This window comes from Malus sylvestris, chromosome 14, assembly GCF_916048215.2.
Source record: "Malus sylvestris chromosome 14, drMalSylv7.2, whole genome shotgun sequence".
NCBI classification, from domain to species: domain Eukaryota; kingdom Viridiplantae; phylum Streptophyta; class Magnoliopsida; order Rosales; family Rosaceae; genus Malus; species Malus sylvestris.
In genome coordinates, this window is record NC_062273.1 from 3,543,889 (window position 1) to 3,614,782 (window position 70,894).

The 70,894-nt window shown below is 37.0% G+C and overlaps 5 protein-coding genes and 1 long non-coding RNA gene across 10 annotated transcripts; 2 read left to right on the forward strand and 4 right to left on the reverse strand.

Annotated features, from left to right (window-relative positions):
• Positions 1–1,100: 1,100 nt before the first annotated feature.
• LOC126598566 (uncharacterized) lies at positions 1,101–4,933 on the reverse strand. The gene is made up of 3 exons (XR_007614883.1): positions 4,722–4,933; positions 4,513–4,596; positions 1,101–1,865 (listed from the first exon to the last, which is right to left on the reverse strand). It is a non-coding gene; the product is annotated as an uncharacterized LOC126598566 (long non-coding RNA).
• A 2,285-nt stretch (positions 4,934–7,218) lies between these two features.
• LOC126600902 (exocyst complex component EXO70A1-like) lies at positions 7,219–13,576 on the reverse strand. Its single transcript, XM_050267604.1, has 11 exons — positions 13,257–13,576; positions 12,898–12,993; positions 12,583–12,788; positions 11,671–11,907; positions 10,745–10,883; positions 10,400–10,612; positions 9,394–9,599; positions 8,598–8,792; positions 8,410–8,509; positions 7,679–7,911; positions 7,219–7,586 (listed from the first exon to the last, which is right to left on the reverse strand). Exons 1-11 carry the CDS (start codon positions 13,413–13,415, stop codon positions 7,469–7,471), a joined length of 1,902 nt encoding a protein of 633 aa, XP_050123561.1. The 5' UTR covers positions 13,416–13,576; the 3' UTR covers positions 7,219–7,468.
• Positions 13,577–19,126: 5,550 nt separating this feature from the next.
• LOC126598655 (protein CHROMOSOME TRANSMISSION FIDELITY 7-like) lies at positions 19,127–22,294 on the reverse strand. Of its 3 annotated transcripts, none has more exons than XM_050265014.1 (6): positions 21,969–22,294; positions 21,464–21,728; positions 21,259–21,363; positions 20,910–20,978; positions 20,311–20,648; positions 19,127–19,399 (listed from the first exon to the last, which is right to left on the reverse strand). In XM_050265014.1, the coding sequence occupies exons 1-6, from the start codon at positions 22,148–22,150 to the stop codon at positions 19,255–19,257; spliced, it is 1,104 nt and encodes a 367-aa protein (XP_050120971.1). In that variant the 5' UTR covers positions 22,151–22,294; the 3' UTR covers positions 19,127–19,254. The 3 variants fall into 3 exon arrangements, with proteins under 3 accessions (XP_050120971.1, XP_050120972.1, XP_050120970.1); XM_050265015.1 differs by having other exon boundaries at positions 21,259–21,354; positions 21,464–21,731; XM_050265013.1 differs by having other exon boundaries at positions 21,464–21,731.
• Positions 22,295–23,331: 1,037 nt separating this feature from the next.
• On the forward strand, positions 23,332–33,433 carry LOC126598872 (uncharacterized protein C227.17c-like). Of its 3 annotated transcripts, XM_050265246.1 has the most exons (5): positions 23,332–23,466; positions 26,728–26,828; positions 26,958–27,119; positions 27,663–27,781; positions 33,173–33,433. In XM_050265246.1, the coding sequence occupies exons 3-5, from the start codon at positions 27,035–27,037 to the stop codon at positions 33,284–33,286; spliced, it is 318 nt and encodes a 105-aa protein (XP_050121203.1). In that variant the 5' UTR covers positions 23,332–23,466; positions 26,728–26,828; positions 26,958–27,034; the 3' UTR covers positions 33,287–33,433. The 3 variants fall into 3 exon arrangements, with proteins under 3 accessions (XP_050121203.1, XP_050121204.1, XP_050121205.1); XM_050265247.1 differs by lacking the exon at positions 26,728–26,828 and having other exon boundaries at positions 23,363–23,466; XM_050265248.1 differs by lacking the exons at positions 23,332–23,466; positions 26,728–26,828 and having other exon boundaries at positions 26,835–27,119; positions 33,173–33,305; positions 33,342–33,433.
• A 3,124-nt stretch (positions 33,434–36,557) lies between these two features.
• LOC126598871 (mediator of RNA polymerase II transcription subunit 27) lies at positions 36,558–40,546 on the forward strand. Its single transcript, XM_050265245.1, has 8 exons — positions 36,558–37,314; positions 37,414–37,579; positions 37,883–38,336; positions 39,047–39,106; positions 39,190–39,258; positions 39,361–39,404; positions 39,480–39,649; positions 40,342–40,546. The coding sequence occupies exons 1-7, from the start codon at positions 37,026–37,028 to the stop codon at positions 39,631–39,633; spliced, it is 1,236 nt and encodes a 411-aa protein (XP_050121202.1). The 5' UTR covers positions 36,558–37,025; the 3' UTR covers positions 39,634–39,649; positions 40,342–40,546.
• A 2,761-nt stretch (positions 40,547–43,307) lies between these two features.
• Positions 43,308–47,349, reverse strand: LOC126598870 (receptor protein kinase TMK1-like). Its single transcript, XM_050265244.1, has 2 exons — positions 44,490–47,349; positions 43,308–44,124 (listed from the first exon to the last, which is right to left on the reverse strand). The coding sequence occupies exons 1-2, from the start codon at positions 46,855–46,857 to the stop codon at positions 43,616–43,618; spliced, it is 2,877 nt and encodes a 958-aa protein (XP_050121201.1). The 5' UTR covers positions 46,858–47,349; the 3' UTR covers positions 43,308–43,615.
• Positions 47,350–70,894: the final 23,545 nt, after the last annotated feature.

Consider the following 70,894-nt stretch of genomic DNA (forward strand, 5'->3'; position numbering starts at 1 on the left):
GTGCTTATACCCTTACAAATATAATCACTATGGCCGAATCTGGCGTCAACGATTTGTGAACTTCGTAAAATTAGCAGCCTTGTCTTCAGGCTCTAGAACCCAAAGGTCGAGATGTGTTCCTTCCTCGGCCGCAGTCGCAAGATCGAGAAGTCAGCCGCGCACTCAACGCAACATCAACACATTTTACTCATCGGCCGAGCTCGACCGACGAGTTGGCACACCCCGCATCAACCGAAGGACGTAGTTAGCTCATTAGTTATTCGGGATACGCGCCACGTAGGCTTGGTAGTTTTTAGGGTCAATAGTCTGACATGGATCTACTCGATCGTTGAATTAAGATGGATCTGCAGCAGTCATGACCCAGTTCAGATCTTAGCATAAAAGGCAGCTTAGTCGTTGAACGGTCGAATAGCGCACAACCGCCATGAAAACCATATATAGAAAGCAGTTTCGACCCACCACAACCACAAAACCAACCCTAAACATCCGGATTTAATTGCAAATATGAGTGTAGAGATTCATTCAGGAATGAATTTTCATGAAAAGCGTGAAGGGTTGCTCACAAAATAGTGGGTAAAGGGATGAGAAAAGTGGCACGCAAAGCTTGAACAAAAAGGGGTAAAGAAGGAAGAAAAAATGTGGTCGCCGATCGTAAGCCACAACAAGGGGCTGACGATTGGAGTAGAAACAATTAGTTTATTAACAAGGGGAGGGAAGAGGTGAGTCGCAAGATGGCCTATTTATGACTTTCTCTAATAAAAGTTGGAATTATAATAGTTCGTGCTCACAGTCATACATTAAGATTCTCTTATAAAAATGGGATAATTAAGTGCAAATGTTTCGCGATAATGCCATATGACCGTGGAATCAAATTGAAGCCTAAATTTTGTTGTTTTTTATATGATTTTTTTTTTCTAGTAATCTGAATGTTTTAAGAAAAATGTTTGATTAGATAGGCATGTTTGAGTTCTGGTACCTAAAAGTTACCATGTCAATAGTTTCGTATATGGTATTTCCCACACTTCCACTACCATTTAAATAAGGAAACTTTAATAAAAAGGGTTTGAACTAAGTTTAGTTTAATAAAAAACCACCCTATATTATTATTTAACCAAAATGACTTCATATTTAATCATAAGAACAAAACTAATTTACATTAGATCCACAAACATTTAACACACATGGGCTGAACTAAAAGCCTAAAACGAAATGATTTTTTTTTACACCTTTGCCACTAACAGCAATGCTATTCAATCAACCAATTCTGTTAGAAGTAAACTTTCCCTTATTTACAAATATGCCATTTTGTCAGCCAGTTCTTTCTCTCCTTCTTTTTTCTTGTGGCCGTTCGTTCCCCCTTCAGGTTTTGGAATTTTTTTTTTCTTCTTGTCATCCGCCTTCCTCCTGAAAGGGAGGTAAAACTCATCGTGGCTAATGGAGAGTGGCCACCTCCTCAAACCATTTTGCACGTTTAAAGAAAATGGGAGCAATTGCTTCCCCAACTTTATTATTATATACATTTTAATATTATTTTATTAATTGATCACTTATTTGTGATTAGGTGGTTCAAATTCTTTTGTTGATCAATTCACCCTTAATTTTGCTTACCACTTAGAACCCACTTTCCTAGAATGCAGGAGCAACTTCTATTGGAAATTATCCCAGTTTCATTTTCAGTTTTTGAAACTTTGTAGATTTGCCAGTGGGGTCTCAACTCTTGACGGATAAAACAATGGTCTTGTAGATTTGCCCGTAAAGCTTTGGTATTTTCACCGCCTCGGGTGTTTTCAACACCACCACCTTCTCCTTATTATCTGCCTTTACAGGAAGTGTTGCTCGTGGCTTTGTTCTGTCCCAGCAACAACCTAAAAACAAATCAACAAAAAATGCATTGATATCGTACTAACAATTTGATACTTTACATCTTCAAGAAAGAAAAAAAAAGATCAAATAGCTACAATATTTCCCCAAGTAAACAAAATTATCAATTATAAACATTGAACACTAACTTTTTCTCGAATTGGATAGGGGTACCGTTACTATTTCTTAAATAGAACACTACTACTATTATTTCTTAAACTGAACAATGGCTCTATCACTATTTTTTAAACTAAACACTCACTATTTTTTAAACTGAACACTAGTACTATCACTATTCTTAAACTGAACATTAACTATTTCATAAACTGAGCACTGGTATTATCACTATTTCTTAAACTGAATACTCACTATTTTGTATACTGAACACGGGTATTATCATTATTTCTTAAACTTAATACTAATATTATTACTATTTGTTAAACTTAATACTGATTATTTTTTAAGCTAAACACTGACTATTTTTAGAATTAAACACATGTACTGTCACTATTTCTTAAACTAAACACTGATTATTTCTAGAACTGAAAAATGACTTTTTATTAAATTGAAAACTTGTTCTATCATTATTTTTTAAACTAAATACTAACCATTTTTTGAATTAAACAAGGGTACCATCACTATTTCTTAAATTGAGCATTGATGCTATCACTAATTTTTAAACTAAACACTATTTTTAGAATTGAACATGTGTATTATCACTATTTCTTAAACAGAACACTGCTATTATCACTATTTCTTAAACTTAACAATGACTATTTCTTAAACTGAAAATGAGTATTGTTGCTATTTCTGAAACTGAATACTAATACTATCATTATTTCTGAAACTGAATACTAGTACTATCCCTATTTTTTAAACTGAACACTGACTATTTCTAGAACTCAACACTGATACTTCACTATTTTTGTTGTAGTTTCATAAATAGTGTGAGTTATTTTGATTCAATTTAAAAAATAGTGTAGGTTATTTTGGTTAAATTTCTTAAATAATGCACAATTTTGTTGTAGTTCCAGAAATAGTGTGAATTATTTTGATTCAGTTTCATAAATAGTGTGAATTATTTTGGTTTAGTTTCAGATATAGTGTGAGTTATTTTGGTTCAATTTCAGAAATAGTTTGTAATTTTGCAGTAGTTCTAGAAATAGTGAGTTTTGGTTTAATTTCATAAATAGTGGGTTATTTTGTTGTAGTTCCAGAAATAGTGTTTATGTTGCTCACTTCCAAAAATAATGTGGGTAATTTTGCTATAATTCTAGAAATATTATGAGTTGGTTTAGTCTCAAGAATAATGTTCGTTAATTTACTATAGTTTTAGAAATAGTGTTCATTTTGTTCATTTTCATAAATAGTGCGAGTTTATTTCGTTCAATTTCCGAAATAATGTAGGTTATTTTGTTGTAGTTTAAAAATAATGTTTATTTTGTTTCCTTCCAGAAATAGTGTGTTATTTTGGTTTAGTTTTCAAAAATAGTATGTGTCATCTTGCTGTAATTTCAAAAATAGTGCAGGTTATTTCAGCTCAGTTTTAAAAATAATGTTTGTTATTTTGCTGAAGTTTCAAAAACATTATTTATTTTGTTCATTTTCAGGAATAATGTGGGTTATTTTGCTGTAGCTCTAGAAATAATATGAGTTATTTTGGAACTGTTTCATAAATAATGTGGGTTATTCATCCACAAGTAACCAGAAGATTAATAACTTTTCTAACTTATCACTGTGACCATAACGCAAATAGATTTGTGATCAAAATTCCTCCTGGTCCACGACCAAAGTCTGAAGGGGTTGAATGCTTTGAACTAATTTCGACAAAAAAAAATAAAAAATAAAGAATGCTTTGAACTGATAAGAATGAACATATTTGTTAAAGTAGGATAAGGATCAAACTTTTAAAATTGTCCATTATATCAACCATTCATCCACAAGCTTACCATTTGAACTCCAAAATAATTTCACTTATCATGTAAACAATTGGATATCAATTACCTTTTAAATGCTTAGACAAACACCATCCCCCAATCCAAACCACAACAAAAGGGAAAAAGAAAGGTCTTAGTTACACAGTTCAAACACGGAAAGCTTTGTATGTGAGGCAATGCGAGTCGCCCAGGAAAAGGCTGATGCAACCTGCTCAGCTAAGCAATTTGCCAACAATCTTAAAAATGTAAAAACATTTGACTATTTTGTTTGCTTGTTTGTTCAGAATCAAGATTAGAATTCATAAGAACAATGTAATGCCATTCCCAAATACAACTTCCTGTAATGAAATTTGAAAACCATTTACTCGTCCTCCGACTCAAGGATTGAAATTTGAAAACCATAAGCCCCAATCCACTCATTCCATCAAGAAAACATCAAATATAGTATTATAATTCAATCGAATTAAAACTCATTAGGGATAGATCAACATTCACAAAGATAGAATCCCACATCAACAAGGAAAAGAGGTCAAACCATATGGAAATTGGATGATTGTGATAAACTATTTAAGATGTATATGTACTAGAAAAAGTAATTAAAAGAACTTTTAAGAGATAATTAGATAATAAAAACTCATCCCTCATATTAAAAAGGAGGTGCCAAATGAAGCACCTAACAAATTGAAAAGCAAAAGCATGAAGAAATATCTCTGACCGTTTGTTCAAGCTCTTGACCTCCTCGTTTGTCATTTGCCCTCCAAGCCTAGCAGCTCCAGCTTCCGATTGCCGGAGTCTTCACCTTCATCATTAATTTGATTGGAGAAATTCAATAACAAAATAAAGAAACCGTGAATTGAAATCAGGAACGAAATCAGAAATATGCAAATCTTTCAAACAAGAAACCGAAACGAGAGGAAAGCATACCATTTGACAGGAGAAACTAAGCTCCAAAGGCTCAATACTGAGCCGCTTGCCCGTGCTTATCGAATTCGGTGATTCAATTGATTTGTGAACCGGTGGAATTCGAGTAGAAAATGAAAAAGAGATTGGGTAGAGAGAGAGAGAGAGAGAGAGAGATTGCAAAAATGAAGGAAGTGAAATTGAATTGAAAATAAAAGCAATAGCAGAGAAAAGATGGGGGATTGAAAATTTGAGATATTAAACGGGGAAGGGCATGCCGTAAGGGTAAAATTGAAAATTCATTGTTTGGACCATTTTGATTGAACTGATTTAATGTTGGGTTTTGTCTTAACCATTAAACAAAATTACTATATGGTTTTTAGTTAACATTTAAAGTTTTCAAATCTTTTTCATTAGTTTTCCTTTTAAATAAGGTCAAGTTTTAGCAATATTGTAGGTCGGGTCGACCCAATAAAGCCCAATTCAAAATTTTTTGACACAATGGAGCCCGGTAATAAGATAAGGAAGGAGCTTTTTTTTTTTTTTTGTTAAATAATATATATTGTTAGATTAACCACCGACAAATTTTGAACTCACGGTGTCATGCATGCAAGGAGCTTCTTGAGACAATGTTTAAGTGGAAAACAACTTGTCAATGGTTACACTCATTTTTACTAACACACTCTATATTAATATTTGTCTTTTGATATTCTTTAATTTAGATATGACGGTCACAAATTAAAAAGAATGTCTAAAAATCAAATGAAGTGTGTTGATATTATCACACTTTGTTAAATCAACATCGGTCAACGTCATACATGGATGTACACGTGTCCAAGAAACAAAAAATGTTATAAATACCATAATAAGTAACATATCTGACCTTAATGTACTTAGCTTTTGCATGGTTACTCATATATATCTCGTGACACAAACTTTTCTGCAAAGACTCTGCTAGATTTGGTCATTAGTAGTCTTCATATTGTATTCGGTTAGGTGAGTCTCCGTCTTAAATTGGATTTCGAAAAGTTGCGCTAACTCTAACTTAATGATATTAGGGCTCGTTTGTTTGGATTCACTAAATTTTATTGGACTAGATTGAACTAACTGTTAGTGTAGTCTAGCGTTTGTTAATATTAATGAGATTAGCTAGACTCGCCTAGACTAACGGCATCGTCGCTAGCAGTTCTTAGCGAGAGTCCTCGAAAACCACGAGACTAGCTAAGCCCTGCTTCATCCTACTCCCGTTGCTCTGCTGGCGTCCTCTCTGCAACCACAGCTTCATCTTCTCTGCGACCACAACTTCATCTTCTCTGAAACCATAGCCTCCTCTCTGTACACATCTGCACATCTATGCAAATCCACTCGAATCACAAAACCCAGATTCGCTGAGATTGCAAAACTCATATTCGAATTGCAAAACCTAGACACAATTTGCAAATCCTAGATTCGAATTGCAAACCTAGATTCGAATTGCAAAACCAAGTTCGTTCGAAACTCTGCAAAACCCAGGTTTGATAGGAAAATTTTGTGGCCTCAAATCCAAAAGGAAATAATCAAAACCAAGGGTGCTCTGCAAACCAAATTCCTTCTGCAACTTTCGAGAGAGAGATGGAGGTTAGGGAAATTTTGGGGCACGAATTTTTTTTTTTTTTTTTTTTGGATCCATTTGGTGCACAATTATTTATGTACAAAGTTCCTTTATTTTAGTTATTAGTTTGACACTGCACCAAACGTTATACCAAATTAGTCCAGCTTAGTCCCTGAAGTTAGTCCAGTCCGAGATAGTCCAGTGCAACAAACGCACCCTTAAATAATTGGACTTTCGAAAAGTTGTGTTAACTCTAGTCCCTAAATGATGACTGAGCTCTCAAAAAGTTGAGTTAGCTATAATGACGTGATTAGTTCTCAATTTGAAAATTGGTTTCCCTTGTGATCTTATGTAGGGCCACTCGTGAAGGTGCGTGTTGGAGAATAAAACCTCACATCGATCATATGACATATTGTATACAATTAATATATGGAAGTTTTCACTCCTAATATTTCTGAGGTCTTTTGTGATAAAATCTAACACCTTGTAATAAGTTATTAAATTAGGACAATATCAATGACATTGGGATGCACTATGCTGAGCATGAAAAAGTTTATCATGGTTAAGCATGCTTTAGCCCTTCGTGTTAGCAATCAAATTCAACAGTACAAATGTTCCCATAACTTAGTCCAATAAAGCGTATGAAGTCGTCCGATTATGCTCTAACTTGCCCGATTTCACTTTTAAAACTCTTAAGTCTTTAATCATTCAGTCTCTGAGTAGTCATGCCCTTCTCTTTCCATTTCTTTTGCTCTTTTACAAGTTTAGCATTTATTTCAGAACCAAGACTTGAATAAGTATTGTAGATAAAGTAAGGTCAAGTGTATTCGGTTTATAGTTATTATTTGGTATACACAAAGAAAATAATAAAGTCCTTAACAAGGCAGAAAAAATAATCAAGAATGAACCAGTATCCCATTCATGACACAATTTTCTCATTTTAAAAAGTGCAATATAACTATTTAGAAGTGCTAATAACAATTATCTCTCGTATATCTTTTAACATTTCACATATCTCTCATTTTGTAGCTGAACAACAAAAGGTAAAAAAACTTGAATGAATAATTGAAGGCTTTACATGGGGCATATAACATGGCTTATAAGTAAACCTCATCTTAATTGTACAAAGAATACCATTGGAAGCTAAGTCCCTAGATCTCAAAACAAGCATGTCAACTATCTATCGCTTCTGTTCTCCCCACGTCTTGCTCTCGAAAAATTCATTCAGCATCGACTCAATGGTCTCAGGGCGAAGCTTTATATACTTCCCCGGGTTTTTTCCGTTCTCGATCATAGGCCTGCAACACAATGCATGCTAATGGTGATGCCAGAAATGCAAAAAATATGAATCAATTTCAAGGGAAATGTTTGAAAATATGAGAAAACATACCCGAAACGTTTGATGAATGATCTGTAAGCAGGCAAGAGGACTTCAGCAACAGCTAGCCTTAAAGACTCTCGCAATTCGCTGTCAGGAACTGTCCACTGAGATTGCCTTTGATGAAGCTCCTCAAATTGCACGTTGAAAGTCTTGAATCGATCTTTCACCATTGCTCTTGAAAGTGAACTGCTATCACCACCTGATGGATTTCCGCTGCCCTGAACGGTAAGACACTGCAGAATCTGCACCACAAACATAAAATAAAAACACCGGAGCAGATGAGAATGATTTCAACTAATGTCCCCAGTAGAGGGAAGAATTCGCGCGTTATAATTTTAGATTTAAATTATTGAAAAATTGAGCCCATTTACTCCTGTTATAGATGATAAAGATGTTGCCATACTTCAACACCTTCTAATGATATATTCGAAACATATGAATACCATAATCATCTATAATGTATTAAGAATAGACAGATTAAAAAATAGTCGAGACCAGGAGGATGGGGGAGTGGATCAAGGCCACATGATCAAGTGTCCTGAGGAAAATATGAAATGGATATACTGAAATTTTGAAATAAAAGGGTAAATTAGGGCAATAGATAAAAGGAAAACATGACCAGCACAAACAAATCCCTAGCGGTCAATATCTAACAAGAATTCAGAACGAGGGAATAAGGCAGCACTAGAAGAAAACAGAAAGAATATGGTGGAGAAATAGTATGATCAAAGAATCAAAACCTTTGCCCAAGAAACCCTCTTATACTGATTTGCATGCTGCTGTACGATCCTTCGGTGTATCTGCACCCAGTCATCCCCCAACAAATCCTTTGCTTCTGACCTGTATATAATTTCTTATCAGCTAATACAGTATCAGCATGCAGATAGGATCAGTATCTTTTAAAGAGCAGGATTACTGTAAAACAAACCTCCGCACAGATCTCACTATATAGTGAATGTTGTTCATAAGAAATAATTGAGTGAGTGCAGGATCTTTATACTGCTTAGATTTTCCATCCAGGTTGTTCTGAAGAGCCTGCATAATCCTTGTAGTAACATTTGTTAACTGAGATTCCGGCTCACCATCAAACTCTTGAAAAAGTTGCTTCAGAGTGGATTGATAACTGTGAACATCAAAAACAGTCATATGGTGATGTTTGCACGGTTACTGTTAAAAAAGGCCCAGAAAAATAGAAAGAAAACCAAACTTGCAATTGGGGGAAAGGAAGAAATACAAAAAGGCAAATAACTTCGCTGATAGAGATCTTGATAAATTAAAGGCTTTCACATATAAGCCCTTGATAACATCACACTTTAGAGACACTTCAAACTCAAAACTTTAGAGAAAAAACCAACTTAGTTTGTAACATCAAAATGATTTCACAACTAAGAATCAATTAGCGCATGACAAGTGGATGGATGAAGCTCTTAAAGCCAGCTTAGTTTGTAACATCAAAATAGTTGTCCGGAAGTTTTTTCCGGTTTACTAATAAATAAATATTACCCTCATAACCAGCCAACATGGAAACAAACAATCCAAGTAACTAACAATTCAACAAAGCAGAGAATTTACCAAAAGCTATAGGGGCAAAAATATGATACAGTATATCGGATCGCCCCCAAAGACATCAGTAATCACGAATACTTCGAAGTTATTATATTTGCAATCACCTCAGATGGGGAACAAAATAGCAAGAAGCAGAAAGCACAGGAATAACTACTTACTCGAAGAGAAACTTTACATAGTTTATCACATAGCTTGTCAAAGGATGGACGGTTCCATCAAGAACAGCAGTTTTGGTGGCATCCTTTTCAACAGCTTCTTCAAAATCACCAAAAGTTTCCTGCGCTGTTTGAGCTAGACGCTTTGTCAAACTTAATGCAGATTCCCGCATTTCCATGCAAGCTTTACTTCCAAAAAGGAATTCAATCTGAAATTAAGATCTAAGAATTATATTTTAAACCATTTATCATCTTCTTAAAAGTATTAAACCAACATTTGAAGAACATATAAAGATAAAAACGATAACTAAACTAACATTTTGACCTTCAACGTTCTTCAAGAATTCTAGTTTCCTTGCAATGTAAATTTCTATGAAAACTCTGTTTGACATTATTACACTTACGCCCATGTTACTACTTTTCTACCTTATGGCCTTCAAATTACTCCAGTGATCATCTTATAGAATTAAACATACTTATAATGCTACTTATTGATGAGTTCTAAGGTGGTGTCAGGTCTCATTCAAACTTACACAGTTCTGCCGTGATTTAATAAACCAAAACTAAGGTCTTAGCAAGTATTTATATCAGCAACATAGCATCATTTGTCACCTTCATATCGAAGCCAGAACTACAGTATGCATTATGTGCTACAGAACACCGGAAATATTACCATGAATGGTGAAATACTGAATGTTTTGTCCAAAATTAGCAGCAACGGATGGACTTCAGAAACCTTTTATGCAAGTTGGTTTAAGTGCTTTAACCAAAACAATTTTGTGCATAAACTATTGACTGTGAGTGTGTGAGTATGTGTGTTATCCATTCAAAAAATTGATTGCCATATGTCCATATCGAACAGGATATAAATTTCTTCCATGAATCCCCATAAATTATCCCCCACAATATGCAGGAAGAAACTCTCAAAATGTTTAATTAAGTAAACAACAATTTCACAAATTTGTAATCATACATGGTCTATATTATGCAATAACTAAAATTTCAATACCTCTGACTGAAGTTCTCTCATTATCTCATACATATCTAAAAGAACAAATAACTTTTCAGGTGACCTCTTGCTTCTGGCAATAGCCTCCCCAAAACTGAGGAGCACAGCCACACTGTTTGCAGTAACTTCAGCAAAACATGGATCCTTAAGTGACTCAGCACCTTCAAATATTTGATCGCAGATTTTCTTTTCACCAGTAAACAGAAGTTTCACCTGTTTTAAACAGTATAGCACTTGGGAAATAAATAAATAAGATAATAATAATAAAACCGAAGATGAAAAAAGCAACAGCAACTAACAACAAGCCATTTACAATCAACTCAGCTAAAACTCACGAATCCTTACAGCTATCCGCATATAATGTATCCAATTCCCAATCTTAGCCTCTAAAACCTCCCACTGCATTTTCTGAACATCATCTTTAGTAAGTCTCTCCACGCCTAGTTTCCTCAAGCTCTGCTCCAAAACAGAACCACGAGTGTCCCTGATAGATAAGGACCATCTTTGTCAGTTTATGAAATAATATGTGAAACAAAGAAAGATTTGAATTCATGCACTTCCTCAACCAAGCCTTAAGTTCAAATAAGTGGGGTTGGCTACTGGAATCCTTTTTTTCCAGTTTTCCCTATCTATAGTCATATCCTTCATTACATCTTTGGTATCTTATGTAGCAAAGAAAAAGACCAAACAAATTTATTTTTCAAACCTATTTAGAGAATAAATGTAACAAGCGCAAATTCTCCTCCACCATTTTCTTCTTTTTGTAGTTTTCTGAGAGAAAAATGATTCAAATCATGTATCCTAAAACCAACAATCTGTGTGTTGCTAAGAAATACAATGGACTAGTTCCATCCCATCAAGGTCACAACATGACCAGGCAAAGAATTCATGGCTTAGATGCAATTTAGGCTGCATTGCATTGATTGGAAATGATTACGTATATCATTTCTTTACCTATTTATTATAAATCGAATAAAATAACTCAATCTCAATCAGGTGTTTGGTAAGAATCAAGCGGTCAGAAAACCAATTTACAGAAAGGCAAGTACTTTCTAACTCATTTAGGTGATCTAGATGACAAGGGAGAGAAGATGAGGGGAACTCTATGAAGAAAATTTTTCTAGTATATTCTTTTTTCCTAATGAATGACACCCTTTATTTAAAGATATACTTTAACTAATAAGTTAATAACACAAATTATCACATATGACTGACAATGTAAGCAATGGTGCAACATAAGGTTAAACCACAAAAAGAAATAAAGAATTCACCTGTAGGTCCTAAATAGCTGTTGTTGATGGCCAGCTAGAACCATTTGTTGGGCTAAATCATGCAGTAATGGCAGAACCCTTGGGGGAATAAGGGTTAGTGGTGTGTAAATGACAGGTTTTAAGCTTTTGTTTGGGTGGTCAGAACCCTTTCCACTAGCTTCATTTTTCTGTCCAGCTGGATCTGGCCGTAGAGAGTCGGGGAGACAATCAAATAGACGATCAGGCTCCACAGGCTTGCTGAAATACGAAAGAAAAAACATACTTGAGGGGCTATAATCTCAAAGTTCAATTATTATCAGACCTGATATTGTATCATAGGATTGGCATGGTACAATAGGAAATTGGCATCCTGAGAGAAACAGGAAATGAGGAACAAGAAGAAACATTGAGGTTTGTTATGAGGTGGAAGGCCATGACTAAAAGATTGAATTTTACCAACAAAAAAAAACCTCTGTAACGTTTGAATTCTACGATAAGTAAAACATCAATATTTATCAACAAAAATAGGGCACCAAGAATCTTACACAATCATGTTCTTATCAAGAATCTTACATAATCATTGTTCTTATCATGCCTTTTGGCTGACAAAGGTGAAGTAAACTTAAATTCTTAGTGAATTCAACTTCCTAACTACCGTTTTCATTGTTGTAATCACTTTTTTCATATATTTGAGACAATGTTTCTGTACAAAATTATACTTCCAGATCAAACATTACAGAGTATCTCCCTCAACCAAAACGGAAAAAGAATAACAAAAGAACAAAAATTTAATACGCTTAATTAGATACAATGGAAATAGTAAACAAAATTTCAATGCTTGCATGTCACATTTAACAGTTGACTGATAATAATTTGAAAGCAGGAAATGGTACTTGAAACTCGCAAAGATGTTTTCCCGTATTTAAAACGAACCTGTAATTTGTGAGCAGCTGTCTAAACTCATCTTCGAGCTTCGAGATGGCTTTCGAAAGCAAGTTATTGGCATGGTGAAGCACCCCATCACTGCTCTTAACATTTTTGTGGCTACTGAAGAAGTGAATGATGCTTCTCAGCTGATCAATTGCTTCCAAATAGCTTTCCAAATCCTCATGTGGCCCTCTCAGTATTTTAGCCTCTGCCTAAACCAACACCGCCACATTTTTCCAATCAAATTCTTCAAATGTATCAACAAACAAGGACAAATCACTAATTGCATTGCATTAACGAAGCGAAAAAAGGGTGATTAACCTTTCGTGTGAGGTCGAATTGCCCCAATATAACCTCTACAGCCTTCAATGTCTTATCAATGTTCTCATGCGCCCTCCGAATCGAATGTGTCCTAATCTATCATCCACAATTACCACCAATTCAAAAACAAACACAAATCAAAATCCTAAATTTATGTCAATTAAACCTAAAGATCTCATCAGCTCCATATATACATATTAAACCAAATCAAAGGCAAATTACACCGGTCGAAACGAAACGCGGCGTTTGGAAACTGGTACATTCTCCGAAACACGATGAAGAAGGTGACATTTTCCTCAGGTTTCTTGGGAAACAAACAGAGAGAGAGAGAGAGAGAGAGAGAGAGAGAGGTGATTGACCTGAGTGGGACGCATGGCGGTTTCGAGGGCGGAGAGGCGGTGGTCGAAGGAGCCGAGAATGGAGACCATGTTGTCGGTGATGGTCTGGCTCTTGTGCAGCGCGTCTCTGATAGACGAAGCTCTCGCTCCCAGGGCCTCCATTGCCTGCGAAACCCCCATCTTTCAAAACTTTCTCGCCGGATTTTCTCTGACTTTCTCAGTGACTGTTTGGCAAGCGAGAAAATGCGAGATTATATTTCCGAGCACGGGTTTTTGTGAGGGAGAAATCTGACGAGAGAGAGGTTGCGTAATAAGTCCTTCATGTTTTTTTTCTCGTCCGTCTTCCAAACGCGGAGGGAAGCCAACGAAAGTGGTTATATAGGACACAAAGAGGATCGTCGTGTCAGACTGTCAGTGAAGGGTTCTATTAAGTGGGTCCCAATATCGTTCCACCGTGGCTTTCCTAATAAATTTTGCGCTCCTTTGCGTTACACACACATTTACCTTCGTTTTTCTTTTTCTTTTTTCTTTTGTTTAAAGGGATTATTTGGTGGCTTTGACAACACAAACGACTTCTCGGAAATCGAGAAGATTTAGAGATATTTCGGTCTCTTTCAACCATTATCGTGTGATTCACAAACATTATGCTTTCTAATAACAAATCCTTTTTTTAATAGGGTGCTTTATTAATTAGTAGTATAAAAGTTACGTTAACAAACGTTTATCATCCAAACTGTTCATTCCCTTTATCATCATCCAAATGTCTTATACGCAAAATGATATTTAACTTGGAGGTTTTTCAATCATTCATATACATAAAACAAATAGACAGTTCATCACAAGAATGCTATTTGTTAAGGACAAGGATTGTCTACCCTTCACTTCCGGTGCCCTTCTCGTGCCCTCCTGTTTGTGTGGTCACGGTTAAACCACATCAACATTTTATATATTATTCATTTTTGTCTTATTATATCTATAAAAAAATAATATAAAATGTTGACGTGACTTAACCTTGACCACACAAAACAGGAAGGTACGGAAAGGGCACCGGAAGTGGAGGGCAGACAATCATTGTCCATTTGTTAAAAGAAAAGTAAGTCAAAGTAAGTCCCCTAGGGGGAGACACAAGCATTATTATTTTTATTTTGAAGTTCTAAATTTTAGAAGCTTCTTTTGAGTAGCGGTTTTTCTTGGGTGCCACACGGAACCAGCCAATAATCTATATTATTGAGGGAGAAGCCCTTATGATTAAACATTTATATAAACCCTATAAGGGCCTTTGTTTATAACTACTAGAAAAAAACAGAAAATACATATATAATAAGGACAATATCGTAAAAATGATATACAAAATTGAAAACCACTTGATAAAGAGATAAGCCTCAAAACGAAAAAATTTTGCAGGATGAGGATGAGAACCGCCAAAGTGGGATTAATACTTTAAAAAAAATAAAAACGAAATTTTTTTTATAACGCTGTAATATTCCCGAACATTAATGAAGCTTTACTTTCAACAAAAAGAAAAAAAAAACCTGCGAATTGATAATGACACAATAAATCTAAAATTACACGAATATAAGAGGTTTTAGCTGCTAATTCTATTTTCTCACTAAAAAAGATGTGGATTCATACAAAGCCATTCATATAAGGTAGTGTGGAGCCCCTCCTCGATGATATTAACAGTTCAAATTCTGATTGGACGGGAAAGTAATCCAATCCATGGATTACAAAAACCAAACCCAAATCCTCCTCCCAAACATCAAATAGGAAACATTGTCCCTCTCTAGACAGCTACATTACCCCCAAAATCTCACCTCCAATTTCCTAAAACGACATCGTCCTTCTAACACTTCCGCAGTCCATGCGACCATATACACAAAATATACACACTTTAAAATTATGTCATAGTCAGGTATACCTTCCTTATCTTATACCCAACCGCATACTATCAATCTCCCTATCACCAATCAAAAACCCAGAAGACCGGGACTTTTCTAGTCGGACCCTTTAACGGGTCGGGAAATCGGACCCGCCGGCGACCTGAACGCGAAAGTCACTGGGTCGTAAGCGCACCAGTGGAACCCGACTTCTCTCCCCATCTCGTTCGCCCTCGAACACCCCTCGCACGCCGTCGCTCCACTCCGGCGGCCCAGCCCAATCCCGAGCCCATCCGCCCGTCCCAGCCCCATGTCCGTCAAGTACCTCTCTTTCTCAGACTGCAGCTCCCTGGCCCCATTCTCGTACTCGGCCCGACCCGCAAAAGGCATGGTCAATCCGGCGGCGTTTCCGTTTTCGATCTCCATGCCGCGTTTTAAGAGCATAACATTCTCGCGATGGAGATTCTTGTTGATCGGATTTTGAGCTCCCAACGACGCCTTGTTGTGGTGCTCGTCTTCTTGGAAGTCTTGGTGGTGGTGGACCTGGTAATTGTGATTCTTCCGCCGCCTCGACCGCTTGAGCTCCACGAGGAAGCAGCAGTTCTTCTCTTGAGAAATCGCGCTGAAGTTGACCTTGCCGGTGATGGGGATTCGCTGGCGGGTCTCCGGCGAGGATAGGAAAACAGTGAACTGCCCCGGCAAGATTCCTATCTTGTGGCTCAGAACCGACAGGAACCGCGGGAAATCAAGCTTTGGGTAAACGACGAGGTCGCCGATATCGGTCTCGGTCTCGCCATCGGAGAAGACGACAGGGAACGAGACGCCTCCTTCGGCCTCCATCATCTCTACTCTCTCCCGTCTCCGGCGAGATGACATCAGATTTCCGGTGATTAAATTCGTCAGAGTTTTAAAAATCGAAACGTAAAATTTGGGGAATTTTGGTGGAGGTGGAGAAATGAGCAGGGGAAGGGGGTTATATGGAGCGGTGTCGGGGTTTTGGACCGAAGTGGTAAATAGGGTAAGGCAGTAGGGGTATTTAGGGAATTCTGTATTTGATGTTTTCGTAGGAAGTTCGATCGTAATTTCAAGAGCACTCATGCCATAGATGTGAAATGTGGAAGCTTGGGGCCCAATCAATTGAAAACGGTTCGTTCTGGCTTTTGTTTGGGCAATATCGGAAATTCATGGTTTTTTTGCCAGTTTAAAAAGAAAAAAAATTCTGTGATTGTATGCGTTCATCATACATTGTGCGATCAGAAATCATTTCAAATTTTAAAATTTAAAATTAAATATAAATTGCACCTAATGAAAATGATCGTACAATGTACAATGAACGGTTACGATCACGGAATCTCTCTAATCCCCAAAAAAAGGTCGTTTTCCGTGAAAAAAAAAACACAAGACATGTCAGCATCATGAATGTATTGTTGTCTGTTTTTCATTAGTTACAACATTGGAACCAGGAAGAATTTTGAACTTGACTAGTCAAGATTCAACCATAGTACCAACCGCCCTCCTCCCTTCAAAAAATATTAAGACTCTAGCCTTCATGCATGCGTTCAAGTGCGTGTAGAAGGTTTTTTTTTTTAAATTATAGCGTGCTACGGGTGACTTACACATTTTAAATATATTTATATGTGTAAATTGATAAAATGAAAGTCAAATATTTGAAGTAAATGAATAATTTTATATAATGCTAGAAGAAATCTCTCATAAACCAATTAAAATAGCTGAATTCACATAATAAAATCGGTTTCTATAGAATTCATTTAAAGTTCCACATAAGATTTAATAAACAATTGATTGAATCACATTATGCTCATGGTGAGGCTAACCCCACCCCTTCTCCCTTAGTGTAGATAATATCGTTTGTTAAAAAAAAAACACAATTATTTGACAGTTAATTTAATCACATTATTATTCGCGTGCGAAAGACATTTTCTATAAAGAAAATAATATTTAATAAACAACTGATTAAATCACATTATTGCTAACATATTGTAAGGTGCTAATTTTTTTATTTTTTTTTAAACTTTACTAATTTCTTATCAACACTACGCGTCTCTTAATATGTTTTGAATACAATATTCATGATTTTTTTTATTATTATATTTTTCTTTTCCCTTCACATGGGCACCATCAACTTTCACTCATCCTTCTATTTTTTTATTCTTTTCTCTCTTCACACCTGCAAAAGACATTTTTTGAATTACAGTGCTCTACGCGCGACTTAGACATTTTAAATATATTTATATGCGTGAATTGCTTCAATATTTTTTATTTCGTTATTTTCTTTTTTATCATCGGCTCTACGCGCCTCTTAAGATGTTTTGAACAAAACATTTATGATTTTTCTTATTTTTTAGGGACACTTTGGATGCGGTCCCTAGCTATCAATATTCTTTGATTGAAACCTTGTTAGTTTTTAGTTTTTGATTAAGGTCCCTGACATTAATGTAATAATGTAAGTTACTATATATTTTTTAATTAAAAATTAAAAATTGAAATTTGTAATTGTTTATATTAATGAGATTTTAAATAAAACCCATAATTTATGGGATTAAAAATAATAAAATATAAATTATACTCTCTATTATATTGTGTGTGTGTGTGTACATATATGTATGGGTACATTAACCAAAATTAACAAAAAAAGTTATTGTACCAAAACATGGATACATTCTCAAATCAACGAAAAAGAATGTACCCATATAAGTTTAAACATGGATTAAAAAATTTGAATGGATTTTATATTAAAAAAAGGGTACATTTTACATATAACAAATTGATATATTTGAGAATGGGTACATTTAAGATTAAAAATTTGAAAAATTATATGAATGGGTACATTTAAGATTAAAAAATTGAGAATCTTTTTATATATAAAAAAAAAACTAATAGGTACAAACTTAATTTAATTTAATTTTTTATTATTTTGGAAATGTTTGAATTGAAAATTAATTAGAAGTTTAATAGAGGTGTGAGTATTAAACCCTAAATTAATTACTAATTTTTATATTAAAAATTATATAATAAACAAGTAAATTCATTATCATATTAATGCTAGGGACTTGAATCAAAATTTGAGAACTAATAAGGTCTTAGTCAATGAACAGTAAAAACTAGAGACCGGATACTAATTTTTCCTATTTTTTATTATATTTTTCATCCCCATCACATGGGCACCATCAACTTTGTCATTTGTTTACTCTTTTCTCTCTTCCCTTTCATTTTTTTTATTCTTTTCTCTCTTCCCATTTATATTTATATTATATTTTATGATGTCCAAATTACCAAATCACCCTTGCATGATTTGATATATTATTTTGGGCAAGTTTTGAATTTTTTTTTGTTGAGGGCGTTTGGTCCAATTTGTTTTGTTGAAGCCGTGACCCCAAATTGGGATTTGTATGAGATCTTGAGTTTGATTCTACTTTCCATTGCACCACTTGTATCACTAAAAGTATAGATTCGGTGTTTTCGAACTCAGGTGCAAGAAGACAAACACGCTGCTTTCATAACCCACAATTAGCAACAAAGTTGTTTGACCTTTGAACAGATCTCTTTTTGTAGATGTACAGTACACAAGAAATGTGTGATTTTCACTCCTTTTTAATTCCTCTGCAAACTTGAAAAGGACAAATTAGTTTTGGGTTTCTATATATTTCTAGTTGTTGACATGTGGCTCGATATAAATCATAGTCAATTACTTTGTATTGATTATCCTTGTTTTTCTCTCCATCACAAACTTGTTTATGGCTTTACGTATTAGAAGGGAAATCATTTGTTTTGTAATAAAAGAAGCTCACCTAGAAATAATTTGTGTGAGCCAATTGTGAGATTCTCTTTGTACATTTGTTATCTCAATCAATTAATAAATTAAGAGTTATTTCTTTCATTTTATTTGTTCCATTTGGTGCTCTAGCACAACACTGATTGTATTTGATTATATCAAATTACGGAATTACCGATGTACATGTTTTTTATAATTAAGATACGAACCTAGTCTGCACCTGAGTTTGAATCCCCTTCTCATAAACAAGAGTAGTTTACAATATCGTGTTGTAAACGGACATGTCAAGATTGTTTTTAAAGAAATGAAACTCATGGTAGACATGGACGCAGTCACAGATATCTGTGTTTCATGGGACAATATGGTTGGTTTTGTACACCAGAAAATATCCACCACCACCAATATAATTGGACGCCAATGCCTTTCCAGCCGATGTTGGTTGAGAGAATGCCAGTTGAGAGCGTTCGAGGACAAATCCCATGCAGAAACTTTTCCTGTGATGGAGAAATAATATGTAAACATCCAAATGCTAGATAGAACAGACATCGACAAGAAGCAAGCGAATCAATCTTCTGCGATAATAGGACAGATAATGATTTCAGATGATTGTAAGAAACTTAATGTGAGTTTCATCAAACATTCAACAGGTGTATTATTATAAGCTAAGTGAGTTATATATATTGAACTTAGCCTAACTAATGCACTAATGCAGTTTCCGGAACAAAGTCTTGGAGGGAAACCTAAAGAGATTCATATTGATTTGAATCAGACGGTTACATTGAAGATGTAACTGATGGTAACTCCTTTCCTTGATGGGAGGAACTTCCATAACCATAAGTATATATATATAGATATAGTGATATGGTCCCTTCTATCGGTGTGAAAAAGGTGTTTACCATTTCAGATTTAGACATAAACTTGTCCCATTGGGAGTTTGGTAATATTTTCGATCACACGAGAGAAAAAGGTTATATTGCTGCAGTGATCTTCATGGCGTGAAATGCAGGTTAGTGTCATCAACCTTTAAAGTAATTCTCTGCCGCTCAAGCAGTGGTGTAACTGAATTCTGTCGCTCAAGCGGTGGTATAACTGTGGTCTGCCGCTCAAGCAATAAATTCTCCATACACAGATTAGGGTTTGATGGTTACGATCTCTAGAAGGACCAACAATGATCAGAGGTTCAAAAGAATTTCTTAGTTCCGAAGGACATCATCGGTATGAATAAGGACTGAATGAAAAGAACTTGCGTTTCTTTCAGACACTTGGACAATTTATTATACCAAAATCTACTTAAAGTTAGCGGACGTAATTAGCAGTTCGTGATCCAAATCGCGAAGTTTTATTATCCTACATTTGATTTCCATTTCAAAATATAGAGGAGATGATAGCAAGGACTTGGGCATACCTCAGGGTATCCAATAACTGGGTGGCTATGTGTTTTCTTCTGTTAGATGGAGTGACCCAAATAGCTCTAACGCCGCAGACAGCAGGCACTGCTTCCCTTTCGCAGAATAGAGCGCCATTGAGATTCTCATTCAATGCTTCGGGTGCAAAATGGGCTTTTTTCCTGACTTCCCTCTGAAACCTGATATCCCCAAATTGGAGAGTAGATAATTTAGCTTCATGCGTAGTAGTACCATCAGAACTTCCATCGACTGCACATGAAGGCACTTTGTGTGCTTCTTTTATTGGTTCCGCAACTAGACATCCAGCAACCCTTTGAGACAAAATGTACAGATATACCTGCAAACATAAGGGTGAGATACCAGAAACGGAGCTAATATTTCAATCATACCATAGAGAAAAACTGAGATATTCTGTCCTCCTATAAGCATAGAGGAACGCATAGACATTGGCATAATTATGAAATTACATGGCACCGAAAAATTCACGAAAGTTAAGAGAAAATCTTGAATAGATGAAAGTGTGCGCAAATGCCGATATCAATGGCTGTTCAAGAATTGTCAATGACATTTGATGCAACAAAAAATTCCAACCAGTCACCTTACACAACTTGTGCAAAATCCATCCATTTCCAAGCTCAGTCTCCATCCTTTTCACAACTTCCCCGACCTGCCAATACAACATAGTAGCGCCACTAAGCGAACCTTCTTGTATCCTTAAAACATCCCCTACTAACATATAAAAAGGTCGTACCCAGTGCACAAGGCTCCCGCTTTACGCAGGGTCTGAGAGAGGTGAATGTCGGCTAGCCTTACCCCCATTTATGGAGAGGCTGCTCCCAAGTCTCGGACCCGAGACCTACCGCTCATGGGCGAAGGCACTTGCCATCGCACCAAGTGCGACCTCTTTATATGTATCAAATTCAAGAAAACAGATTTTGTATTCGAACCTTGTTTCTCTGCGCCGGAGGATCAGAATCTAACACCAAAACAATCCGACCTCCTTCAACAGAAGGCAGATGAACAACCCTCTCATTGCACCATCCCTGCAAAATCTGGTCAGCAATTTGAGGAAACAAGCACCCATTTCTAACAAACTCATTTTTTATCAATGGACCAAACAAAGGAGACACATAACTTCTAACAAATTTGCACCTTGAATGGAATTCCATTGGTATAGTCCTTGTGAAATGCCTTGTGAGCCTTCTCATCGCCTTCGTCTCCGGCGGTATACTTGACCCCGCACGTGGAGCACGTGTGCAAATTGAAATCAGACTGACCAAAGTCTAAATAGAACTGAGCATAGCTTCTCTTCTTGTTCTTGATCACTGTTCTTCCCAATGTGGTCGATTCCGGCTTCCTGGAATTATCATCCGAAATGGGTTTCTCCGGCAATTGAACTGAACTTTTGTCCCTTCCACTACTTTAGTACACAAAGAAAAGATTGGAAGGGAAACAAAATCCAATAAATAAAAAGGGTTCATATAAATAAAAAAAAATCTAAGATTTTCTGCAAGGGAAATCCCAGAATTTAAATTCACTCTAAACCCATTTCCTAATTCTCTTAACTGAAGCGAACCCAGAAACAAAACAACTCAAAAAATAAAAAACTTTTTCTCGGCATCCAAACAGCTCAAATCCCAGAACAAAAAACGAATACCTTTGCGGGTTTGGAGCTCTTCGCTTATAGGTGTTGCAGTATTGGTGCTGCGTCTTTTCCCAGACGGTCAATTCGTCGTCGTTTCCGCCGGTAACAATCGGAGGTGGGGCTGCTGGTTTGGGTGAAGAAGAAGAAGAATAGGAGGAGGAGGGTTTGAAGAAGGCACTGATCTTTGATTGCATTTCATGAATGCTTCGTATTTGATTTGAATTCGATCTGAGTTCGTTGCCCTTCCATCGTCATTTACTTTGCTTTTGGCGCGCAGAAATAGTGGGATTGAGTCAGTTTTCCCGCCTAACTTATGTAGCCTTGCAAATTTATTTGGGGCTTCTGCCCCTTTTGAATGAACCCTTGCTGTATTTTATTGAATTTGATCACTCTTTATTTTGTTACTTTTTACATGTATTTAATACAATCATTTCAACGATCAAATATAGGATTCTAATTTACATATACTCATGTAAAATTATATATAGTCGTCAGATGAGAATTGTATAAAATACATGTTAATATTGTAGTTAATGTTGTAATTAATTAAAAGGAAAACTAATAAAAATGGGTTGAAAACTTTGAGTTTTAACGATAAAGACAAAATAAAGGTTAAAATGAATAGTATCAGAATTGACTTTTTATTCTAAAAATATGATTTTTTGTTAAAATAAACAGTACCTAGAGTTTTTCGTTAAAGTTCCCTAAATTAAATGAATAATGAGTTGCATTACGAGAACGGAGGCAGATTGTCTGCCTTCTTGTTATGGTGTCATTCTTATCCCCTCCTATTTGTGCTGTCACAGTTAAACCATGTCAACATTTTATATTGATTTTTATAGAGATAAGACAAAAAACAATAGAAATATAAAATGTTGACGTGACTTAATTGTAACTGCATAAATAAAAGGGAATGAGAATGACACCATAACAGGAGGGCAGACAATCTGCCTCCTACAAAAACTAAGAGTTTAAAATGTTAAATATTTAACAAGTCAGTTCGCTGATTGACTCGGGACATGGACTGATGCAGATTGCAACGATAGTACAAGCTCGTGTTGATGAAGAGATTTTTAGTGTGCGGCTTAATATACAAAGTGTAATAATATAAAGGAAAACTAATGAAAAAGGTTTGAAAACTTTGAGTTTTAATGATAAGGACAAAATAAAGGGTAAAATGAATAGTATCAGGATTGACTTTTTAGTGTAAAAATGTGATTTTTCGTTAAAGTGAACAGTACCGAATGCTTTTCGTTAAGGTTTCCATAATATAATTCGTTGAAAACGTGAAAAATAAAATTTCAACTGATTGTATCAGACACTTGATGTATCATACTGTTTTCTCGACACATTGAGAAATTGCTCGCGTAGGAGTGGTTAAAACGCTATGTGAATTATTAATCTGATCCCGATATTTTTTTTTTCTTTAGGTGGGGAAGAACATGTATTTACTCTTTTAGATAAAAAAACCCCCAAATTCCAGAAATCCCTAACCTTCAGCGATGATCTGGTGAGCATTTTTTGTGGTATTTTTCTGTCAGATTATTTGTGTTTTCCTTGGTTTTTTGGGTTTGTTCAAGTTGTTGAGGAATCTTTAGTTTTTGGGTTTTTGATTGAATGTGGGAGTTTATGGGTATTTGGTAGTATTTTTCTGAAGGTAATTTTTGGGTGGGTTTCTGATTACTGTAATCAATTTTGGGTATTGTAGAATGAAATAGAAAGGTAGAAGTTTGGAAACCAAGAGTAGAGCTTAAACGAAAAAAACCATGAGTTCTTTTTTTTATTTTTTATTTTTAAAGCAATTTTGGATTTTCTTTATTTACTGTTTGGTTGCTGAGAAAATTGAGTTAGTTGGTGATAAATAAGTTTCGTACTTTTGGGCCTTATTGGGATTAAATTGTTTTCAATTAAGCGTTTATTCTGATTTATGGGTTCACCCACGTTGTGACAAATGTGTATTTATCTGAGGTTTTTGAAATAGTTGTGCAAAGTTAGTTTGATTACATTGTGTCTATTTTTATGGAAATTTTCTGTGTCCAACGACTGTTTTTATTGTTTTTGTCTATTGGTTGGTTCAGCAATTTATGGGAGTTCATGGTTTTTTGTTGTGTTAGACACTTATAACAAATGTAGATTGGATGCTTATTTAGAAATTGATAATTGTTTGGGTATGTTCTTGCTTCTCATCTCTTTTGTCAGTGTTTCTGAAAATTTTCATATCGGTACATGAGGTTAAGTCCGCTTGATTCTCCCATTTGAGTCATTTCATCAAATCATTGATAAAGATTTCCTCTTCAAATTTTAGTTTTGGAATAGGTAGGTGGGAAACTCTGCTTCGTTCTGTCAATAGAGTCATTTAATTTAATCTTAGAGATTTCATTTGGTTGCTTTAGTTTTGAAATAATGCAATACAATATGTTTAAAGAAAGAAAAATCTTACATGATCCATCTTTCTTCTCCCCCCCCCCCCCCCTCTTTTTTTGTTTAATATTTTGTTGTTTTGAACTTTCGCTTTGCATTCTGTTTATATCCATCTACATATACAGTGATTCATCACCCTGTATTAAACTAAATTAATTGCATATAAACTATTGCAAAACTATCCTACATAGCTAGTTTCTGCCAAACCAACAGTGCTTTCATTCTCTTTTTCAAATTGAGTTTTCCCGTTTTTGTTTTGCCTTTTCTTACTTCCAGTTTTGTCCTTTCTGTGTGTTTTTGTTTACTGTGATACAAACTTTTCATAACATCCAGTCTATAATTTTATTGATAGATTTTACAGGTTGTTTCAATGTGATATGAAACTGTATTTCCTTTTAGATGGTGTTGTAGTTTTTGGTTGTTTTATTTTTTGGACTCTTAGGTTTTCTGTGGTAATGTTAGGTTATAATGGTTTTATAGATACTTAATGATGGATTACTTAGGTAATCTGTGGTCATCTTAGGTTAAAATGCTTATATAGATACCTACTAATAGATTGTAATATGTAAATGTGTTGGTCATGCTAATTATTTAGAGGTAATTTTATTAATAGATCAATTGATTGTTTAAATTGGAGATGAAGCTATATTTCCTTTTGGGTTATCATGTGGTTTTCGTTTGTTTTATTTTGTTGGTTGTTGAGTTTACCGTTGTAATCTAGCCTTGAAGTATTTATATAAATACTTAAAAACACATGTAATGGACTGAGTTAGGTGAATGAATCTGTGATGGTAACCATTTGAGAGTAATTTTACGGTTTAGGGTTTAGCATTGAGGGTTGAGGGTTTAGGTATTTCAGGTTGGTTCAATGTATACAGAAACACTGAACCAAACATATATGATCCATCTTTGTCTACTGCCCCTTCCATTTTTAAGCCAGCATTTGCTCCCTTCAACACTAGATTGCTCTCTGTTTTATCAAAACCTAGCAGTTTTCATCATTTTATTCTCATTTTATGAGTATTCATACAAAAACTTAACATTATTGACCGTTGATTTTATCTCTGATTATCAAATTCAGATCACTCTTGAACATATTTTTTTAAGGTACGGTATCCACTGATCCTATGTTGACTTTGTTTTTTATTTGCAATTTACTCTTTGTGGTTCACAATATGTCATCCCAGGTTTTAGTTTGGACACTTTTATCATTCTCAATTCCTTAGGGTTCTTTCGATGTTTCTAAAAATATAGTATCATATTTTGATTCATTCAATAATTGAAAGACAAAAAAAGAAATCAGAGTCCTACTATTTTGTAATAATTTTTATTTCACAAACAAGTACACAAATTTATCTGTGTTGCTTAACTAAATTGTGTTAAAGGACTAACCAATTTGATTAAAATATGTTATCACCTTTCTGTTAAATGCTTAGATGAAGTAGTACTGCATAGTGTTTGAGGGAAAGACTAAGTAAGATTACAACTGAGAGACATAGGTTAAAGTTTAATTGTGTAAAAAATAAAGAGATTGAACTGTCTGACAGACTAGGAATTGTAACCCCCACTTATAAGCACAAAGAAATCATCGCAAGCTAAACTAAGTAGAGTTAAATTTTTAACCTCAAATATCCTTAGGCGAACATAAAATTTTGACCCCTTTCTTGCATAGTAAAGTTATGAGAACTATCCCTTTGTCTTTATATTTTCATTCAGTTTAATTCAAATTCAATTTATATGAAATTTAACGTAATTCAATTCAGCGAGTCATCAAATTCTGTTTTTAATTTCCTTCTTTTGATGTTCAATTTATGGATTTAAATGCTTTCAGTGGAATAATATTGGATTTTTTTAACTTTGTATAGCTGTAAACATGAGCAATTTAAGACGAGATAGAACCATAGCTTACCGAATACATTCCTTCAGCATCCCTGATTTGTTTTTCTTTAGCATCACCAATTTTTGTAATGTTATATACAAATGTAAATAGCTCTTGATTAACATATGGATGTAACACATACATACACACCACATCTTAGCATATATGTTTTAGCAAATTTTAACATTTTCAACAATGTTTCAAATCCCGTAGCAACGCGCGGGTACATTTGCTAGTATTTTTCTAATCTTTGGACACTGCTTGATTTGGTTTGTCAAATGGTGCATAAATTTTCATACCTGCTTTGTTAATGTGTGTTAGACCCACCCTACTTTTGAGGTTTTCATATGCAATGCTGAACCGTTTTGTGCTCAAAGTATATAACATTTGTCTTTTCTTTCAAATTTTTTGGTAAACAATTTTACCAAATTTTTCTTCTTGTTTTGTGTTGCATATCTTTTGGATACAAAGTGTAGAGTATCAATTTAACGTTTTAAAAACAGCAAGAAACAACACCGCAGCACCGCGTGGGCACTACTGCTATTTAAAACCGAAAACCCAGAAATACAAAGGTAGAGTAAACGCCAAATTCTTCAGTTCTACCGATAGCCACTGAATCACCCATACCCACGACCAGCCCACCTCGCGGATGACAACTCCGTATATTCATAGACGCTGACCAAGTTTCCTCTCTCTCCCAGGATTTCTTGTTTAAGTGAGAGAGCGTTGGGGATCAGTTGAGCTCGCCCTCGTAATCCCTCAATCGAGACAGCCAGTTATGTCTTCAATGGAAGAAACACCTTCCCCTCCAAAGCGTCGATTGTCGTGCGCCACCTACTTCGACGCCCTCTGGTTTTGCTATTGTACGCTCCTCCTTCTTTGCATTCTCTTCCTCTTTCATTTCGGTCGAATTAATTTCACAATTGTATAGCTGGCTTATGCTATGATTTTTCCCTCAAATTTGTGTACTTTTCGGCTCTTATAACTTAATTTTAATTCAACAGAAACATGGGTTTTGCATAATTGTTCATAACATGTTTTATATATGGTCAATTTCAACTTGGTTTTATTGAATTTCTGGTGAAATGTTTTTACTGCCAATTTATTTACTGCCCACAAAAGAAGTTTGGTAATTTCTGGCAATTTCACTGATAGTCTTACAAGCTTATAAAAGCAAATTCTTGGTGGGTATATTTTTTTTATTTTTGACAATTAAATTTTGTGGATGATTCTTTGTGTCAGTGAAGCTTCATGCATCTTTAAATCTTATTGCTAATTGTTTCTGATATCAACATTTTGTTTCTTCTAGATGTTTGCTATATTACTCATTCTATTTGGGGTTGTTTCGTAGCGTCTGTTTATTTTTATCTCTTGCATTTAATCTGATGGGCACTCGTGTTTGGCAGCTCCGGTGCATCAGATGCAGCAGTATTATAGACTTGGGTCACTTGATAACTGTTCCGGGAAATGGACTTCTCTGGTTGATTGCTTGGTTTTGAAGACGAAGAGGTCATCTGAAGTGCAGGTTTGATTTTGAGTTTGGCTGCATATTTCCATCCTTTTTCCGTGCGTTAATGTATTCCGCTTCATTACCATGTGTGTTTCCATTGGTAATTGTACAACATGCACTTCAATATTTTCCTTCGGCTTATAAATCAGATTGCTTTATTGGGGTTTCCCTTAATTTAAGGCCAATTTTGAGAAGTTGATGTCTACCAAAATCTAAATACTTAGGACTGATGGTGTGACATCCTGCATAGAAAATCTCATGCACTCACAACAACAAAATGGAGTAGGAGAACATAGACACGGACATATTGTTGAAACTGGTCTCACTTTATTGTATAAGTTGTTCTTTCCCTTCAATTCTGGCTTCATGCCAATGCCACTATAGTAGTTTTAATTGATCATCTGACTAGTAGGTAATTGCTGCTAAATCTCCGTGCATGTAGCTATACATTCATCCCAGGTTGTAGTTTCAAGGATTTTTGAGGTGTTTGCTATCCTAATATAAGGCCTTACCATTTGCATAAGTTACTAACTAAAACTAAACAATACACTCATACACATTGGATTACTAAGGGCTCGTTTGGATGTGCTTTTAAAATGACCGGAAGCACTTTTAGAGAAAATGTTTTTGGGTGCCAAAAACACTTTAAGCGCTTTCTACAAAAAGCACCAGTTATGTGTTTCTTCCATGAAGCACTTTAAGTGCTTTTCCAGGATTTACTAACATTTTTACTAAGGATTGTTTCCAAAAATATTTTCACCAAAAGCGCTTTTAGTCATTTTAAAAGCACATCCAAATGAGCCCTAAGTGTTTATTTATCTAGATGATGTAGGACAATGTAAGGTGGGTGTTGCCGATAATTACGGTGGACTAAGTAATAGATATGATTTAAAGCAAGAAAGTTTAGGGTCAATGTGATTTTAAAGAAATTGGAAAAATGGAAAATAATAGGGACGACAAAGAGATGAAAGTAAAGGAGGAGGTGTAGCTAGCCTTTAACATGACATACTTTTTCATTAAGCCATATTGATTTTGCTTTATAGGGAATAGCCTTAGTTATAGGCAAGGTCTTAAATGCTGATAATATCGGCGATATTTCGCCGATATTATCGGTTTTTGGCGTTATCGATATTTTAATGGTTATCCAATGAGTTTTCGTCAAAATATCACAATATTATCGATAATATCACGATATTACCGATTATATCCCGATATTTTGGATCTTTGCAAATCGGAGAAAAACGCCGGAGCTTCTACAGCTCCGGCCGACTGTAAAAGAGCACCCTAGACTCCGATCTAGGTATCAAAATGAAATAGAAGACAAGAGGAATGTTTTTATAAATTCCGTTTGCCGTGAAACGGTCGGAGGTGTTCGGAAAGTTCGTCGACACCCAAGGCCTGGTTTCACTTTCGACGGAAAGAGGACGCTGGAGCTTACAAGCTCTAGTCAACCCCAAAACGTGACCAACACATGTCAAATAAACTACCAAACTGAAGCCCAAGGGAAGAGGAAGAGATCTATACCATTTTCAAGGCATGCCGTTGTCGGAGCTCCACGGAGTTTCGCCTTGGAACCCACGGTCCACACCGGAAACTGGGTTTTGGTTTTCTCCAAAAATTTTGCACCGGTTTCCATGGTGCTACCATCCTTGTCTGCACTAGTAGAGGGAGAAGAAGAACGAGGGAGATGAGGGAGTGCTGGTGTGTGTGTGTGAGTTCGGGGAAGAACCGAAGAAGGAATGAGAGTTGCAAAGAGAGGGAGAGCATGGGAAAGTGGAGAGAAAGAGAGGACCGAGAGAGAAGAGAGATGAAACCCTAATGGGCTCACTAATTAAGATCCAAAAACAATAATTTTTTTAAAAAAATAAAAAATAAAAACCTACAAAGTAAAATTATAAACTAAAGGGAGGGGTTTTACCTTAAGGCCTTATTCGAAGATGTGACCCTTCTAAACTAGAAATATACCAACTGATGGATTGCTTTATGAAAAATTGGTAGAAGGAGACATAAAGATAAAGCCATCTAACTTGTAAGGCAACTTTCTTGACATAGTATTTTACGTCAATATATAATTTTGAACCTCATAGGAACTCTATGTGGTACTAAGTCACTAATGTATCTTACCATGCAATGTATAAAGTGTCAAATATTGTACTAATTCATTATATATAAATGATTATGGTGTGTTTAAATTTCTTTCATTAATTACTACATATTTTCTACACTCACAATGTTTGCCAGCTCGCTATATAATCAACTTAAATCAGTTAAATCCATCATGCAATACATTTCCTTCCAATTTTTTGTGATAAACTAATAGATAATTGACTAAATAAACATCCTGCAAAGTTTCAATAAAAATTTCCAAGTTTTTTTTACAATTTCCGTGGTTTCCATATTATTTTTATTGATATCGATAATATCCCGATATTTCCATCAATATTTCCATGTTTTTGGACTACCGATATTTCCGATATCATCGATATTTTATACCTTGGTTATAGGGAAATAGAATTCTCAATGGCTGCTAGAAATATTAAATGGGTCATTAAAATCCTAAAAGACTCATCGGAAAGTAAACAAAATTAGTAAGAGGGAGGTTAATGAGTTTTCTCATCAGTGTGTTGTGCATTAGCAATGCTGTGTTTCTTCCTTGTTGTCCTGATAAAAGGATTTGGGTTAGCCAGGGGCCTATTTGCCCGTCCTTTCTTACCTTGATATTCCTTTCCTTCATGCCTTTCGTCCTTACAAGATTATTTCACTAAAGTTCACATTCTTGCTTGGTTGATTTCATGAAAAACTTAAAACCTTGGATTTGTTTCAAAAAAAGAAAGCCCTACACTTCATTGTTTCTTCATTGGTGTATACAATACAGCTTTAATGGTGAATATTCGGATCACATCTTACATTTTTTCCATTGTGACACAAATTTGGTGCACTGTGCTTCATTCCTTTGGGGTGGACAGGGTGATTCTGAGAAACGTTTACTCTTTGCTCTGCAATTTCTTTTTGGTTAATGGTTTTAACAAGATATGATCACCTTGTGAAACTCTGCTTTTTTGGCTTTTCTTTTTGGTGGTTTGGTGGAGTATAAATAGGGAAACTTTTAGAATAAAGAAGACACTGTGGCTTCACCTTAGGACAATCTTTTTTTTCTTCCTTGTGGGCTTCTAGGTCTAAAACATTGAATGATATTACCCTTAGTTTGATTCTTCTAGACCGTTCTTCTCTTTGATATTTGATCTCGGTTTGGGCTTGGGTGGGACTAGTTCATCTTATTTTGTACAGTCTCTTTATAAAGAATACCTTAAATTAAAAGACTTATTAAATAATAGGAGACTGATAGAAATTAAGTCCTTCTTAGACAAATGAATCAGCTCTTAATAGCACTTGACATTAGCTATTACACTCTTTTAACTTAAGCGTTTTATAGATTCGAGTATTGGCATTACAAGGTATGAAGCAGGACTTGTGGTTTCTTGAAGTTGGTTAGACTATGAGGAAATATTCAATCCAATGGCAGTAAATCACCACTAGTTTCCTTGTGTGTTGTGGACCTAAACCAATTAATAGGGGCCAAGAAATGAGCCACTGTGGCTTGGTCCTCCATAGAAGCTGAATATTGACCCAAGACTATCATAACAGCTGAACTCACCCCAGAATTTTTGAACTTTTTAGTGATTGCATGTTTTTCTCCCCATGCCAACTGAAATTTACCATCACTTTGTTTTGGACGGTGTTTCACCAAAAGGATTTGGCTATTTGGTGCATTGGAGTCCTGCTGTTTAGGGAAGGAAATGTGAGTTGGATGGTTCCAGCTAGTTGTAATTCTTTTTTTGTGAATTGGTTTCAAGTAGAGGTAGATTCTCATGTTGTGTTGTTGGTAAAAGGCCCCCCCAAGTGTTCCTTCCATGTTGGGTGGTGGTTAGAAAGCAAAAATTATTGGGTTGCTGTGCCAAAAGGATATTTGGAAACTATATTGGGGTAGTTGAGATGGAGTGATGGGATAAAGTTGCAGTCCTTTCCTTTGGGCTTCAGTGTTTTCTAAATTTTGGGATTATCTTTTTCGGCTATTTGAATTGATTAAGAGGAGCTGTTCTTTAGTACTCAAATTAGTTTTAAGGACCGGCTTGTGGATTGTTGTCTAGCCTGCTTCTTGTACGTTAAGGTGGATAACTGGTCCACAGCGTTTATAGTTGATCAATTCAAGTCATTTTTCAATAAAGTACATTCTCGGCACTGATCAGCTTGTTGACATTTTTGCCATGCCCATGTCCTCAGCTCATTAAGTGAAATATGAAGCAACAGATGGTTGGCTCTCCTCCATCTGTTGGAGGATGCTGGATAATAATACAGATAAAGCAGTGCTGTGGTTTTTCAAATGATTGCTATTAATACGGAATATGTAAAGCCTCTAAATAGTTTGAGAAGATAAGAGGGTTAACTTAGTTTTGTGATGAATTAGATGAAATTTGGTTGGTTTCCTATGGTTGTTTTTTGTTATCAGAAACAGATTTATGAGCTGTTGCTAAAGGGTCTGTTGCTTTAAAAATCATTCGGGAATTCAGAAATAAAAAAGCTCTACTTTTACTCTTCCTTTAGGCTCAATTTTCTCAGGCTCCTGAACTTCCATAATTTATTGGTTGCTATTCAGAATTAAAAAAACTGATTGGTTGCCCATTAGCCTATTCCTAACAGGCACCCACATAAACTTGCAACATATTTGTATGTATTGTTTTAAAATCTGTTGAAAAATAGCAGTAGTGTGTTGGTGTTGGACCCTCTAGAGAAGTGTTGATGCTTCCTGCTTGCCCTTTCATTTAATGATTGTCAGCAGTGCAGGAGATTTGTGGCTTATTTGGAATATTTCCCTTCAAATTACCCAAGAGTTGCATTTTCATTTACTTCCCCGTCTGGCACCACACCCAGTGTAGTTTTGGCAGAAGTTTGAGGGGGTGGACAACTTGGAAGAGCCATCCTTCTATTTCTCTCTTATGAATTCTGATGTATCTTGAGTCTTTGAAGTTTGTTCATGTTCTTTCAATTGGTGTTTTACCAGTGGGGAGAAGGGGTTGTGGCTTCTTATATCGGGTCATGGGAAACCATCACAGATCCAATTAGCTCCTTCCCCGCCTGTGGTAATTGCAAATTCATGTATATGGTGCGAATGTAGGAAGAGCCATCTATTCCATTTGTTCTCTGTCTCCATGACTTGCCCCTACCTACAATTCGACCCTTCAAGAAGATCCGGTTTTTCTTTCTTTTTTTTTCCTAAACACTTTCCTGAAGAGCTTCTTTAACTGGACCTAGTGAGCTTCTTGGCGATCTGCAATTTAGTCTCGCTTGTCAATCGATGATATATATATGTGTTTCGGGCAATTACAATCTGGACTTTTTTTAATGCAGGAAATTTTGGAAACTCGGGAGAAAGGCAAGTCTCACGTCTGGACTTTTCGAACTCCAGAAGAAGCATCAGTTAACTGGAAAGAACAATTTGGAGATTTAGATGAAGTGGAATGACTGAGATTCAGTCCAGCATTCGTCTTTGCTGCCCCTCTCAACTTTTTCCCCACAATCGGCGAGCGATGTGCGCTTACAATATTGTTTCTTTTTGTCAGGAAACTCAAATGATCTTTGGTAGCAATAATATCAAACATTTTTGATCAAGTTGACCGGATTTTCCTGTTACACTTGCAAATCATGCAAAATCAGTGGAACCGCCGGCGACCTGCCTATCACCAATCAAAAACCCAGAAGGCCGCGACTTTTCTAGTCGGACCCTTTAACGGGTCGGGAAATCGGACCCGCCGGCGACCTGAACCCGAAAGTCACAGGGTCGTAAGCGCACCAGTGGAACCCGACTTCTCTCCCCATCTCGTTCGCCCTCGAACACTCCTCGCACGCCGTCGCTCCACTACGGCGGCCCAGCCCAATCCCGAGCCCATCGGCCCGTCCCAGCCCCATGTCCGTCAACTACCTCTCTTTCCCAGACTGCTGCTCCCTGGCCCCATTCTCGTACTCGACCCAACCCGCACAAGGCATGGTCAATCCGGCGGCGTTTCCGTTTTCGATCTCCATGCCGCGTTTTAAGAGCATAACATTCTCGGGACGAGAGGGATAAAGAGGACTGACCTGAAAGTTGACGCTAAATGCAGCGGCAACCACCACCGCAAGCACCGACGCACAACTCTAAGCCGTCCATTTCCATTTCGGTTTCGGTTTGTTTCGTTAATAACCGATCCCGTTTCGGTTTTATCTTTCGGTTTTTGCCCTCTATGTGTCTCAATTCCTCCCCTTAAACCGGTTTGGTTTCGGTTTTTACCTTCAATGAAAACGTTCGATTTCGGTTTTTACCCCAGGAAACTGATCTGGTTTCGGTTTTACCTTCAGAAGAATCGGTTCTACTTCGGTTTTGTCTTAGACCTCCCCTTTTTCTTTCGGTTTTACCTTCAGAATAATCGGTTCTGTATCGGTTTTGTCTCAGTCCTACCCTTTAATTCGGTTTTACCCATCTGGTTTCGGTTTTACCTATATAGGAACCCATCGGTTTCGGTTTTGTCTCAGTCCTCCCCTTTTTGTTTCGGTTTTCCCTCAGAAGAATCGGTTCTTTTTCGGTTATTACATTAACTACCGCTCAGGTTTCGGTTTTTACCCTTATTCTGTCTGTCTGTCTCTTGCTATTCAAATGGATTCTCGCTTGACGCCGCAACAGGACCTTACTACCATGGCTGCTGGCGAGGTTCAACGAATTCGCATGGTTTCAGGCATTCAGAGCTTGGTAGATTGTAATTGCTCTCCCATCGAGCCGAACCAATGATTATGGCTATGTTGAAGCAGCTAGAAACAGCTTCTTCTTCGACTGAGTAGGCATTCATCAATATGCCTACTCAGTCGAGCTACGAAACAGCTTCTTCTACCCAAGATTTGGTTTTGTGATAATCCATGCAAGTATTGCATCCTGAGACTTTCACTATTGTCATAACGCTCCGGTTTCCACCTTTTCGGTTTCGGCTTTTGCTCTCGATCTGTCTCTGTCGCTCTCCTCAATCCGTTCGGTTTTGGTTTACCTGCTATTCGGTTTTGCTGTTAAAAGAATCGGTTCGATTTCGTTTTTTAGCTTAAGACCTGTTCGATTTCGGTTTTCAGCTTAAAACAACCGGTTCGTCTTCGGTTTTCTGCCTTAAAACAACAGGTGCTGTTTCGGTTTTAAGCTTAAGACAACGGGTACAAATTCCCTTTTACCTTATGAAAACCGGTGCAACTTCGGTTTTTACTTAAACAAATCGGTTCGGCTTCGGTTTTACCCTTCAAAGAGGGATCCCAATTTCGGTTTTTAACTCAAAGAACCGATTCTATTTCAGTTTCTACCTTCTAGGCTTGTAGGCTTACAGTACAAAAGACGACGGTGCAGCAACATTAACCGCAAGCAACAACGCACAACTCCACGCCACCGCAGCCTCCCTTTGCGGGTCCACTACTGCGGAAGCACCGCCAAAACAGGTGTCGCAGGTGATGGAGTGGCCTTCTCACGCCGGCAGCCTTATCGCCGACATAAGGCTTGGCGCCATACGCCTCCTCGAAGCCCTGTTCGTGGCCGCTCAGCCGCACCAGAGCTCCAAGCCTCTCCACTTGTTCCTCACCGAGGCTTAAACAGTTTCGATTTCATTTTTACTTTCAAAAAATGGGTTCGGTTTTTACCTTTGATAAGGTCTCAGACTCTTAGTTTTTTCCTCTTCAACTATTATTGTTCATTTGAGGACAGGTTGTGCAGGACGCTCTTTGATCGGGTTGAAATTTTCGGCAAAATTTTTATCGAAATCTATTATACTCACTATCTTCAGTTTGTTTAATGAATATCGTACTTTTCTTAAAAAAAAAAAAAAAAAAAAAACTGCTTCTATCACGTTTTTTACCTCAAAATATCGGTTAGTTCGGTTTTTTAGCTAAAAAATTCGGTTTCGGTTTCTACCTTTAGTGTCGTTCCCTTTCAGTTTCTAGTAACCGGTTGAGTTTCGGTTTTCATCTTCCGGTTTCGGTTTTTGTCTCGGTCCTGCCCTTTTTCTTTTGGTTGTAACTTGAGAAGAATCGGTTCTGTTTCGGGTTTTTCTCTGTCCTCTTTTTCTTTCGATTTTATCGTATACGAACCTATCCGGTTTCGGTTTTTGTCTCTGTCTTCCCCTTGTTCTTTCGGTTTTACCTCAGAAGAATCGGTTATTTTTCGGTTTACATTAACTAACCGCTCAGATTTCGGTTTTTACCCTTATGCATTCTGTCTCAGTCTCTCTCCAGCTATTCAGTTGGACTCTCACTGGACGCCGCACACACTAATCGACCCGTTGAGGTCCGACGACTTCATTTGACGCCAAAATTTTGACGGATTCCGTCACCTGCGGTGGTCTAGCGGAAGAGAGAGCTAGAGAGGATGAGGACGGAGGTGTTACGGTGGTCTAGCACCATAGACGGCGATGCAGCAACAACCACCACCGCAAGCAACGACGACTTCAAAATGTTCGGTTTCGGACCCTCCCCAAAACGTTTTCGGTTTTTGGTTTACCTGCAATCGGTTTTGTTGTAAAAGTATAGGTTGATTTCGGTCTTAAGCTTAAGACCGGTTTGGTTTCAGTCTTAAGCTTTAAACAACCGGTTCGGTTTCGGTTTTAAGCTTAAAAAAACACATTTTGTGGACTCTCTTAAAATTAAATATTTTATAAACTCCCTGCTGCCTCATCATTTTGACATAATATTTTATAATATTGGTACGAGATTTGATGTTAAATAGTAAGATGAGATAAAGTTGATAAAGAGTTCGATTTTTGAGAAAGACCATTAGCATTCTTCTTGTTCTTGAGCTTAAACAACAGGTTCAATTGCGATGTTAAACATAAAACAAATATGTTTTTGTGGACTCTTTTAAAATTAGATTTTTATGAACTCCATCTCATCATTTTAACATAATATTAGTACGAAATTTGAGTTAAACAATAAGATGAAAAAGAGTTCACGGGAGTCTGACTTTTGAGAGAAGGGCGTTAGCATTGCTCTTGAGCTTAAACAATAGGTTCGGTTTCAGTTTCAAGCTTTTAAAACAACCGATCCAAATTCGGTTTTACCTTATGAAAACCAGTGCAACTTCGGTTTTCAGTTAAAGAACCGGTTCGGCTTTTGCCTTACCAATAAGGATCCCGTTTCGGTTTTTATCGCAAGCGAACTCATCCGTCTTCATTTTTTACCTTCTAGTCTCCTAGTACCATATACGACGATGCAGCAGCAGCAACAACAGCCGCAAGCAACGACGCAGAACTCCACGCCGCCGCAGCCTTCCTTTGCGGGGTCCACCACGGCGGAAGCACCGCCAAAACAGGTGGCGCAGGCGATGGAGCGGCTTTCTCAAGCCAGCCGCCTCATCGCGGACATTAGGATTGGCGCCGACCGCCTCCTCGAAGCCCTGTTCGTGGCCGCTCAGCCGCACCAGAGCTCCAAGCCTCTCCAGTTGTTCCTCAACGAGGACGCTTCCATGCGCCAACACCTCCTCGACCTCCGCTCCGTCGGTACCTTCTCCTCCCTCTCTCTAGGGTTTAATTCACAATATGCTATCTCGCATTGAAAAATCCTCGAATTTTTAGGGATTTGGTGCTAATTTTTGTTAGGAAGACAGCTGGAAGAATCTGGAGTTTTGAACGAGTCTCTGCGATCGCGGAGCAATTCTTGGGGATTGCACATGCCGTTGGTTTGTCCGGATGGCGCCGTGGTTGCGTATGCTTGGAAGCGGCAGCTCGCCGGCCAAGCTGGTGCTTCTGCAGTTGACAGGACCAGGTTGGTTTCGAGTTTCATGGAATTGGTCTTCCTGCTTGTTAGCATTGCCTCGCTGTTTCCTTTACTCGAAAATTCATGATTAAGCGAAATTTTTTTGAAATTCAAAAGCATATGGAAGCTTCTGTTCCCAAAAAGTCTAGATTTTGAATAATTTTCACTGTAAAAAATATGGAACCAATACAAGTTTCGTAATTTCATAGCAGGTTTCGAATCTGGCTTATTGAGGATTATATTTAGTGGTTGTGTATTTTGTTGTGTTGACCTTTGAAGCCATTTCTTGAATTCTGTTATTCAATGTTTTAGGCTAGCTCTCAAGGCATTCACTGATCAGAAAAGGCGATTTTTTCCTCACCTTGATGATGCATCAAATGATCAGTGTAATGAATCAGCTTCGAAGAAGCAACGCATTTCTCAAGCACCCGCAGCACATAATCAAGAAGATGGTATAGATTGCAAAACGCTATCAGAGGTTTTAGTGCGTATGGACAAGGTTCCTCATTTGAAAGTTTCCATATATGAACGATTGGATTGGTTGAAACGAGCATCTTCACTGCCAGAAAATGAGATTTCCAGTGAAACATTAAAGGATCATAGTTATCATAGTTCAAGTAAGTTACGATCAGGTCCGCCTGATGTTGCACCAGATAAGGTTGCTGTCATTGAGTTGCTGTTTCCTTCTACCTTCAGAGCTGTAGTTTCATTGCATCCTGCTGGTTCTATTGACCCAGATGCAGTGGCATTTTTTTCTCCAGATGAGGTGATCTTGGTTACCACCATGCATATTTCAGTTGATCAAATTACATAGTCATCCCATGATAAACTAGCTCCAGATGCTACTTAGGTTGTATGATATTAGAGTTTGCAGTACTATCCAATCGTACAGTGGATCTGTCAGGCTGTAACCAACTGTGCGGTTGAACATCCTGAAGTAGCATTCGCGTTCAATTGACGATATATCATAGACTCGGGTTTTGATGAACTTAAATCATTTGTTGTTCAACCTCAAACATATGTATCCCAGTTTCATGCTATGTTAAAACATGTCATGCATCCTGTTACAAAGCTTTTAGATTTTCAATCCCCCCCCCCCCTCTTTCCCCCCAAAAGAAAAGAAAAAAAAATCGCACTGAGCATTTTTGTACTTTTCCTGTATTCGAAACTCATCCATACCGTACGATTGAACTTTATGACATGCTTTTGTAGAACTGATACTTGCATTCGTGTTCAAAAGAAGATGGTATATCGTAAACTCTGGCTTTGATGAACTTAAATCATTTGTTGTAATCATTGCTTGTTCAACCTAAAAACACATTTTCCAGTTTCGTGCTTTGTTGAGGTGTCATGTAGCCTGTGTTCTGTTACAAGGCCTTTAGATTTTCACTGGTTTTCGTATCATATAAGAATGTGTTTCTCTTCTTTTTTCCTCCAATCATAACGGAGCATGATTGTATTTTCATTCTATAACAGGGAGGCAGCTACATACATGCAAGAGGTGTTTCAATTTATCATGTCTATAAGCATATCACGGTAAAAGCTTTAATTGTCTATTCAAGTTTATTTTAGTCAAGTAATGGTCTTTCTATTAAATTGCGTATCATTTCTTCTTTCAGGAACATGCTGCTACTGCTTTGCAGTATTTCATTGGAGTTCGAGCTGAAACAGCTCTACATTGTCTTTTGGTACCATCTTTAGCGGGTCCCTGTGAACCAACTGTTTATTAAATTATATGCGTGCACCAGCTTATACACATTAAATTCTAACTTTCTGTGTTCATTCTATAGCATTGGATCTGCAGCTATCAAACTCTCTTTACAAAAGTTTGCAGGTACAACCTTCTCACTTTATATGTCTGAAATCTGTTACTGGCTTTGAAGTTATTGACGTTACAGTTTTGATGCAGCAAGTGTGGACGGCTGCTAGCAATGGACCGGAAATCAGCTCAACTGTTACCGCCAGTTTATCGTCCTTATCGGCAGTTCACTACATTGAATGTGTCATCAAGTTTGAATGTTTCCGGGGCTTACCATGTAGGTTGTTTCTCAGAGGAATTGTGATCTCCACTGTTGACAGGTAAAAACTGTCTGTTGTCTCAGATACGGAATTGGCAAGATAAAGAAATTATAACACATCATTCAAAGAACTCCCACTCAAATGTTGAATTTTACGTCTTTTCTTAATTTGTTTGATAGCTGTGTTAAAACTGGGTCGTGAACTTTTCATTTATGATGTTTTTTCAGTATTTCGGGAGATGGTTACAATCAAATTATCTGCTCTATAATCTAATTTCGAGTCTTGTGACAATGCATTAAATGAACAAAAGTTTTCTTGTTGGTTCCATCATCAATTGGTCTTTAGCAAATTCTACAGTCATTTCATACTTCATAATGGTCTTGTCAATTGTATGTGTTAGCTGTATTGGCACCTATGGACTGGTCTGACAGTTTTATGTTCTGTTGAATACTAATGATATGATTGCGTATCATGAAATTTACCATGAGGCTGCCTTATTCTCTTTTTTGGTTCATACTGTTGAAACAACCGTTATGTTGGTCGTTGGTTTATTTAATCAAGAAAATTATCATAAGAAACATGTTGATCACTAGTTAGAAGTTGTACTCGCTTTTCTTTCTAACTGAATTGCCATGCTGCCTTTCTTCCTTTTCCTTGTTATGGTTTTGATTGTTTAATGATAGGTTGTCTTATTTTTTTCAAATATTGTGTTTTTGTTAAAGTTTACTAGCATGTGTGTTTCTCCGATTCAGGTGCTATTATCTTTAATCGGCATAAGTCACAGTTGTGCTATGGGAAATTGCTCTTCTGATATTGCCCAATAGATCTTATTTGTAGAAAAAGATGCTAGCAGTGTCTAGACAGAATTCGTGACATTCATGTATGTGATCTTACTTCTATAACAAGGCCGAGTGCTTGACATTTGAGAAATAAAACTTGTAATTCTAGTTTGTTGCAGCGAACCGTCGTAATTCGATGTTAGGTTAAAAGGAAACTCGATATACCTGTTGTGGGATTCGTTGTTCGGCTTGTAGGATGTATACCTTTTACTCGCAAGAGTAGATGTCACCTACATGCTGTTCCTATCATCATTTTGAGTGCAATAGTTGCATACTTGCATGAAGCCCGCTCGGGTGTAATGTGAATGTAGTTTGCATTGAGAGATCAGATTGAAATATTTAGGTTGTTAAGGAGGTCACGTCCGAAAATGGGAAACGGGGACAAAGGGATTGGGCAAATGTGCTTCCTCAATTGCCTTGCCAATCAACTTTCTCTTTGACATGTACGAAGTTACAACTTACAAGTGTTGTTCCTTTGAAACTCACATGCTTTTTCAGAGTTTGCTGATTCGACTACAAAATATTATGGTGTTACAAGTTCAGAACTTGTGGCCGTGTTTGGTACGCCTCCTTAGGGCTTAGGAAGTATTGTTTTAGGGTTTGTTTGGAAGTGTTTTTAAAATGGTAGAAAACACTTGATGAAATTGCTTTCGGAACTAGTCCTTAGTAAAAATGCAAGTGAAGTTGGAAAAGCACTTCAAGTGCTTTTAGAACCCAAATACTCACCAAAAGCACCTTCAATCGTTTTAAAGCACTTTCATACGACCATTCAATACTACGGTCTGGTGGTATTCTTCTTCACTTGGAAATGAGAGGTCCTAGGTTTGAATCTTATTGAAGACGAATTCGATATCAAATTAGGTTGCCCACTGTGTAATTTAGCCGAATTCTCCCTTCCTTTAATGTAAAAATATCGATGTACTCAAAAAAAAAAAAAAAAAAAACTTTCAAATGATCCCTTAAACAAGACCAGTAACCCACCCTTCTTGTCATGAGTGACTCGGTTGTGCGGGGCTATATTGAAGGTATTTTGGAGGAAGAAATAGATGACAATTGTAGGGATTAGCAGGATATCTTTTCTTTATGAGTAACCTTTAATTTGGACAAAATGAGGAAGTTGTCAGCTATTTATTTTTTTATTTTTGAAAATATTTTTAACATAATGAGTAGTCATATTCAAGCTAATCTTCTTAATTAATGAGACCATATAGCCCCCGTGAGCGAATTTGGTGCGTTGTGGGATTCATTTGTATCAATGGCCTACATATTTCAAACACGCGTGGACGACTGACAAGACCAAACCAACAAGACATTGCCACCTGTGGAAAATGAAAGAGTGATTAGGTGTCATGCAACAGCAATCATGTCAGGAACTCACTTGCGTTGGTTGGTGTTATTAGCACTAATAATGCTGACCACCGCCACCACCACGCCTTTGGCTCTTTCGATTGGTCGTGGCTTTCCGCGTTATAGAGAGGGGCCCACGAGACCTTGTCATCTTCCTCAATCTTAGGGACTGATTGAACCCCCTAAAAGTTCCACTTGACACCCCCATGACCAAGTATGTAATTCCAGTAGGGCCCACAAGCATGAACAGCATGGTGGGCTCCGTGTGTTCTTTCATTGATTCAAAACACTTAATTTTAAGGAAAATTAATAAAAACAGTTTGAATTTTTTGAGTTTTAACGATAAGAACAAAATAAAAGGTAAAATGAATAGTATGAATATTGATTTTTTAGTGTGAAAATATGATTTTTCGTTAAAATGAACAGTACCGATAGTTTTTCGTTAAAGTTCTCTTAATTTTATGATTGATGAGGTTTTATTCTTTTATTATTATTATTTTTTGATATTGTTATATTCCTACAAGCAATAGAACTACTCTGCTTTATTAAGGCAAAAAGGAGAGTTGGAACAAAAAACACAGTGGGTTGAAGGGAAAATGTCATATCCACTAGGACAATTCACCACTACAGTAACGAGGCTGTTTAGAGATTAATTTTTTAGCGGCCTAATTGAACCAAATTCAATACACTAATCTTGGTTCATTGGTTTTATGTCACCCTCAATTGAATTAGATCTTCAACCCCATCTCAGCTGCTGAGTTTAAACTCAATGTAGCCAACTAGCTATCAAATTACTTCAACTTAACCTTGTCTGTTGAAGGAGGTTTGATCAAACAAAAATGATTTCTGCACACTTTCTTTTTTTCTTTTGCCTGCTCCGGTTACTCTTCTTCTTTTTAACCTTTTCAGTCTAAAGACCTGAAAGAAACATGCGTGTAAAGGAGAAGAAACAGGACGTTCGGTAATCACTTCCCCTTGATATGATCAAATCATATATTATCCTAAAGTGAAGCAACGTGACGTTGTGTGAATATATTTTATTTCTTCCTGGATTTCTAATTATTCCCAAGTCAGCACTAAATTGTTTGGTGAGATTACCATCCTGAATCAAAAATTGGTTTCCAAGAAGCTCCCTTCTCATTAATTTTAAGCTGGCACAAATGATATATAATTCTAGTCTCCAACCTACACAAGATAGCAGTTGCGAGCCTTGGCGCAATGGAAGGGTTGCTCCCTTGTGACCGAAAGGTCACGGGTTCAAGTTGTGGAAACAGTCTCTTTGCAAAGTAAGGATAAGGCTGTGTACTATAAACATTACTCCCGACCCTTGCAAGGCGGGAACCTTATTGGCTTGGGGTCTCCCTAGTACCAAACCCTAAACCCTATTGGTTAACTTCAGCCTTTACAACCAAATAAAACGCCGGAACATTCAGATTTCCGGTTACAAAAATGTTGTTACTTTCAATCTGCAACTTGGGTATGTTCTAGTTCTGTACATAAAAGTCTTCACAAGACTCGGAACAATGCAAACATTTTCATGAAACTCAGACGTGGAATTTAAAGTAAAAGATTAAGAGCAAAAGGAACCAGTTCTTGTTCATAATTGCGCTCTATCTACAGCATTAGCGCGTAAAATCTTAAAAGCGGAATATATCATAGCTTACACGGGAGATCTCTACCGAAATCTCCAACTCAAAATCAACATCACAAAATATATGTTGACATTTAATCCCCCAGCAGATATCATAACACAACATACTATCTACACCTAACAGAGGATGGAAAAACAACCTCTAGAAAGGAAAATGAAGCGAAACATGAAAGTGACAAAGTACCTCCTTTACCGACCATCAGCGGAAGTAAAAGACTCTGCAAAGCCAGTTGGCCTTGCCGGTATACTCCCCTTGCTGTCTTCCAGGTCCAGATAACCGGAGTCCTTTCCTTCTGCGTCCTGCCAACCCTTCACCATCTGGTTAAGCGGCTGGCTATAATCAATCCCAGAATACTCCTCATTCTCATCATCGACAGGTTTCCATTTTTCAACAAGCGGGGACAATACATTCACGGCATGGCTCATATCCGGTCTTTGGCTGGGTTCCCTTGCAGTGCAGTGCCCAGCGAGTTCTGCAATTATAGCGATGGTCTCAAATGTTTCTTCTTTTCTATCAAGAGTTGGGTCAATAGCAGCCATGAGTTTCTCCTTATTCGATTTTATGTGCCAGAACCATGCAGCCAAGTATTGGCTTTCTTCAGGTCTATCCTCATCTAGTGCCATCATTCCAGTTAATAGCTCCATCAACACAACCCCGAAACTGAAGACATCTACTTTCGTTGTGATTTTTCCCGTCACTGAATCAATCAGCAAGTGAGGTGGAGTTAGCAGGATTGATCACAAGCATCAAAGGAAGACAACAGAAATTAAACAAGTATATACTGCAGAATAAAGAAGTTAAACCTTTAAATCCTAGCAAATGGTGTCATAGTTTGATAATAATTCACAAACTCTAATATTCGGTCCCAAGATACATATATTTCGGAAGATACATTAAATTCAATTCATATATGTTCGCGATAGCGTATTTGTGCAGCGGGTAATGCTGCTAAACTCATGTTGTGTCAGCTATACTATTTGAATGTGGAGAAATATACAAATCATATGTACATGAAACATCAATCATCAGTAATATAAGTTGGAAACGTCTCAGAAAGCTTACCAGCATACTCTGGTGCTAAGTAACCAAAAGTCCCGGCAAGCCTGGTCACAACGGATTTTTCACCATCAGGAGCCAGTTTCACCAATCCAAAATCCGAAACTTTTGCTTTAAAATCATCACCAAGTAAGATATTTGATGATTTAAGATCTCTGTGTATGAAGCTTTTGTGAGCTAGATTGTGAAGATAATCCATCCCCCTAGCAACATCCAAGGCAATGTTTAGCCTCCTCTTCCAAGAGAGCGGCTCTAATTCGAAGGTCTTCCAATGGAAAAGATGCCTGCTCAGAGCACCTTGAGGCATATATTCATAGACGAGCATTCTCTCATTTCCTTCAACAGAATAACCCAAAAGTGATACCAAATGACGGTGTCTGACCTTTGACAGAACTGCAATTTCGGACTGGAATTCATCCAACGCTTTGTTGCTAATCACACCAGCCTCCATTCTTTTCACTGCTATTTTTGTCCCGTCATCCAATTCTCCCTTATAAACCACCCCAAAGCCACCACGGCCTAACTCATTTTCTGGGGCGAAATTCTTTGTCACATTTCGAAGAACTTGAACTGATATGATGAGATTCCCAGCTTCAATGACATGAGACTCAGCTCTACCACTACTGTTTCTGCTTGCAGAGCTCCCTGTAACTGTAGAAGCACTTCCATGGGTATTATCGGCAACAACAACCTTAACCATATTATCTGGATCAGATGGATCTCTCGGGTGAATTACAAGTGAACTTGAATTCTGAATTGCATCTCTTCTCTTCTTACAGCAGTACATAGATAAAGGAAGTACAAGCAAAACAGCAATAGCAGCAACACTTGCAATCGGAGCTACAATAAAAACAATGCTAGACCTTTTCGATCCTTTTTGTTGGTTTGGTTCAGAAGTACCATTGACACGAGAACCTGAGCCTGTCGATGAGGAAGGGCTACCCTTTGGTGCTGTCGATGAAGAAGGGCTACCCTTTGGTGTAGCACCCGGCGCAGATGGATTACCATTAAACAAACGATTCCCATCAACGGAAACTTTGACGGTGCTACTGAATTTTGGCAATGGAGGGGAAATATTGTTCCCACTAAGATCCAACTCAGTCAAGGATTTCAAGCTAGTCCAATTGTCAGGAACAAAACCTTGCAAATTGTTATTCTGAAGCCTAATTTGAACAAGAGATTCTAAGTTGGCAACCGAAGGACTCAAGGTACCATTCAGATTATACTTGGGCAGATTTATAACAGACACCTTCCCATTGTTCCCACAACTCACTCCCAACCACGACCCGCACGGATCATTACCAGACCACTTAGAAACAAGCGTTGAAGGGTAATTCAACCCGTCAAGGAACTCGATGAGCGCCATAACCTCCGCGGCGCAAGGAACCCCAGGAGTGGATTGACAAAACGCATTCGTATCAAAACTCGCATTGCGAGCTTTGAATTTCGGGATTGGACCCATCAAATGATTATTGTTCAAGATCAATCTATCAAGTGCCAAATTAGCCAAACCATCAGGAACTAAACCAACAAATTGGTTTTGATTAAGATTGAGATCTTTCAAAGAAGTTAAATTACCAATGCTGTCCGGAATCACGCCGGAAAACTGGTTCCCGTGAAGCCACACGCTGTTGAGCTGCACCATTGTGGTCAGAACATCAATCGGACCACTCAATCCGTCGCCGGTGGGGTTGTTCAGCCAAAGAATCTGCAAATTAAGGCCCGTTAAGCTCGGCGGGATGCCGCCGGACAGTCCGTTGCCCGACAGTTGCAAAACCGTTAAGGACGACATGTTCCCGAGAAAATCGGGCAACGGACCGATCAAATTACAACTCATGCAACTAAGGTTCTGCAACTGCGCCGAGTTCCCCAGCTGAGGAGGGAAATTCCAGCCTGTCGTGCCATTCAAATTGTTGCCGTCCAACGCCAGAACCTCAAGAGAATCGAGGCCTTCGAAGAAGTCGACAGGAATCGAAGTGAAGTTGTTGAAATCCAAGTAAGCAAACCGGAGCTTCGACAGCCCTTTGAGGGAAGGGATGGGCCCACTGAACTGGTTCCTCTGGAGGCCAATGTTTGAGAGCTCAGTGAGCTGGTTCAAGTTCTGGGGCAGAGGACCCTTCAGGCCAAGGTTCTGGACTTGAATCTGGGACACTCTCGAACCGGCGCAGAAGACGTGGGGCCAACTGGCCCCACACGGGTCGTCGCCATTTTCCGGCCACTCCAGGAGCTCTGGGTTTTGTAGGTTTTTTCTCAGCTGGTTGAGGATTGCTAGGTCGTTCGGGTCTGTGGCGCTCAGAGCAAATGAAGCAAGTGAGAGAAGGAGGAGGAGGAGTGAGAGAGGAAGCTTCGCTGCAGCACTATGGTGTTCTTCCATGGCAGATCTGCAGCTTCAGAAGAAGCATTGAAGAAAACCCAGAAAGCTGTGGAGAAGAAGCTTTATGCAAGCATCAATGGCGGTTTTGGTGGACTGCCCTTGTGAAATCTTGGAACCCAATTGACAAAAAAAGCGAAGGAATTCGGATTTAACTTGAAGACCACGACCAACAAAAGATTTGTTCACTCACAGACTCCGAGTAGTTATTAGAAAACATTGATTAAAAATGGAATTAAAAACTATAAAGGTTTAAGCTTTAATTTTACTTTTTTTGCTTTTTCGGACGAAAACGAGACAAGCTTTCAGAGCAAGTTGCAACCACCGAAGGCGGATCTTTATGAGAAATATTCAACTCCCATAGAATCAAATATGAAAGATTGGAAATGTCGGATGCATGTCTTAATTAGGATTAATGTTTCCTTATTGTGTTTGTGCATGTCTCATCCATACTGGACGTTTGACGCATACCACACCGTCCTTTTTCCAACTACCAAAGAGCGTTATTGTCCTTCAAACATATGCTCAATGCTTATAGATAAAGCCGTGTTCGCACACTACTTTTCTCTTCATACACGTTTATGTTTATTTTTACGTTTAAGGTTAAGAAATTTAAGAAATTTAAGATGCTGAAATAAACAAGAGTCGTGTGAAAAGAGAAAAATAGTTTGTAAAAGTTATTTTCACATTTATAATTGATGATTGATGTCATTTAGTATATAAGCTTGCATTTAGCCACTCGTATTACGGTTTAATGTTCTTTTCCAATCGTAAATGTGATATTTTAGTTTCGGTTTTTATTGATGGCAAGTTCACTACCTAATTAAATACGACTAGCTTATGGTCTCAAGTTCGATACCAAGAACTTATATTTAGACCAAAATAACTTGGGTATGACATCTGCCACAACAAAATATTGAACTCGCTGCAAATAAAACCCTAAATTCACATTCATGTCATGAGAACTTGAATCTACTCCAAACTGGTATAAACAAACTACTATTCGACCAAATATTAGCTGGTGGAACTTTGACTAGTTAATTATAAATTGTAATTCTATAGCATGCTATGTTAGACTAAAAATAATATCAGATTGTTTATCATGTAAAACATTTTTCTTTAATTTTGTTTTCTGTTTATGTTTGTGCTGTTGAGCCGACCCAAGTTAATTACTAATAAGATGGGAACGGAACTTATGGTTGGTTGAGGCCGTGAGGGCATAATTATACATATATGAATTAATAATTGATTAATCTATCAAACAAAATATTATAATAAATAGTTTAATTTATGCTTAATTAATTTGGTCTGGAATTTTGTGGTGGCTTTGGACATGAAACCGATCCCATATGCTGATATGCATACATGGCTGCTTCTCATTCCATGACCTGGATTTTGTCTGATATAAACTAGAAAATGGTTATAGATTAGAAGCTAATTCACAGGTTTTGTCTGATACAAGCAACTTTTTTTTTTTTTTTTTTTTTTGATAGACGATATTGTTTTAGTAGTTAGATATTAGATTAGAGAATTAACGAGTTTCGAACTCACGGAGCAGATCATATTTTTATCATTGTAATAAAGATCCAGTTGCAACTTTTAATTTCATTTTTTGTAGGAAATTTTTAGTGGTCAATTTATTTTATATTTATCTGTCATGGCAAATTGTTTTATTTTGTATTGTCATTTCAAATGGATAAGGATAAAGTCATTGCAAAACTTGCGTATTGTGCTCAAAGTTGTAAGAGAAGTATCTGTTGGTTTATTGACGCGTATAGCTATCAGCTTTCAATAATAGGAAGGGTAAAAAAGAAGAGAAGACGATCTATCCATCAATTATTCAGTGACCTCTTGTCTATATCATGGATTTATTTGGTAACATCTGTAAGAAACCTTAACGGTAGTGAGTTTCATCAGGTCACATATGGGCGAAATTTTAGTTGTAACACACATATCTCACTATTTGTATAATGACACGTAGTATATCATCCCGTATTCTGATTACACTGAAAAATCTCTCCACATATGGTGCAATAGTTACGAACAAAATGGTTGTATTTAATGTAGACTTCTAAGCAGTAGTGGAGTCAAAATTTTATGTATGAGGGGCTCTAATTTACATAGGTAATTTGAACTCTACATGAAATATTGGAGTAATTGCATAAAAATTCAAAGACCCTAAATTTAATAGAGAACTAAAAATATTGCACACATCCAAAAACCCAAACATGGGGTAAAGAGTAAGAGTTTTTAAAAATATAAATTAAAGCCAAAGAAAAGTTGATAGAATAAGGAGGGGAAGTGAAGATTGCAATAAGACGGATGCAGAGAAAAATTAAGCCTAGCCTGGAATGGAAAAGAGTTTGAATTGAGAATTTGAATTTCAAGGATTTAAACTAATATGCAACAACGTCTGTTATAGTAGTAAGAAGAAAAAAAGGCAGGAGCATGCAAGAATGGTATGCACCGGATCAAAGTCATATTAGAGGGAAAACAAATGAATTTAATTGTTTGAATTAAGTGGCAGTTAAGCCACTTAAAACTGACTGCAACTGCATCCTTGAGTGGACGAGTATCAACTGATATAAGAACTTGTTGGTCTCTCTTCTCGGGTAGTTACTGTGATCTCCTTTTCGGTAAAGAACCAACCCCATCGTGTGTTCTGGGATCTAATTTGTGTCCAAGAGAAGAGAAGACAAGTTCGATCATGGCTTCAATGTCTTCGACTACAAGTAAGAAGCCTTAACTACAAAACTGTAACCCTAATTATGTTGATGCTGCACTGAATGCAGTAGCATGCAACAGACATTACAAAACTGTCTTCTAGGGTTTTATTATTTCGATCCTTAGTTAGCTAACAACATCATCCTTGCAAATCTCATATTGTAAATTAGTTTTATTGTCGCTAGTATTGTGGTTTAGTATTATTGTTACTGTTTGAGAAGTTTTTGTTTAACTCCATTAATTAAATAGTGGATTTGATATCAAATTGATACTGGCCTATCGTACCGATCAACTTAAATCTTTGCCTCACAAATATTATTGGCTCTAACAAAACTAAAAATTTAGCTATTTGGTGGAAAAACTTGATAAAGATATGCAACTATATTATTTGGCACTTCTAGCCATGTGGAATTATTAGTAGTATTCAATGAGAGTGACCCTTATGAATGCATGTGGGTTGTTCGCGATTTATTTTTATGTTTGTGTGTGTGTGTGTGAGCGCGACAGATAGAGGTGTTGATTTTTTTGTTTTTTGGCCTAATTGGATTAACAGTCTCGTGGTGATAGGATAGTTGGAATATAGCTTTTGTGGTCAAAAAATTAGAATTTAAGCCCATGTGGTAAAGTCGATTAGGATTTATACCCAAAATTAAAAATTCCATCAATTTTATATTAATAATTAGAATGTGAGCCGTACATATTAGGCTAAAACGGAACTCTCCATACACATATTAGGCTAAAGCATACCTCTCTGTTAATTGTTAACATGTGGGGATGGCTCACGTGTTAATAATTAACACAAAGTTGATGAAATTTTCTTTTGAGCATAAATCTTAATAGACTTTACCACAGGGGTTTAAATCCAATATTTTTTTTTTCTATCTTCCAACTACCATATCACCACGGGAACTATTAATCCAATTAAGCCTTTTTATTTTTATATACTTTTGTCCTATTAAATAGTAAATTTAACCATAAATACATAATTTTACATTACAACAAATTATATAACTACGATATAAGTATTAACGGCAAGATTATGTATTGTTATTGGTTAATATTCTTCTAAAATATATATGAAAAAACATTCACTCATCCGTCCGCTAATAAACTAAAGTATTTGGTTTTTCATTTAGAAACATCTGCCCATCCAGGCCACTTAATCGATTTCCGTCTTAATTTTCCAATTTTCCAGTCAAATATTGATAGAAAACTAGATTGTCCAAGCTTTGTATAAAATTATTCTGTTTTTCCCCCTATATTTATTGAAAACTAGCTAGATTGTCCAAGCTTTGTATAAAATTATTCACTCATCAGTCTGCTAATAAGCTAAGATTTGTCTTGACAATGTTGATTGCTCAACCTCTATTCAACTGCCAATTCATAGTCCATAGACGAATGAATCAATGCATGACTCACGAAAAAATCCAAGAACATCACGTGTACACAAGTTTGAAGACTTTCACTTGAAATCACAATAACAAAAAAAAAATATCACGAAATTATAGAATACTTACATTAAAAATCTGAGGTCTGAGATGAACTGTAAAATCATTGACCAAATAAAGTTTAACTTTCGGTGTCCTCCGTTCAAATTCCTCTTTTTTTCAAAATGATTTGAATGAGGTAATGCTAGAGAGATTAAATTTATAGTTAGAATTTTGTAAATTAAATGACATGAAGGTTGATGATTAGATTATTACTTGAACGTTGATAAAATTGCTCATTTTTTTATTAGTGACACATCATTTAGTTTGTAAATTTTGTCTACAAATTTAATCTTCTTAACATTATCCATTTGAAAGAGAAATATCTCTTATATTCAAGATTCGAGCAAAATGCAAATAGTTTGCAATTCAATTGATTAAAAGCATTACTTATTGCACTCAAAATCCCGTATTCAATTTCTTTTCCGATAATTTAAATAAATTTTAGTGTATATTCCTCTATTGTTGTCAAAAACAGAGCCGAGCAAGTCAAAAGAAAATAAAAGAAGATTAGTTAAAGAGTCAATAATCCTGGAATTACGGTTAGAGACGTGGCGACGTATTTAACGATAGTTGCGGTGGACGGTGGCAAAGGTACCACGCACGCACATCACTGTTGATCAGATCAGTATAGTATTGACCAGAGAAGAAGAAACACTAAATACAGCTGGGCACGACTTGTCCCCCAGATTTTTTTTTTTTATTCTCCCCTGCCTCCTGAGGATGTATGGCAAGTAGCAATGGTGGCCACGTTCGACTACTTGATTAGCCTTAATGTCGCGTAAATCCCGTGATCTTTTCCAAGCAAATTAATGTTAAAGCTTCTAATTAAATAAATCGGGTTGGCTTAGGCAACAAAGAAACGGGAAAACAGTGAACAAAATGATGGCTTGGCTGTATATCTTCATGCAGTAATATGTATATATGCAGATTTCATGCCTTTTGCCTTTCTTGAAAGAAGTGCGCAAATCATAATTATGATGTTCTCCCACAATTTCAGTTCAAGTAATTCATGTAGTTTTGTAGTAAACATCTATTCAAATTAAGATGTTATAAGTTAATTCTTCTTCTTCTTTTTTTATATTTGTTCTGTGTGTGGATTTTGTCACTTGCTATGTTATTATATTTGTTTATTTTACATGCGATCTTTTACACTAACATCATTGATTGAGTTATAGAGAAAGATAATTTGAACTTGAGTGTTAGAAACTATTGTTCTAGTCAACTTGATTAAGCTCAAATCTGCTTAATTCTACTTGTTTATATTCTCGTTTTGGGATTTTACTTTTACTAGCTAGTAGAGTTTTTATCTTTATAGTCACAAATAATACTACATGCCATACTTATTCACTAAATTTTGATAACCAAACAATTTGTTTCAGTCTATAATTTAATAAATTTATATACATTGTGAAAACTCATTCTTAGGGAGCGTGTGATAACCAGTTCGTATTCAATTTTCACTATTTTGAAAATTGAAATCTTGTTTGTTAACAACTTTCAGTTTTCATACTAAAATAAATGAAAATGAACAATCAGAAAGTGAAAACTGAATGCTAAACTTTGAAAAGTACTCAATGAAGTAATTTCCAGTTTTATGTTTTGGCAATAATTTAATCAAGTTGTATTTTTGCTAAACCTTTGTTTAATTTGTGGTTCAATTTCCTTAAGAATGGGTTCCAGCAAAACAAACACAAGTTTAAATAATTAATCATATTATTAAAAGTGAGAGTCACATCAAATACATCTTGCAATTTTTGTTTTTGGGACAAATACATCATGCAATTTTAGGAGCATGGGCATTGCAAAGAATGAGACACCAAACAAAATGCCAAAGATACTGTGATCTTTAACATTATTAATTACTAGCCTCCATGCACGTGCATGCACATGCTCATGCGCGTGTAGAAGATATTTTTTGAATTACGACGTGTTACGCGTGACTTACATGTTTTAAATGTGTATATATATAAATTGACAAAAGGAAAGTCAAATATTTGAAGTAAATGAATAATCTTAGATCATGCTAGAATAAACTCCTCATAAACCAATTAAAGCAGCTGAATTCACAAAATAAAATCGATCTCTATAGAATTTACATTAAGAATAGAGAAAATAATATTTAATAAACAATTGATTGAATCACATAATTGCTAGCCTATTGTGAGGCTAAGCCCACTCCCTTCCCTTTATTGCCCTTTAGTGTGGATAATATCGTTTGTTAAAAAAAAAAAAACAATCATTTAACAACTAATTTAATCACAGTATTATCTAGTGTGAAAGACTTTTTTTATAACCGGCATTACATGCCTCTTAAGATGTTTTGAACATGTTTAAAATAGAGAAAATAATATTTAGGGTTAATCTCTATTTACTACCCTCATGTTTCGTGGTTTTCAACATTTAGTATATCAAGTTTTTTTCGTCTCAGAGTCATACCTAAAACGTTAATTTTGGGACAGTTTCATACATTCGTTAGTCAAACTGTTAATTCTCCCGTTAAGTAATGACGTGGCGCCCATGTAGACAATGATTGGGCACCACGTGTCATTAAAGAATATTAAAAAAATTAATTAAATAAAAGTTATTAAATAAAAGTTATTAAAAAAAAACCCCAGAAGAAGAAAAAAAAGGGAAAAAAAAAAAACCTAGTCCCACCTCCAACCTAGAAGAAGAAAAACCTAGAAGAACAAGAAGAAGAAGGAAAAAAAAAACACAAACCCAGTTCGTCTTCCCCCCCCCCAACCCAGAAGAAGTAGAAGAAGAAGGAAAAAACAAACAAACCCCAGTTCGTCCTTCCCGCCCCCCCTCCCCCCACAAACCCAAAACCAGTTCCATCCCCAACCAAGAAGAAGAAGAAGAAGGAAAAAAAAAAAAAACCAAATCAAACCAAACCTAGTTCGTCCTTTCCCCCCCCCCCAACCCAGAAGAAGAAGAAGAAGAAGAAGAAGAAGAAGAAGAAGAAGAAGAAGAAGAAGAAGAAGAAGAAGAAGAAGGAAAGAAAAAAAAAGAGAGAGAGATCGGAGATAAAAAACCAAACCCAGTTGAGAATTTCAAATATTTGATCAGGAACAAATAGAACTTCTAGAATTGGGGAAAGAAAAGAGAACCCAGATAACAATTACCTGAGAAGAAGGGGGAACTGAGGTCACGACAGCGGGAGGAAGACTTGGCAGATGGATTGCAGAAGAGGATAGAGGATAGAAGGAAGGGAAAAGGTGTTGCAGAATAGAGAAGGGAGGGAGATGGTGCGGGGGGATGAGGAAAGGAGAGGGTGCGCCGCGAGAGGGGGGTTGGTGTTGTAGAGTAAAGAAATGGGGGAGGTAGAATACAGGAAGCTTTTAGGTTTTTTATTTTTTATTTTTTATTTATAATTAATTAATTTTTAAAATTTTAATTTCCACATGGACCCTTAATGACACGTGGCGCCCAGTTATTGTCCAAATGGGCACCACGTCATCAATTAATTAGAGAGTTAACGATTTGACTAACGGATGTATGAGACTATCCCAAAATTTACACTTTAGGTATGACTCTGGGACGAAAAAAACTTGATACTAAATGTTGAAAACAACGAAACATGAGGCTAGTAAACAGAGATTAACCCTAATATTTAATAACAATTGATTGAATTAGCTAGCCCATTGTGAGACTAAACTCACATCCCTCCCCCTTAGTATAAATAATATCGTTTGTTACAAAAAAAAAATAAAAAATCATTTGACAACTAATTTAATCACATTATTATCTGCGTGTGAATAATTTTTTTTATAACTTGCATTACACGTCCCTTAAGATGTTTTGAATGTGTTTAAAAATAGATAAATTGAATTACATTATTACCAGCCTATTGTGAGTTACTAATTAAAAAAAACAAAAAAACCACAAAATATTTAATTATTAAAAAAATACTATTAAAATGATGAAAATGCCCCTACCTTATTTGATGCATTATTTTGAGATGCCTTTGAAGTTTTTTGTTTTGAGGTATTTTTGTCCTTCCATTTGTTGAAGCTTTGTGACACCAAAACACTATTCACCTTTTCTTATCTCTTTATATATAACTAGCCTTCATGCAAGCGCTCATGCACGTGCAGAAGGTATTTTTTGAATCATGGCGTGCTACGCACGACTTACACGTTTTAAATGTATTTATATGCGTAAATTGACAAAAGGAAAGTCAAATATTTAAAGTAAACGAATAATCTTAGATTATGCTAGAAGAAACCTCTCATAAACCAATTACAGCAGCTGAATTCACATAATAAAATCGGTTTCTATAGAATTTACATTAAGAATAGAGAAAATAATATTTAATAAACAATTGATTGAATCATATTATTACTAGCCCATTGTGAGGCTAAGCCCACCCCCTCCTTCTTAGTGTAGACAATATCGTTTGTTAAAAAAAACAATCATTTGACAACTAATTTAATCACATTATTATCTGCGTGCGACATAACTTTTATATAACTGGTATTACATGCTTCTTAAGATGTTTTGAACGTGTTTAAAAATAGAGAAAATAATACTTAATAAACAACTGATTGAATCACATTATTGCTAACTCATTGTGAGGCTAAGCACACCCTCTCCCCCTTTAGTGTAGATAATATCGTTTGTTAAAAAAAAAAATCAATTGATGACTATTTTAATCACATTATTATCCCAATGCTAAGGACTTTTTTTTATAACTGGCATTACACGCTTCTTAAGATGTTTTGAACGTGTTTAAAAATAGAAAAATTGAATCACATTATTGTTAGCCTATTGTAAGGTACTAATTTAAAAAAAAAAAACAAACAAATAAACAAAATTAATTATTAAAAAAATACTATTAAAATGATGAAAATGCCCTTGCCTTGTTTGATACATTATTTGGGAATGCCCTTGAAGTTTTTTGTATTAGGGGCATATTTTTCCAAATATTTTTGTTGAAGCTTGGTGACGTATTTTTTTTAATAATTAAATTATTTTGTGGTTTGTTTTTGTTTCTTTTTAATTAGTACCTCACAATATGCTAGCAATAATTTAATTCAATTTATCTATTTCTAAACACGTTCAAAACATCTTAAGAGATGTGTAATGCTGGTTGTAAAAAAATCCTTCACACGCTGATAATAATGTGATTAAATTAGTTGTCAAATGATTGGTTCTTTTTTTTTTTTTTTTTGTTGTTGTTGTAACAAACGATATTATCAATACTGTTGATGCACAAAACCGGATGGTCTTGGTACAACGTAAATCCGACCGTGAATTTGCAAGAAATGTAAATGACACAAGATGTATCGTGGTTCACCCCAAGGTTTGGGCTACGTCCACACTAATTGTATTATATTTCTCTGTTGAAGAGGGAGAGAGAGCTTAGAGCTTAGGGGATGTGAGGAGGCTTTGAGAGGGGTGAGAGGGCCAAGAAATTGACCTCCCCTAATTATGAGGGTGAGGGGTCCTTTTATAGAATAAGGACTCCTCACTTATTACATATTTGCCCCTTCCTTTATCCCATAATTACATTTAAGTCCCCTGAGTATTTGTACGAGATCTAAATACGAGGCCCTAAATATGGTATAAACAGTAGTCCCCCAAGTCTTCAGTCAAGAGAGTCTTTTGGCTGGAGACTTGAAATTCAGTCCATGTGTGGGCCGAAGTAATTAGATGTCGTCTAGAACTAATGCTTGATATGAGGCGGTGCCCAATCTGAAATGATGCTCAACTAGAAGTTAAACATGTTGCGAGGCCGCTCTGCTTGTAGCTTATGTTGCCTTGGTTGGCTCGGCTTGTGGCGTTTGAAGGTGAGGGAGTCCCTTTTATAGAATAAGGGCTCGCTCCTCAATACATAAGTGATGGGTTAGAGTTGATGCTCGCAGTGAGACGGTTGCTCAGTAGGCGGCGATGCTCTCTAATGGTGGTGAGGGAGTCCATTTTATAGAATAAGGGTTCGCTCCTCAATACATAAGTGATGGGTTAGAGTTGATGCTCGCAGCGAGGCGGTTGCTCAGTAGGCGGCGATGCTCTCTAATGGTGATGAGAGAGTCCCTTTTATAGAATAAGGGCTTGCTCCTCAATACATAAGTGATGGGTTAGGAGTGATGCTTACGGCGATGCGATTGCTTAGTAGGCGGCGATGCTCTCTAATGGTGGTGAGGGAGTCCATTTTATAGAATAAGGGCTCGTTCCTCAATACATAAATCATGGGTGATCTTTTAATGAAAGTGAGGGAGTCCCTTTTATAGAATAAGGGTTCGCTCCTCAATACATAAATAATGGGCTAAAGTCCCCCAAGTATTTTTCATAAGGCCTAATTGAGGCCCAATATATGGTACATAATGTAGTCCCCCAAGTCTTCGGTCAATAGAGTTTGTTGGCTGGAGACTTCAAATTGAATCCATGTATGGGCCGAAGTGGCGGTTGTTCGGATGCGGTATTTGTATACCCTGCACTGAAGCTTTGTAGGTGAAGATTTTCAAGTGAAGCTTTGAAGCTAGAGCTCTGCAAATGAAGCTTTCGAAGCTGGAGCTTTTGTAAATAAAGCTTTTGAAGCTGATTGACATGAGTGATGCTCATGAATGTTTATGTTGATTGACATGAGTGATACTCATGGATGTTGTCATGAGTGATGCTCATGAATGTTAACATGAGTTATGCTCATGAATGTTGACATGAATGATGGTCACGAATGTTTATGCATGATTGTCATGAGTGATGCTCATGAATGTTTATGTATGAATGACATGAGTACTGCTCATGTATAATTTGGAGTACTAGACGTACTTTTGATCACCTGGTTGGTGGCATGAAGAAGAGTACGGGTTGTACATTTCATCACCTGGTTGTGGCATGAATGGCTAGTTGCCAAATTAGAGTACGGGTTGTACATCTCATCACCTGGTTGGTGGCATGAATGGCTAGTTGCCAGATGATATTAGAGTACAGGTTGTACATTTCATCACCTGGTTGGTAGTAATAGCGGCGGGTTGCCAAATAATTTTTGGAGTACTGGGCGTACTTTTGATCACCTGATTGGTGGTAATAGCGGCGGATTGCCGAATAATTGTGAAGTACTGGGCGTAATTTTGATCGTCTGGTTGGAGCTATTTTGGGCTTATGGGCCTTCCACAACATGCTAGCCCATTTATTTTGGGCTTTGCCCTTTTTTTTTTTTTTTTTTTTTTTTTTTACCTACCCTCTGATGGGGGTTTATACATATTACCCTCTAATGGAGTTTATACAGATATTTCTGAAAGATAAAATAAATTACATCATTCTGGTGGGGTGTTTATTCCTTGCTTTTGCAATGTCTCCATGTTCCTCTCTTCTTCTTTTCTCTTTTCCTTTTCTGCTTTACTTTTGCTTTTGTTTCTGTCTTCTTTTCTCTTTTGTAGATGGCAGACAAGGAATGATAAGTACTTTAATCTTATCTCCCCTTTTGCACGATCCCTTATGATCACAGCCTCCACCACCTCTCTATACTTCCGTTGGTCCAGCCAATAGGGAGGTGCCTGAGTCAGCAATTGCCGAATAGCCATTAGCACAAAATCCAAATGATTCACCATCAATTAAGACATCACCCATATCAAACTGCCAGTAGCCTTTCTGAGTCACGGGAACATATGTATGCTCACCCTTGAAATGACTAGAATCAACCCCACGACAATTTTACCTCCTTTTTCCCCGTATTGCTATTTAACCAAAATGAGAAAACTTCTTTAACAAGACCTTGATTGACCAAATTATACCAGACAGGAACAGCATCTCCAACTGAGATCTCTTGAAATCCAAGTCCAAGAATACCATCAAACTTAGCTGTCACAAATGTGACTCCAGGCTCTTTGGTTGCCTTAATAAAGTCTTGATCCTTAACAACAAGATCACCGACTTGGACTCCTCAATCGAATCGACTTCATGCAGCGGCCTCACACTTGCTAACTGAATTTCAAAAGCTTCCTCAGCAACCCCCATATGGTGCTGTTTTTCCTCGGCGATCAGACCCAGAAGCAGGTGCTGGGTAAACACCATGTTTCTGTCGTTGCATATGAGAGGCATCGCAACTAAAGACCCTGCTAAGAAGAGGAGTGACGGTCCTCGCAAGCAGGGCTCTAGTCGAAGTTCTTAGATGGGTATTTGGCGGAGACCATGCCAACCTCGAACACCGAGTTGTCGCCACGCGACCGGATTTCGGTGATCGACCACCACTGGAAAAAGACCCGGACGCTGATGCCGTTGATCTCAGTGATTTTGCCCTCGACGATCTTTCCGATGATTTTCTTCGACTAGGTGGCCAGGTAGTTGTCGGGAGGGGCACACTGATTAAGCCCTGCCTCTTTTGACTTCTCTCTCCTACCTGACGTTTTGGTGGTAGTGGTTTGGAGATGCCGTGGAGGAAAGGCACTGGGAGCAGCGAGAGCAAACACTTGTCTCAGCGGCATCTCTCTCGTTTTCTTGAACCAGAGTTGCTTGAATCCTCCATTAGTCCTGAGTGGTAGCAAGAGTAGTGAAGAAAAGTGGAATTGGGCTTGGTCCTCCTTGGGCTTAGCCTTTGCGTTTGCCTTTCTTTTTTTGCTTCGGAACAGTGGCGGGCTTCGAGTAAAGGAGAGAGATGGGTGGAGAGGGATATGTGGGTTCTTGGGAGGTGAAGCAGAACCATATCTGAAGGTTTTTGTTATTTTGATTTTTGTTTATGATTTTGGAGCAGTCATGGGAGTAGCCTGCTGAGATCTGCTGTGTTTTGGTGGGGGTTTCTGCATATTCACGGCGGAGGTGAAAAAATGAAAGAGAACCGACATAACTTTTTGTATCGATTTCCCACAGACGACGCCAAATGTTGATGCACAAAACCGGATGGTCTTGGTACAACGTAAATCCGACTGTGAATCTGCAAGAAATGTAAATGACACAAGATGTATCGTGGTTCACCCCAAGGTTTGGGCTACGTCCACACTGATTGTATTATATTTCTCTGTTGAAGAGGGAGAGAGAGCTTAGAGCTTAGGGGATGTGAGGAGGCTTTGAGAGGGGTGAGAGGGCCAAGAAATTGACCTCCCCTAATTGTGAGGGTGAGGGGTACTTTTATAGAATAAGGACTCCTCGCTTATTACATATTTGCCCCTTCTTTTATCCCATAATTACATTTAAGTCCCCTGAGTATTTGTACGAGATCTAAATACGAGACCCTAAATATGGTATAAACAAATACTAAAGAGGAGGGAGGTGGGTTTACTATGACAACCCGTCCCAAATTTTACAATTTTATAAATTTTAAAATGTGAATTCACGAGAATACCCTAGAGACGAGGGTATTGACTTTCGTGGACCAACGTATAGTGAGACGTACGAAATATTTCTATAGTGTATTCCTGAAGTTCTCGATAAATTTTTTGTATATATATATATATATATTGCTATTTTATATCTTGGTATAAAAAGATATTATTATTATTAGAGGATGTGGATATTAGAGAGGAGAAAGAAATGGGAGAACCGACAGGGGAGGAGGAAGGGCAGAACTGCCCAACCAGTGAGAAAGAGAGATTAGCTAAATCAGGAGAGGAGAAAGGAAGGGTTGGCCAATCAGAAAGCAAGAAATGAGGGAAATGAGAAAGGGGGGAAAGGGAGAAACGGGTTCCCCAACCCGTGTGACCCGTGCACCAATCTCTCCATATTTTCCAGCGGTTTTCCACCGGATTTCTCACCAATTGGATCAAGGTACCACTCCCAATCATCACCTAGTCCTTTCCTCTTCCATTTCCATCCAAATTTGGAAGGGATTTGATTGTAATTTGGTGAAAACCACATGTGGGTGCCGCGGGGAACCATGTATTAAATCCATCCAATGTGAAACCATTTCCTTCAATTACCACCACTAGAACACTCCCATAGAAACAAAGCCCAATAAGTGGTGAAGACGTTGGAACACCGAGGATGTCGAATTGAAGAACACCAATTCTAGGGTTTCCGGCGGATTTGAGTGAAATTGGAGCTCTTCACCGCCAAATTGGCCTTGGTCACAGGTATGAAAGTTGCTCCACTCACTGAGATCTTGATTTCTGTAAAATTTGGTAATTTTTAGAAATAGTTGAATTTTCTGGTGAGTTGGGGCAGCCGACCGCCACCCGAGGCGGGGCGTGGCCAGGGGACTGTCAATGTTATTCTTAGGCTAAATTAGATGCCTTGAGTTCAGTTTTGGTAATTTTATAATGTAGGTTGATCGTTTGGACCTAAATTCATTAAGATATGTTACTTGGTAAAAAACATGAATCGACGATTTGACCGTTGGATTGTCACCAAATTTTAATACGTTATAATACATAATATTTGAAGATCATGGGAACTTACGGATCGGGAATTCGATATACGGATCTTCCCAAATTGAATTTATAAGTTCATAAAATAAAAGGTTAATCGCCACTTAGTTTTGGCAATTGGTGGAGATACAACCGTTGGATCATAATGAAGCCTTAGGATGTTGTTCTAGAAGTATAATGTGGATCTTTGGAAGCAATGGATCAGAAATCCGTGATGCAGATCTTCCAAATTGAATTATGTAAGGATGCGTTTTATGTAAATTATGTATTTTATCGGTTATAACTTTGAGATGTGATTTGATAATTGGTCACAGACGACGAAGGTTCGTGATGTCTAGATATGTGTGCTAGAGAGTTGTAGCACGGACCTCAGGTAAGTGGGTCTTTTCCCCTCTATCGTACACACACACACACATATATATATATATATATATATATATATATATATATATATATATATATATATATATATATATAAAATCGATAATTCTACAAACGGTTATAAATTGATTACTGCATATAATTACTGTGAATGCTGTGAAGTAGTAATGCGAACTATGAATGGCTTGATCCCTATTTAGGGTACGTAGGCAGTCTAACGAAACGTTAGATGCAGTCATAACATAAATGTGATTAAATAATTGAGACAATAACCTTGTTTGGAAAATTGTGCAAGGTGAGGGGCAATGGTCGAAAATGTGTATATATATATATGGCAACACTACGATATGGTTAAGTTTTGAATTGCATCAAGGCATGTCCATAAGTATATTATTGAGCATAATTATTATGCATAATTATTATGAACGCTTTAAGGTACAAAGGTGAACGTGAGATGCATAGATAAGTTTAGGTGGGCATATGTTATGAAATGTGGAATGCATAATTGTGATTACATTTTTTTTAGAACGATCGAGTGAAGGCATGACTATATTATATTTTGAGCAACTCCGACACTGTCGTACGGATTGCTCATGAATCGTACTCATAAACCTGCACCTTGGTGTTAGTGCTCCCGTCATGGCCAGGGCACAATCCTTCATGTGATGTTCACCTCCTGTACCTTACGCTCACCTTGGATCCAAGGTAGGTGCACAATCCTGTCGTACAGACCACTATAGGTGGTTCCGACTCGTAGGTGACCCGCGATTATTCACACAGTCTTCACGTGATCGTAGCACTTGAGCGTATTTATTTACACTCAGTCATGTCCTATATACCACTTTAGGTGGTTCCGACTCATGTGCATGTGTACTTATTGAGCTATGGATAAGTCGTACAGGTCACTAGAGGTGACTCCGACTTATGAGCTAGCATATGTGATGAATATGTGATGAGCTAGCATAAGTGATGAATATGTGATGAGCTAGCATATGTGATGAATATGTGATGAGCTAATATGTGATAACATGTGTGATGAAATATGTGATGACATATGTAATGAAATATGTGATGAGCTAGCATATGTGATGAATTAGTATATGTGATGAGATGTGGGTAAGTCGTACAGGTCACCATAGGTGACTCCGACTTGCGTGCTAGTATGAGTTATTAATCACATGATTATTTGATATTGTTGATGAGACGCTGTGTTGTGGTATATTTATGATTTTTCTTGAAACTATACAGGTGTTGTAGCGATGGGTTATAATGTTTTATATGGTTTCTATTAAAATTTTATGTACAGGGCCACTCACCCTTGTCTTGTCTTCACCCTCCAGGTTTTATTAGCTGAGTTTTCTTATTGTTGAAGATTCGTGGCGATTCTTAGGATTCGAGATTATTTCGAGGGTACAATTCTTAGTTCACTCTTCTATACTTGCTTATACTCTAACGTCACGTGTGAAATGAGTTCATTCCCGCTCACCAGTGCACTCTGGTATTTAGGCACTCTTAGGTTTAAATTTATTCACATTTTTCCACGTCATCACACTTTATGGTTTCGTCACCTTCCAGGTGTCGGCCAGGACAACTCGATTCGGAGTCCTAGTGGACATTCCGGGTCGGGGTGTGTTATTTAGCCTCACAGTGAGCTAGCAACAATGTGATTCAATCAGTTGTTTATTAAATATTATTTTCTCTATTTTAAACACATTCAAAACATCTTAAGAGGCGTGTAATGCCGATTATAAAAAAAAATCTTTCGCACGCGGATAATAATGTGATTAAATTAGTTGTTAAATGATTGTTTTTTTTAACAAGGAAAGTCAAATATTTAAAGTAAATGAATAATCTTAGATTATGTTAGAAGAAATCTCTCATAAACCAATTAAAACAGCTGAATTCACATAATAAAATCGGTCTTTATAGAATTTACATTAAAAATAGAGAAAATAATATTTAATAAACAATTGATTGAATCATATTATTGCTAGCCCATTGTGAGGCTAAGCCCACTCCTCCCTCTTAGTGTAGATAATATCGTTTGTTAAAAAAAAAATCATCTGATAACTAATTTAGTCACATTATAATCTGCGTGCGAAATTTCTTTTTTTATAATTGACATTACATGCTTCTTAAGATGTTTTGAACGTGTTTAAAAATAGAGAAAATAATATTTAATAAACAACTTATTAAATCACATTATTGCTAACTCATTATGAGGTTAAGCCCACCTCCCCTTAGTGTAGATAATATCGTTTGTAAAAAAAAAACAATCATTTGATAACTAATTTAATCACATTATTATCCACGTGCGAATGAATTTTTTTATAACTGGCATTACACGCCTCTTAAGATGTTTTGAACGTGTTTAAAAATAGAGAAATTGAATCACATTATTGCTAGCCTATTGTGAGGTATTAATTAAAAACAAAAAACAAAAAACATACACACAAACAAACAAACAAAATTAATTATTAAAAAAATACTATTAAAATGACGAAAATGCCCTTGCCTTATTTGATACATTATTTGGGAATGTCTTTGAAGTTTTTTCTTTTGGGGGCATATTTGTCCAAATATTTTTGTTGAAGCTTGGTGACATCAAAGCACTATTCACATTTTCCATTCTCTTTATATATAGAAGAAGATAGATAAATCTGTCAAAGCCAATTGGGCAAGAATTGATGTCTTCTTTCGGGGGTTGGCCTTGTGCATTTGTGCATAGAGTATAATAAAGTGTAGTGCATACTTATGTGGTAACAACTAACAATCGAGTAGTTTAATCTAATGAACATATAAGCAAATCTAAATTACATTGGTTTTAACATATGCATATTAGGTTTTACTTTAACAATTCAGTCCAAGTAAACTAAGTAAGTTGGATTGAATTGAACTCTTAAAAGGAATGAATATTGGATTTAAAGACCTCAAATAGGGTTCTTTATATTTGAAGTTCATTGATTGCTTGTAAGGGAGGTTTTCTTCTCACAAAACCGAGAGGTTTTTCAATGTGACCGGTACACGGGATAGTACACGACGTGTCACTACACAAATGGTGATATATGTGTGCTAAAAAGTTAATAACTTAAAAAATAAAAAATTTCATCATTTCTATTAAAATATGTGATGTACCACTTGTGTTCCCGTCACAACGAAAAATTTCTCCACAAAACCAGTCACATAACGAAGATGTGTGAATAGTTAGTCTTCGACCTGTTGATACGTGTAAAGTTGGTTTGATTGTGTTGAAAGTTTTACTACAAGCCTAATAATTGCATGTAGGAAAATTACTTTCGCAATTTTAACGAGATAATCTAATGTGTGGCCATGATTCATGTGGAGTAAAAAATAATCTAAAAAAATTCAAATGACGACATGTGGATTTTTCCTTAAGAAGACGAGATTGCCTTCATTAAATAGGTCGGGCACACAAATATTCTCACACGAAGTTTAACATCCCTGGAGGCTCGAGTAATGTCAAAGACATTAACGATAGGATTAATCATCAAATTCTATCTTTGTCACATCTCGGCCTGGGCCCCCATCACATCCCAGGCTTGACTCCACCGTAGCACGATATTGTCCGCTTTGGGCCCCAATCACGCCCTCACGGTTTTGTTTTTGGGAACTCACACGAGAACTTCCCAGTAGGTCACCCATTATGGGATTGCTCTCGCGCAAACTCGCTTAACTTCGAAGTTCTGATGGAACCCGAAGCCAGTGAGCTCCCAAAAGGCCTCGTGCTAGGTAGATATGGGAATATACATATAAGGCTTACATGATCCACATTATGTTTCTAGAATAACATACTAAAATCTTACCACGATCCGACGGCCAGATTGGGAATTCGACATAAGGATCGGGAATCTGACGTAAGGATCTTCGTGCAAGAGGTGAACGATCACGTGAAGGCTAAGCCCTAGCCTCGGGCAGAGCACTAACACTGGGGTGCAGGATAATGAGCATTAAATGTATCTCAACATAACCATACACACTACAATCATTATTATCAATATATACTCACATGAAGCTTACCCGAGCGTCTGCAGCATTAAGCAATAATATGCATATCAATACTAATGCATAAACTAAAACGTAATGCAATTGACATGGCATTTAAAAACGTAAATCCATTTAAAACAATTTCTGGGAAAATGTAAATATATATACGTATATATATATATATAAAACCAAAAGCCCACTCACTGGTATATAGCAAGGTCGTAACCCCCGAGTCTAGCTTGGCTACGCTCGTCCTCCGGAAATGTCTAACCTATATGCGAAACAACTAATTTAACATTAATTTTAAGCACATAACCAAAACCTTGTAATTACATCTCATACGTTGCTCAATTAGGGTGTTTGAATATACCTTTGTGGCCTACTCAACACCACGAGCATCCCCATATTTTTAGAATAATTTTCTAACGTCCCACGCGCTCCTCCAAGTCCTAGTTAGAAGTTCATGTTGGTGGCTCACAAGGACTCTACGACGGTTCTGACAGACTTCGATTCATGTCCTGTATAATTAATACTTAGCATGTTGGACTGCACTTTGGTACCTATGCTCAGGTTATGTGTATCTATACTCTAAACACCTTCACTAGTACTTATATACTTACCTAGTGTAAATTAGCTAGTTTGGTTTTTATTTACCCACATATTCATATAACTATCACTTTCGCACTGCGCACATGGCTACGTCACCCTTACGTGACGGCCAACATTCCTTGATTTAGGTTGGGGTGTGTCAATCTTTAATACCTTTCTGATTGAAGATTAACTCAAACAAGCAAGGAATCTTCATCACAATCAATCAAGAATACTTATTTGATAATCCCACGATATTATCTCCTAATTAATATCTTAGGATAAATCTTTCCTCATCCATTCTATAAATGACACAACTTTGGTCAATGGGACCCCGTCATGTGTAGAGAAAAACACTAACCTCATGGCCGGCCACCTCCCTTAAATACCTCATTTCCACCATTTACTAGTAAGCCTTAGGCATCAAAGATCCATTGGTCAAATCCCCCTCTTCTCCCCAGATGGATTTTTGCTACCACAAATTGGTACTTTCATTGAGAGCCTGATTTGTTACGCTTGAAGAAGACTCTCCATTTGCTTTGGAATTTTCTATTAAGTTGAATTTTCCGTAAGATTCTAGCCATTGAATTTTTTCTAGAAAAGTCCTTCATCAGTCCCTGGGGAAATGATGCAATGATAAAAAAATTTTGAAACCATGCGAACGGAATGCCCTACATAGATTTTTCCTAGAAATGTTCCTTGATCAGATTGTTTATCATGTAAAACATATTTTTCGTTAATTTTGTTTTCTGTTTATGTTTGTGATGTTCGGCCGACCCAAGGTAATGACTAATAAGATGGGAACGGGATTTATGTTCGTTGAGGCTGTGAGGACATAGTTACACTTTAATAATATGAATTAATTAGATAATTGTTATAAACTTCTTGTTTAAGTGTGATTGTGTAAATCATAGATTGGATTTGATTCTAGTTGTTCTTCCCTATTAGGACTTGTATTCCTTGGAAGAGAAGGATTTCTTCACCCTCTTATTACTATAAATAAAGGCATTGCGTAGGGGGAATAACAGCATAATCTACACAACCCTACAAACACATCTCTCTCTATTCTCTCTCTATGCTGCCGGCGCCTTTCCTCTGTCAGTTAAATATAGGCCACAACACGTTATCAATATGCTTCTACCATTGCGCCTAGGAATCTGACGTGGAAGTTTTTTGCATCAAACTAGTTCACTAATATCATCACGCAATCACGTTCTTTCAAAACAACGGTTTTTATCTCGATGTTTTTGTAGCTCTGATAGCATGAACATTCACCATAATGCATGACCCAACTTTATTTTTATTCAAATTTTAGATTCTACATAAATTGTGCATGCATTATATCCATAATTGTTGAATTATGTGAATTTGATATTACCATGAATTGCATCAAATATATGTCCATGCATTAAATTATTTATATGAATATGCATTGAATTAATCTAAAATTGAATAAAAAAATATGGATTAGGGTTTCGTTCTAAAACCCTCCACTATGTGAGCCGTGGCTGGCGAACCACAAAGCCGTCGAGCCACTAGCCTTCGGCCTGTAGCCTGTGTGGCTGAGCCGAGCCGCGAGAACAAGAAGCCAAAGTTATGGGCTCTTGTTTTGAAACCCAAAAAAAACCCAACGCCTTCCATGGTGTATTCTTCCTCACAGGTGGGCCTGTAGCCCAATCCTGACCTTCAGTCCTCGTCTTAACATCCCGACAACCTGAAGATCGTCCCTTGATGGGTTTTTGACCAAGATTGGTTCGAATCTCACCAGTTTTTCTTTGAAATTCCGAGTTAATTTTTCTAGGTTTTCTAAACACATTGAGAGTCTTTACTCTCCGTTTACCTCTCTAGGTCATCGTCGAACCCACAGTTTTTTTTGCCGTGATTGTTGCACCACAACACGACTGCCTAAAACAGTGGCGCCGGTCTTTTTCTTCGGTTAGTTCACCCAACTAGGGCTGAGGTGTTTGGTTTAAACCCCAAGCCCACTTGGGCTTGGCCCGTTCTCAGTAAGCACCAGCCCTTTGAGCTTTGAAGCTCTTCTCGGCCTAACACCAGCCCTCTTTGGCCACGTGTTCTCGTGTCTCGCACCATGGATAATCATAGCTCGCGTGGCTATTACGGCTCCCATGTACCGCGACACACATGATTACGTCCCCTTGGGTACATATGTCCATGAAGCACCAGATCAAAGCCCATTTGGGCCTTTGTCTTTGGGTTTGCACCTGCAACATGTTTTTTGTGATGCTGGGCCTACCTACATGATACACTTATGCTTACCCCAGCCCAGTTTTGGGCCTGGGCCTCAAGGCACCAGTTTACTCAGCCTATCCGTGGGCATTGTTCCAAATTTTTGGGCCCCGAGTGTTAATTGCCTATTTTTCAGGTACTTTTGGGTTTTATAATTTTGCATCTACACTTTAAATTTGCCCCGAAGTTCAAATAATTAATTCAATTATAATTATAGACTTGAAGTTCTATTGCATATTTTCTTGTTGCATATTTATTTATATATATTTGTGTTTGTTTGCAGGAACATATGAACCTGAAGTTCATAATTATTTCGAAACCTGAAGTTTCTAGAAACATGCCTTCTTTGAAAACCTGAAGTTTTCCTTAAAAACATCACCCATGAAAACCTGAAGTTTTTTCATGCGAATTTAAACTAATACAGTCTATTAGAACCTGAATGTTCTACTCCTATGTGAATGGATTGATTTTTTTTCTCCATTACACTAATCACATCTTGTCCATTTATTTTGTGAGAGGAACATATCGAATTTGAACAAACTCAACTTTACCACTTTGGAGGTCTCCAGAACAAACTACCTCAAGTGGATCCAAGATGTGAAGCTCCACCCCACTGCAAAGAATTTCCATCCTGCAATTGAAGATGAGACGGACAACCTGGTTGGTGAAGCTGAGAAAGCAACTGCCATGATCTTCATCCGAAGACATATTCATGACGCACTGCAAACCGAGTACTTTGCTGATGAGGATCCACAAGCAATATGGGTCGCTTTGGCTGATCATTTTGATCACCAAAATGACATCTTCTTGCTTGAAGCAAGACATGACTAGCAGCATTTGCGCTTCCAAGACTTTAAGTCTGTGAATGAATATTATTATGAAGTTTGTCGAATCTGATCACTTTTTAAGTTCTGTAACGAGACCTTGACTGAAGAATATCTACTGGAAAAGACCTATTCGACCTTCTCTGCTACTAATATTGTCATACAACAACAATATAAGGCTTATAAGTTCACTAAGTTTTCGGATTTGATCTCTATTTTACTTCTCGCTGAAAAACAAAATCAGTTGTTGATGAAACATCATCAAGCTTGACCTACTGCGGTGACTAATGTGCCTAAAGCACATTATAACACAAACAAATGCCCAAAACGCCAATATAGGCATGGTAGGGGCGGCTAGAAGTCACCCTATCAAGGTCAACAAAGCCAAAGCCTATCTAAGGGAGGAAGCCGAGCCCAAAAGCGCCCTAACCTCTTTCTAAATGCCCCAAACTTCAAGAATAAGAGCAAAACACCTGAAACCATGGATGCAAACATATGCTATCGCTGTGACTGAAAAGACCATTGGTCCCGTGTTTGCTAAGATCCCCATAAGGTTGTAGCTGAATATCATTCTCATTGTAAGAAGTTTGAATCAAACTTTGTGCAAGTGGATGAACCAGAAAGTACCAAGATGGAGGTTTCTCACTTTCAAGAGGCTATTACCCCTATGGAAGATTAGAATCTTAGACATAAACTATTTTCTAGTTGAAATTTAGATAATGGGGCCGAATTCCACCTAGTGGCCGAACCCCCCCTTTGTTTTTAGTTTAATTTTTTGAACAATTTTCCTTTATGTTTGGATTATTTATTGGTGATTTTTGTTTGGATATTAAGTTTTTAATTAATAACCATCCTTGAATACTTAAATTATCTTGAATGGATATTTGTTTTTAGAACTTTTATGCATGTGACCGATTCAAATTAATTTTTATTATAGGTATGACTAGTGGGAAAGTTAGTTGTCTGACAGATAGTGCAACCACGCACATTGTTTTACGTGAACGCATCTATTTCAATAACTTCATACTTAAGAATGCATCTTTGACAACCCTCTCAGGCTCATCCAACCTGATCGAGATGATACGGTAAGGCACATATAATGTTTTCCAATGGTACAATTTTGACCATTGATGAGGCATTCTATTCTCCATGTTCCGGAAGAATGTTGTTGAGTTTTAAGGACATTAGAGAAAATAATTACCACGTTGAAACCTATGTAGAAAATGGAGTTGAATTTCTATGCATAACTTCTTATGAATATGGCCAGAAGCATATTCTAGAGAAGATGGAGCGTATCCCAAGTGGTCTGTATACTATGACCATACGCCCTATAGAAAGCCACTATGTGGCCATCCCTACCTCTGGGATCACGCACGAAATTACACTTTGGCATGATTGTTTGGGACAACTTGGATGAACAATGATGCGCTGTATGCTCAAATCATCACACAGGCATCCACTAACCCGAAGTTTAGGTTTGATT

Bases quoted from the DNA above. Each gene is read 5' to 3' on its own strand.
- LOC126598871 (XM_050265245.1), top strand. From the start codon at position 37,026: ATGCAGCAGCAGCAACAACAGCCGCAAGCAACGACGCAGAACTCCACG. The intron at 37,580-37,882 runs GTTGGTTTCGAG...TCAATGTTTTAG, and splicing joins TCTGCAGTTGACAGGACCAG to GCTAGCTCTCAAGGCATTCA. The intron at 39,259-39,360 runs GTACCATCTTTA...TTCATTCTATAG, and splicing joins CAGCTCTACATTGTCTTTTG to CATTGGATCTGCAGCTATCA.
- LOC126600902 (XM_050267604.1), bottom strand. From the start codon at position 13,415: ATGGGGGTTTCGCAGGCAATGGAGGCCCTGGGAGCGAGAGCTTCGTCT. The intron at 8,510-8,597 runs GTTTGTTTTACA...AATTATATACAG, and splicing joins ATAGTGAGATCTGTGCGGAG to GTCAGAAGCAAAGGATTTGT. The intron at 7,912-8,409 runs GTTTTGATTCTT...TTTGTGGTGCAG, and splicing joins AGAGGGTTTCTTGGGCAAAG to ATTCTGCAGTGTCTTACCGT.
- LOC126598870 (XM_050265244.1), bottom strand. From the start codon at position 46,857: ATGGAAGAACACCATAGTGCTGCAGCGAAGCTTCCTCTCTCACTCCTC. The intron at 44,125-44,489 runs GTAAGCTTTCTG...TGATTGATTCAG, and splicing joins CTTAGCACCAGAGTATGCTG to TGACGGGAAAAATCACAACG.
- LOC126598872 (XM_050265246.1), top strand. From the start codon at position 27,035: ATGTCTTCAATGGAAGAAACACCTTCCCCTCCAAAGCGTCGATTGTCG. The intron at 27,120-27,662 runs GTACGCTCCTCC...CGTGTTTGGCAG, and splicing joins CGCCCTCTGGTTTTGCTATT to CTCCGGTGCATCAGATGCAG. The intron at 27,782-33,172 runs GTTTGATTTTGA...TTTTTAATGCAG, and splicing joins AGAGGTCATCTGAAGTGCAG to GAAATTTTGGAAACTCGGGA.
- LOC126598655 (XM_050265013.1), bottom strand. From the start codon at position 22,150: ATGCAATCAAAGATCAGTGCCTTCTTCAAACCCTCCTCCTCCTATTCT. The intron at 20,979-21,258 runs GTTCGAATACAA...TTGTATTGGCAG, and splicing joins CTCCGGCGCAGAGAAACAAG to GTCGGGGAAGTTGTGAAAAG. The intron at 20,649-20,909 runs GTGACTGGTTGG...TTATGTTTGCAG, and splicing joins TTTTGCACAAGTTGTGTAAG to GTATATCTGTACATTTTGTC.